Here is a 72,089-nt window from a genome sequence, read left to right as displayed (position 1 = left end):
AACTGTACTAGAGTTCTGAGCCTGTGAGAGACTTGAGGTTTGTAAGGGTCTTGAGTGAGGAGGGGTGTCCCCAATCCTTGCAACTTACAAATCCTATAATGATGAATTTGTGGTAGAGAACTTCTGAGGGGTTTGTCTTGTTCATGACATTTTCTATTCAAGCAAACTTTTCTTGGGTGAGAATGCTCTTATAGAACTTGATGTTTTTCCCTGGGTGTCTTGGGAGGTAATGCCATTCTAGGGGCAAAACTTCCATAGCTAGAGCTAAAGGATCTATTATATGAACCAGATGTGGCTCAATATAAGAGATGTGCTGGATAAAGGGTTTCCTAACATAGGGAGACCTTCCTTTTCTGGGGGGATGGGAAGAAGGCTTTTGGGGTACTATTAGGCCAAAAGGTTCTTCGACTGTGTATGGGGTGATTGTCTTAGGAGGTGGTGCGGCTAAGGCAGAGCTGTAAATAGCGATTGGCAACAATGGAAGGTGACACAGGTAAGGTCTTTGGTGGATTGGGAGAGATAGGTACTAAAAGGCCAGGGTTCTTTGCCTGACTAGTACTACCAGTGGTTTGCTGTTTAGGCAACTTTGGGGGTTGGGATTGTACGGGTCTTTTCCTGGACATCCTGGTTTTGATTCTGCAAAAATTCACGGGTTAGGAAGTCAAGAATACTGTTTTGAGTTCCTTTTATGAATTCAATGTCAAAATCAAAAACTGAAAGGATGGCTTGCCATCGGGCAAACATTTGTTTAGATGCAATGTCTTGAATATCTTTTTCTAAAACATGTTTTGCAGATTTACAATCAATCCTTATTAAAAACTTTTGATTCAAAAGATCACTTTGAAATTTTGAAATGCATAGTACTATAGATAAGATTTCTTTCTTAATAGTACTATAATTAATCTGAGTGGGGGTCCAAATTCTTGAATGGAAACAGACAATCTGTTCAGGGGAAGTGGGACTGACATGTTGGAGGAGAATGCCACCATAACCAATGTTAGAGGCATCAGTCTGAACAATCTTGAAGGAATTTTCTAAGGGAATTCCTAGGCAAGGAAGTGTTTTGACATATTTTTTAATGTCTTGGACAACTGTGGTATGAGTTGGGGTCCAAGGAGGAGGATTGGTCCTAAGTCTATCAAAAAGAGATTTGCATTTCTGCTTGAGATTTTGATAAAAATCAAAAATGTAGTTGAGAGATCCTAGAAATCTTTGGAGTTGGGTTTTATCTAGGATTTCATCTGGAAACTTATCTGCAAACTGGATGGCTCTGTCTATGGGTCTGATGACACCATGTCTTATATCAAAACCTAAGAACCGGACATTAGTTTGGAAAAGTTTGATCTTTGGGGCTGAAACAACAAGACCATTGAGCTTGATGGTATGAAGGAATGCTCGAAGATGTTTCCAATGTTGATGTAAGGATTCTGAAAAAATGAGTACATCATCAATGTAAACAATAGCATGAGTGGAGAATGGATTAAAAATCTCATTTATGATATTTTGGAATTCAGAAGGTGCATTTTTTAGACCAAAGGGCATTACATTCCATTCATAATGGCCAAAGGGTGTGGTAAAGGCTGTCTTATACCTATCAGACTCTCTGATTTGTATCTGCCAAAAACCACTCTTCATGTCAAACTTGCTGAAGACCACTGCTTTGCTAAGCCTAATGACTAAGTCTCTTTTGTTGGGAATTGGATATCTTATCCATTCTAAGACTTTGTTAAGGGGCTTGTAGTTGATGACAAGTCTAGAGACACCTCTCTCAATCTCAACATTTTTTTGGACATAAAAGGCTGGACAGGACCATGGTGACCTAGAGTTTCTGATGATCCATTTCTGAAGAAGATCGTGTATTTTAGCTTTATAGGTATCCATAAGTTCCTGACTCATTTGGATAGGTCGAGCTCGTGTCTCTTCCGATGCAAAAGGCTATAGGAAGATCAGAGCAGACCTCTTGCTTAAGTTTTTCTTCAAACTTTCTGATCTCAGATTGGTAGCTTTTGCAAGCTAACTGCTCTTCAACTCTCTTGTAACTTAGTTCATTGCCAAGGTACTTAAGGTGTTGGGTTTTGGCATTGATAAGGTTAAGGGTTTTAGAGATAGAAACTTTTTGGAGACTGCTAATCTCTCTAGGTTCTGGGCTCCTTAGAAACTTAAATTTAACTGGTTGGCCAAAGGGACGAGTAGTGATTCCTTCACTATCCGTGATGAAAGGGTACAACAAACACATGAAAGAGTTTCCTAAGATGACCCTATCCGTCATGTTTTTGACAAGGACAAATGTGGTTTTGAAACACGTATTGTCTTGGCAAACATGGGCTTTTGGAATTTTGAATTCAATCTGCATTTTTCCTCCACTCGCAGAAGTTAAGCTTTCTTTGTTTTTCTTGAAGTATTTGGAGGGAATAATTCCTTCTTGAATGCAGTTGAGATCAGCACCTAAATCTATTAAGGCTACGACCTCAAATTCAAAATCTTTACTAATGACAATCCTGACTTTGAAATGTCATTTCTGGAAGTTAATCCTACTGATGGTTTGTAAGAACGTCTCACTGGAGGGTTTTTGTACCATATCAGCTGTAGGGTTAACTGTTTCATCATCTTCTTCCTCAGAAGGGTTCTGAAATGAGGTTCCTTCCTCATTGCCCTGATGAGAAGTGTTTTCTATCTGTTTAACTCTCTTGTCAAGGAGGTTGTGATCTACCCTAAGGATGGTTAACTCTTGCTTAAGGGTTCTCACTTCTGACTTGGTATCCTTGATCTCTTTCTAGAGATCTTGGACAGTAATTTCCTTCTTGGATTTGGTAAACCTATTGTAGATTTTCTCCAAATCAACTTTGGGTTCTTGAATCCTAGGTTTGGATGTGCTGGCTTCCTTAACTAGGGTTTATATATATATATATATATATATATATAAACCAAAACCTTTGAATCTCTCACAATTTTCCACGTCAGCACAATATTTAAATAAAATTATTTTTGTTTAGTCTAAATTTAACAAGGAGTAAAATTTCATCTCTCTAACAAGTCCAACTTAAACTCAAACTCATTATTATCATTTTCTTTTAAACTATATAATGCATGTTTGTTTTGTACGGCAGCAACACAAACATAAAGCCTTTTAGGTTTTCTTTCTTTCACACAAAGTCACAAAAACCTCACTATACGACACCAAGCCACCAACACATGTATTAAAACTCATTAGTATCTTTGCCTCTCTCTCTTCTCTCTCCTAGGTGAAAGTTGTTTTTCCACTCTCCCTTTTTTTTTCTCTTGGTGTTTAAATTTTAGAAATTATTTGTTTAATATTTCTTGGAATTATTTATATATAGATTGCTTTGATTGCCCTCTTCACTGAATTTGCTTCCCTTTCTCTCTCCTCTGCATCCCCCTTTTGTAAGTTTATCATTTTTTTAATGAATTGTTGGTTTAATTTTTTTTTTTTTTTTAATTTAGGTTTTGAACGATAAAATAGATTTTGCAAAGTCTTACTACTTATTGCCATAGCCAACAAGAGTTACAGTACATGAGCCATGGGTGCACATGGGGATGTGCCTAGGGATGCTCTTCTTTTCCACTATCTTTACGAAGTTATAATATTGCGGTATTCAAGTAAAGCAATTAGTTTCAACAAGTTTCTTTTTTAGTTTTTATATTATTCATAGGTTTTTTGACATCTATATTAATTGAGATTTATTTTATTTTAGGTCTTATTCTTTTGTGGACTAATTGATCATGGATTGTTCATTTTATTTAAATAATTTTTTTTTTTTTTTAGTCCAAACTTAACAAGAAGTGAAACTCTATTTCTCTAACAAGTCTAACTTAAACTCAAACTCAAACATTAATAATTTATCCTCCAAATTTGCGAGGTTAATCATGAACACTATAAAAGTAAAGCAAACCCCAATATTTTTTTTTAAAGCCAAGTAGAAGTATGAGCTCTTCTTATGTTATTTTCTTCTCCTCTACTTTGTTAAAAATAAATAAAAAATAAAAACATTTATTTTATAGTTTTTCATGTATTTTTTAAAAAGTAATTTTTGTACACGAATCACCAAACTCTCTTTAGCCACTTTTTACAAGATAAAAAAGCTTGCAATAATTGAAATTATTCTTTTGAATGTAACTCATCTTTCTCTTATATTTGTCTATTGTTTAGTCATATATATCTTGTTTTGTTTCAATAATCTCTAAGTAGTGAACCATTTGATTCTTTAATATTTTTTTATTTTTCAGAAGTTTTAATATCTGAATTTTTGAGTTATTTTTTTGCAGTATCTGAAACTGTCTGACAAATTTTTTGTATGCTATTGCACATTCAAGCAATAGCTTCTTCATCAAATTGTAACAGAAATTAAAGTCATACAAGAGCAAATCATGTAATGGTGTAATTTCTTAAAAAATTTATAAAATTTAGTTTACCTCACAAATAGGTAGGTTCCTGTGCATAACATAGATTAGCAACTAGTTACTTTTAAAAATGAACTGCAGGTTGATTATATATTTAAGCAAAAAAAAAAATATATATATATATATATATAATTTTTATTTAAATAAATTATTCAAATTATTCATTATCTTAAAATAGATTATCACAATAATCAAAACTCATACGAACTTAATTTGAATACGTAGAGACTAACTCATATCAAAATTGAAAGTACTCCATTATCAGGTATTGGTTATCAAATCAACCGTGTAATCACTAATTTATCATTCTATTTATTCATACTACTTCATCAACATCACATCTTGTTTTATGAACTGACATTCTTGTAAAGTTGTCTTGTGATTTTTTAAAACAATTTTCACATTTCTAGTCATCTCCGTAAGCCTTCTGCCGCCAAAGACTTGCTGGCAAAACTCTTTAAGTGGCTTTTTTTTTTTAACATTTTAAGTGGCTTTATCAACACTAACGTCACGCAGTCCAAAGTGATTACAATGCAAAAATTTAGCATATACTTTTATTAGGATGACAGAAATGACCCACCTTGAAGAGGTGATAGGACGGGGACAAGTTTGCTTACCTTGCCCCGTTTTACCCTACCCCACCCCGAGTGTATATATATAATTTATTTATACATATAATGTAGTTTATTCTATGCAGATCTTACTTATAATATGTATTTCTATACATATTTTATTCCTATATTCAAAACGCTTGTCTCTACTTCTCTCCTAGTACTCTCATGGTCACTCTTTTCCTTTATGTTTTATATTTATCTCATCAATGTTGTAGCCATCTCATTAGAATTAATAAAACATTTTCAATCTACCCATAACCTAACATACTCAAATATTGGCATAGGTTTTTCCCTTTTTAAAGAAGATATGGAGTAAGGATGAGGCTCCCATGATCAGACTCTGCCCCCACCCAATTAACATTCCTTTTATATACGTACACAAGCATTGTATTGAAAGAACACGGAAATAAAGTGTGGTATTATTACTTAAAACCCTAAAGTTCAATCCAATCATTATAATTTTGAAGCTTGCAATCTAAGTTCTTAATAAATCATTCAACTAAAAATAATGAAAATTCACATGCACATAGAACAATTTGGAATATTATAAGATGACAGAGTTTACCAACAGTATAATATATAGTTCCTATATAAATAGAATCATGAAAAACATCTATTAATAATTACCTTAATTATTTAATTTAATGTTTAGAAAAAAAATCATATTTTGTTAAATATTCTCGTGAATTGCACGGGTGACTAACTAGTTATTACTTATTATCAAAAACCCTAGAGTTCGATCTAACAACTAGAATTTTAAAGCTTGCCATTTAAGTTCTCTTTTTTTCTTTTTCATTTTTTGAGGGAAAAGCTTGCATCTAAGTTCTTAGCAAATCTTTCAACTAAAAATAATGAATATTTCATGTGTATATAAAACTATTTAAGATATTTAAAACAACAGAAACCTCTAACCAATTTGGAGGAAAATTCCTCCAACCCATTAGGTGATAGTTAAAGTGACTATTCACATGTACTTTTAGTTACATTATCCTTTTAATAGATCTTGTAACCTATTTAAATAATACACTTTGATAGTTTTATGAATTGTCACATAATAGATTAGAGAAAAAATTTATCCATATAAAAAAAATCCCCAATGTGAATTGTAGGTGATAACTTGGCACCACCATAATAAATAATAAATAATAATAATAATAAAACCGTACAAAACGGATTTTAAAAATCCAAATAATATACACTATTTAATAAACATTCTATCATTTGGTGACTTTTTTCTTAATACCAAAATATTACTGTGTCCAAATAAGCCTCAATGAGTGGATCTTAGATTCAAATCCACCCTCCCAAACTGATTGTAAGCCAAAAAAACAAAGTTTCTAGTATCTTCAACTACTATTCTCACTGAAGAAACAAGTCAAAACGATTTAAAAATTCAGTAACAAAAAATCTATAATCTCTTGTTCTCAAGAGTTGCATTAGCATGATATGGATAAGGAAATTCTGACATCTGAGTGACTAGTTGCAATAAATTGATTCCTTTAAAATGGAATATGGCAAGGCAAAAGACTGCCATACATACTCATCGTGATAAAATCCAACACTAGATTACCCAATTATAGTACAACATAGAACGTCCAGGCACTCGATTCTTCAAATTAATTTCCCTCAGTTGCAAGCTTGATACTTTCCGAGTTCTCATTCTTTTCTGTCAGTCATCTCCAGTACTTCATCAGCTTCACCATTAGAGGGTTTCTCGTCCTGCACCAAAGAGCCGTTTTCAGGCCCCATGCGCGTTAAAAGCCTCTCCTGCAGTTCTTGGCAATCAGTTGCAGTGACCATTACAGATAAACTTGCTCTACCCTTCCAGCACCCAATTGCTATTGACTCATCTACTTGGGTTTGATCCATCGAGGCATTGCTACCTGCAGTAAAAGGATTACATTAGCAAATCATGTAATTTAGCACCAGTCATTTTGACAACTTGGTACTATATACCTCTGCTCAAAACTATCACACAGCAACCAGGCATTAGGTTTGATGCCTTATGACTGAATTCAGCATCAACAAAATCTGCAAATTTAATAGTTTTATATTGCAGAAGATGCTTGAAGTCCACTGGGGATGCATATAGGATTTGTTTGGTGATGTAGGGGAGAAGTACTGGTAATCCTTCAGAGGATATCCGGAATGAACATGGTGCGGAGTTACCTTCTCTGGATGTTTGTCGTTCCTATTTTTCAGCAGAGGAGAAAAATAAGAGGATAGATAACCTCCAATTACTCACAAAACAAAAAAAAAAAAGGTAGGTGATAAAAGGAGTTTTATTCTCATAACACATAAGAATTCCCAATTAGTCATCAGTTGAGCAAGGCTCATTGCATGGAATATGATAAATTTAATAACATGTAATTGAAAAAGAAAATGACTCAATATTTAGCAGACACATTCCTTTAAATATATTGGTTCTGGTCCTCTACCTATAAACCCCTAACTCAGATTAGATCATAGTTCAACTCCTAGCCAGCAGAGTGGCAAGCATCCTCCTTGATTTGTCTTTTGGTACTAAAATACTATGCTTTAAATAAAATAAATAAATAAATAAATAAAAACCTGTCCATTTGCATGTTAATGATATCATAAATGATCATTGACTAGACATCATAGGCTTCAAGACTAAAGCTGTGCTGAACTGGGAACCTGCTTGACAGTAGTTATATCTTAGCATTAAAGAAGTGGGGATGGGGAAGAGGTTATATTCATTTACGATAAACATTAAATAACTGATGTGTTATGTGACAATATAATGCAGAAATTCTGAAACTTTTGGAAGGGCCATGGCCCCAGCCTCCCTCAACAACTGGGCTAAGCAGCCTCTTTAAATTATTAGGTTATGGCACTTACTCTTTATTCATTGCCTTAATTTATGAAGGTAATGGCTTTAGAAGGCCTTCTCTATCATGAACTTATAAGGCAGTTGTTCAAACACAGGGTTGGTGCTACCATACCAAAGATAAGGGAAGAGAAAACCAGTGGAAAACCAACCATAAACATGTACCTCGGAATTGGGAACCTACTCAACCTACAATAGGGCATAATACCTAATAACAATTAATGATGACGTATGGAAACACTTACAAACATCTTCAGGCCAATGGACGTTATCTTAAGTTGCTGCCCGACTGAGAAATTCAATTCAAGAACATCCTTAACTGACTTTGAGATATAGTAAATTCTCTTCACATGATTTGTATCGTTGTTTCTTGTGACAAGATGCCCCTTTAATGGAAAGGAATCATTAATACCGTAGAATGTCATTATGCTAGTTACAATAGCTTCATCTTTGAAGAAAACGACAGGGTCAACCCCTTTCCACTTGCCTTGAGTCTGCAACTTTCTTTTACCTCCAGCTTTCTTAGGATCAGTTTCCCTATGACCAGGTGCTTCAGCTTCCTCTGAATTATGCTCTTCACACGTAATGCAAGTATCAGGTTCAACAGCAGCCCCCTCTGTCTCATTATCTATTAAATCAGCCTCTGAAGCTGCGCCTGAAAGTTTCTCATCTGTACCATCTGCTGAAATAACCTCCAATCCATTTGTATCTTCAACAATCTGATTCGATAAGTTTACACATGGCTTATCATCTAGTTGCAGACTATTGGGTTTCTCCTGCATGGCTGCAGGGATCAAAAGTCACATTGTAATCATCTAATGAAGAAAAAGCATAAATTTAAAACTTCTTAGCAGATATAGTATCATAAACAAATAGCAATTGCAAAAGGGTATCAAACCATTCATCAAAGCAAGGGATTTATTCAATGGATGTTTAGCACAGGAATCCTACTAGCTTTGGTTTACCAAAATCAATATATGGTCTTGGATTCATAAGAAAAATATAATGACTTAAGATAATATCCAGTGTTACCTGGAAGAGGAGAAAGTTTGTGGAAGACCGCAATGAAAAAGGCCCCACTGTTTTGATCATGAGGCATTATCCTCATGCAACGTTCAAGGGGAAAATTAGAAACCTCCTCATCCAATTCGTCAGCTAGAGCTACAGGATCCTCCGACTGCTGAATCCCCTCTTCAGGATTTCCATCAGCACCATTCTCATGCTTTTCTCCCAATTCTACATCTTGGTTATTCTCGGTTGACTCAACATAGCATCTGCCAGAAGGAAACATGCTGGGAACTATCACACTCCTGCGGTACTTGGGGACATCTTTGTAGGAAACAAACCAGGTGCCCTTGTCACGTACCTGCATGTCCAAGTAAATGAATGAAAAAGCATACATTTTAAAGCTGCATGCAAGTAGCTAAAGTTGTGATGCCAAAAATTCTTTTGCAATTCAGACTACAAAAAGCAAAGGTGCAGGTGGGACTATATGCTAGCATTGCACCTTATTCCCACTGAATAAGTGAATATACAATTCTAAAGAACGGACAAACCAAGTGGCCAAGTTATGCTGGACAATATCAAATGGGGATAAACTAGAAATTGAACAAAGGGAAAATGATAAACCCTAAGCATCAGCACCAGTCAAAGGAAAATTAGGAATCAGCACCTAAATTACTAAGAATCAGCACCCAGCAATTGGAATTCTTCCAATTCAAAATTTCATTTCATCAAAGTCCCCTTGATAAGAGTACATAGTTTGTTTATATAAGCAAACTAAACCCTAGTTCTAATAGGTGTGGGAAACTGTAATTGCTTTATTACAAAAATAACCCTGACTTTGAATAAAAAATATTCATAAATGTACTTAAATACTGGGGCCTAAAATAAAACACCAATGAAAATACAATTGACTTGCAAAATAAAATAAAACTAAATTAAAAAAAATAACTATTTGTGTCTCCCACATCACCAAGTAAAGTTCAGAACTCAAAAGCTACTATCCACCATTAATTAAGAAGAGAAACCACCTTTTGACCAAAACAGAGGAGGAAAAAGCAGTATTAGAAAGGCAAGCTTCCTTCTTGCATTGTAGTAAATTGCACCACTACTCTCATCTATAAGGTCATAATTTGATTTCATATGCTCGGACAAAATAGTTGTACCAAGCCCAAATATTAAATTTAAATCCAGAGTTTATGAGTAACATACATCACTGTGTGAGATTAATATTCTAATATGCAAAGAAAACATGCCAAATATCCAACATTGTTTCAAATTACATCTTGAAATAAAGAACAATATTTTCTTTATATGTTATAAGTTTCATTCACATAACGCAAAGGAAGAGCAGGTAATGTCGTATATGTCTGGGCAATGAAGATTAACTTTCAGTATATTATAAAAGCAATATAGCAATTGTGTGAACCAAAAGAATGCAAATCCAGTAAGTAAAGAACATTAGGCTAAGTTGCATGGGCTGAGACAATACACATGGTCTGCAGGTGATTGCATGCAGCCATAGGGATTATATCACTCGTATGGCTCAAAGGTACACCAGTTGTTAAAGTAAAAAAAATGCAAAACCAGAACCCAAGAACTTACCTTCCATTTTTTAATTCCTGGCCTACGAACAAGTTGAGGAAGCTCACCGGAGACATCAACAAGTTCAAGAGACCCTCCACACTTCCGCAAAATCTGCAAAAAATGAGCCATGGTGTCCAAAAAGATTAAGTGATCAGACAAGAATAAACCTTCAGGTTGAGTAATGTGAAAGACAAATTGCTGCAACTGTAAGTGCATAATCAAGAGAAGAAATGGTATCCACTCTTTTCAAAAATATGAGCATCATCTAAAGAAAACTATAGAGGACAACAATTCATAACATTAAAAACCAACACAAAAAGCTAAATTGACACAACTTTGCAACTTCTGTGAAAGTAAAAGCATAGAATGTATATAAAAGAGTTACAAGAGTACAATTCATGTACAAAATATTTCATATGTGGTACACCAACATAAGTTTAGGGGGAGAAAAATAGAACTTCTCAGCGATTACTGAGAAGTGAATCCTGTCCAGTTTATAAGAGGTCAAGGTACTTGGGTACCAAAGCCATTAATGTAATTTAGATGCAAAACCAACATTTTTTTTTTTAAGTTAGTTTTGGCCCTGAGGGGAGGGGAATGAGATATTCAAACTAGAGACCTCCATTTCATGAGAGGTCATCACCATACGATTGTGCTATCCCTTGCTGTTTCAACATCTTTACAATAAAGAAGAGCTAAGAGGTAGACAAGCTCACAGGCATAAACTAAAAGATACTTATCCAAAAAATGCGTAAACCAAAAGATGGTAAAATTGACGACTCTGACTAAAGTACTACCTCTCTTTTCTAGCTATATCATTATATACTTTTTTCTGTCTTTTTTTTCTTTCTGTTTTTTTATTTTTTTTAGATAGATATGTAGAGCAATTTTATTAATCAGAGAAAAAATAAATAAACTTTTGAGTTCACGATGAACATAAAGGAACAAAAGAAAATACAAAAAATTATTAGACAGGTCTAAGTGAAGCTGGAAATTCAAAAACAGATGAACAATTATATTGTGATAAAAGACCAAACTTAATTCTCTCAAGATCATTAGGTTCTGCTAATCTTAGAATGGATCGATATTTTTCCTGCAAATTTGCTACAACTCAACTGGCACTTCCTTTTCCCATAATAATTGGTTGGAGGGTGAAGTTGTGGATTCAAGACCCACTAGGTACATGTGTAGCTTACCAATAAAAAAACCAATCATACAAACTAAGGCTTTGTTTGGTTGGGAAAATGAAAAGCGGGAGGATAGAGAATGTTTGTGTTTTCCACCATGCATGTTAAATTGCTATTATACCCTTATTATTAAAAGTAGAACAATGGAAAATTTGGGGGAACTTTGTACTTTTATAGTTTCTCTCCTCTTTCCTTTCAGAGCTAAGGCTCCAATGTGTAAGGGAAAAAAAAAAATGGTGGACTGGGTGGAAAGCTCCATCCACCCCACTTTCTTTCCACTCCCTTTTCACTCTAACTAAACAATGAAAGATAACAATTTCCTCTCCCTTTTCCTTCCCCCATTTTCAATCCTCTCCCTTCTCATCCCCAACCAAACATAGCATAGTATTAAGATATTGATTGATCATAAGATTGAGATATTGATTGAAGTAGACATCTCCGAAATATTTCAGAGCTAACTTCTGATGCAGCCATGATTCCAAGACAGTATTTTCTCCATCAAAATACCCCCAAAAAAAAAAAAAAAAAAAAAAACTCATCAAACCCTAGCCAATTTCGAGCCTTAACCCTTTCTTTACACCTCTAAACCCTAGATCCACAAGTCCTCACATATCAACAAATTCCCCAATATGTCCTATGTCAGCTTCATATCAAATTATACAATCTGTTGTCCTCTCTACTTAATTACACCTACTTTTGGTTGACTCCTTAAAATGAAGTAAAGACCCATTAGTAAGAAATTTTGAAGAAGGCTGTGGTTTCCATTTATTTTTACTTGTCCAAAGTCAGAAACTATACTCTTTCAGCTTGTCAGGCTACTTCTCTACCCTTTCTTTTTGATTGAGATGAGATAGTGAAAACTAAAAATAAAGCTAAGAATTTCTTGTAGGCTGGAAAAAGAGAGCATTTCAAATGTTACTTGATATGTAAATCATTGAGCCCGTTGAGTAAACCATAGCCTCTTTCTCTACTGAATTCATTGGTGTAGAAAAATGACTGGTAAGTTACCTCAGCAACCACAGCTTCATTCTCTACTGGATTCATTGAGCAAGTTGAGTACACAATTCTCCCACCAACTTTAAGCAAAGATATACCTGCATAATCAACATAACTGCTGTAAGTTTCATATAACTTACTCAATTGAACACAAACATAGTTGCACTCATGGATGTGTATGATCTACCAATATATAAACTTAAAACCAAAGTCTGAACGATTTTGGCATTCCATCTAACACAAGAAACAGATCAGTGAAACACCAGCAATCAATGATCAAAAAACTTCTAAAGTTTAAGCAGAAACAAGCATTGTAATGTAATGAATTTGATACAAGGTGGTAGGCTCTTGAAATAATTTATCTTTAATCAGCATTGAGATCTTATCTAAAACAAAACACATAAGAGAACTCTTTATTTCCATATCTCCCTTAGATACAAACCCACGATTATGGGACAATATCTGAGTTTTTTTTTTTTTTAGTGTACGTTTGGATACTGCTTGTTTTACTGAAAACTGAAAACAATAAAAAATAATAATAATAATTACTGTTCATGCTTGAAAGTACTGTGCATATGCAAAACGCAAGAGGCGCTGGACTTAAAAAAAAAATCAGCCAGACGCAGACATGGGAAGCGCAAAACGCACTTCCCAAATGCACCCTTAGGCCTTAGTTGAAATTTCAGACAAAGATTGAACCCTTGTTTAAAAATCAGATCAGGGTAAATAAGACCACATAAAAGGTTCAACCAGCTTGATCATAAATAATTTTATTAAAGTTAAGTTTAAAAAATTACAAAAATTATAAATATAATAGTATTATATAATTTAGGGTAATTGCAGTTAACCTACCTATGGTTAGACCCGTTTTAATAGTGCCCGCCTGTGATTTGAAAAGTGTCACTTAACGCACTTGAGGTGACCTCCGTTAGACAGCCATAACCCACCCCTCCCTTTCACCATTAAAAAATAGGGGTTCAATAATCTTTTATGTCTCTCTCCTCCTTTGGATCCAGAACTTCCAAAAAAAAAAAAATCCAATTTATCCTAAAATCCCAAGATCAAAATTTCACAAACCCCATAGCCCATCTTATTCTTCTTCTTCAAGTTCTTCTTGTGCCCACAGACAAAGCAAAAGCACCCAAAGCCACTGTTTGAGTTCCAGATCAGAGCCTTTAAGACATGGGTACAATTTGAAAGCTCTCTCTCTCTGGGTCTTTATGATATTATTACCTCATACTTTGTTTTGTAGCTTCCTCTTAAATGGGTCTGTGTATGTAAGTAAATCTCTTTGCAGCTCTAGCTCTTTTTATCTCCGTCTCTCAACAAGTCTTTTTCCTTCTTTTTTTGGCACCATCTCTTTGTTGTGTCTTTTCCTCTTGTGTCATGGATTTTGGTAATAGTGGTAGTATGCAATCCTCAAGTGGTGGTGATTAAGAGTATGATTTACAAACCATTTTTTTTATTATGGACTGCAAGAGTTATTTATTTCTATCTCTATCTTTTTACCTGTAATAGGTATTGGTCTTTATCCAAATTTCATTTTCTCACTATTAGTTGACAAGGTCGAAACTCTTATATCTAATTATTTTTATAAATAAAAATTTTTCTTGAATAAAATAAAAAATCAAAGAGCAAGGAATCAAATCGATCTCAGCCTTCTTGAACCCACCACGATGTTGGTTCATTGCCTAACCCGCTGCAACATCCACAGCCAGACCAACAAACTCACATGATGTTCGACCCTCTATCAAACTATTAAAACTCACCGTTTTAATAATGCTTAGATCAGGTTTCTGTTGTGTCTTATATACTAAAGGTGTTTTTCTAATGGCAAGAGGAGAGGTGGGTAACGACTGTTTAACGAAGGCCATCTCAAGCGGGTTAAGTAACACTTTTCAAACCACGGGTAGACACTATTAAAATAGGCCAAACCACAGGTAGGTTAACTACAATTACCCCTATAATTTATATACTTACTAACTTGTACAGTTGTATTAAATAGAGGTCAGACCCTGGTAAGATGGCAAGTGCCTTCCAGCAAAAGCAATAAGTCGTGGGTTCAAGTCCAAGAATCAATCTCTCCAAAACAAATTGGGTGTAAGGCTGCCTACTATGACCCTCTCCCAAACCCAATGTTGTTAAAAACATGCTTAAAGCATAAAGCTCAAAGCCCCAAGGTTTGAGAGCTTCACATAGCCAAAAAAATGCTCATTTACTGAAGCACGCTTTAGGCATGTTTTTTTGGCGCTTTTTGAAGAAGCACAAAGTACTCCTAGGAGCGCTTTTTTATTTTATAGTTAAAAAAGATATAAATCATCAAAATCAATTGCTTGATCTTGAAATAAATTACATGGATCAATGATTTACTATACAACCACTAAGGTGTTGTATTACACAAACATCTCAAAAGATACAAACAAAATTAATTTACAGTTCTTATGAATTTTGGTCTCTGATTTTTAGAAGTATGTTGATCGGACCATATACATCATTCAGTCATAACTATCATGGTTATATACTTTAATAAAGCACAAGATAATTATATTAAAATTTATGTTTAAACTTTCTACAACAAGATTATTTTGATTTGTCCATTGATAATTGCATTCAACCAACTATATAAAAGTTTTAAGAATTGAAATAACTTAAGTAAAATTTGAACTTACAAACATTATACAATTGCAGTTACCTAATAGGTAATATATACAAATTTTGAGTTTTTATATTTTTTTATATATTGTTACAAATATTTCTAGTATAGGTTATTATATATTATATTTGAAATACATGTGCTTTGAGCCTGGGCTCCAACAGGCCTATGCGTGTAAGTGCGCTTGATGCTTTTACCACCCAAACCCCACAAAAAGTGGGAACTTTATGCACTAGGTACTAACTTGAATCAACCACTCCATGTTTGTATATAAAAATAGAAGATTTATTAAGTATTTTGGGAGGGGGGGATGTGAATTTTTATAATTTAAAAATCTGACCAAATTGATAAAATTGAACCACTTCACCAGACAGTTCAATCTGTTTTTTTTGTTTTTTGTTTTTTTTTGAGAGATAAAAACATTAGTTTAGTTCAATCTGGTTTATTCCAGTTCAACTGACAAAACATTCAAGGGAGAACCACACTAGAAAGGAGAATTGGTTCACATTTCAACCGGTTGAACTGGCCAGTCTGGTCTCTGTTTAAAACAATGGATTGGAACCATAAGAAACATGATTGCACTTAGTCAACTTTGTTCCTGTAAGCTCACAAAGATTATAAAATGTCACTTGCTAATTTCAAAAGCATTAAGAGTTTTATAGGCCCAGACAACCATAAGGTTTTGTGACACAAGCTGATTGGTCAATAACAGATCAGTCTTTGGGAATTGGCTTTAATGTTTTAATTTCATCACCAATCAACTGATAATACTTAATACGCATAGTCAGTTTGTACCAATCTTAATCTCAAAAAGACAAAACAATTGAATTATCCAAAAAAGTCTTACAATCCTAACAAGCAGGGGTACACAATCAAATACAGTTTCCATTAAAGATTTTCCATCAAATGTACCTCGCATGGCTATCTGAACTTGTAGGCAATGGACCCCATTGCCCATTCCTGAATTCCTGTATAGGAAGAAAATAAATTTTACCGTCTTGAAAGAAAGGTAAAATAGAAATAGAATTAAAAGAGGAAAGAGATGGAAAGGAAAAGCAGTACCATTTCCTCCAGATATCTGGAGCCTTGCGGAGGGTACCATCTCCACTGCAGGGAACATCACATAAGACACGATCAAAGATAAGTTGACTAAGACTTTGCTGAAATCCCATTCCTCCTTCAGAAGAACTAGAGCAATTTCTGTTCAAACGGCAGCCAGGGAAATGTTGAGCTTCATGATTTGTGACTATCAGATTGGCAGTGCACATTCTTTTTGTTTGGTGGATGAGAAGATTACATCTTTGGACATCAAGATCATTTGCTACAACCTAAATTTAATAAAGAAATGTAGGAATCAATTTCACAAAAATAAACTCATCCAAATCATATCACAACAAGGTTCCCAGGCAGCCAATGGGCTCTACATCGAATGGCACATCCTCACCTTATAAGAGCAAGGTGGAGGGTGAGGTCATGGATTCAGTAGCCATGAGGTGTGTGCAACTTAGCAATACCAAATAAAGAAAAAGTTACCCACGCAAACTAAATGGGATAATGAGCACTACCAATTCCCACGCCATAACAGAAAATGAAAAGAGGACAGAGCAGACAACAATAAAATCAGAAGTAAAGAGTGTAAAATAAGGATATAGTAAGGACACAAACCATTCCTTTAGGCAGTGATCCTGCTTTGGTTGATCGGTGTATAATCTCAAGCAGCTGGAATGTTTTTGACCCTGGTGCAGCACACACTGCAAAAACAAGGAAAAAGTCATATAACACTTTTAAATACGTCCAATTCTCTTATATTTCAAATGGGTTTTCAACGTCTTTTTCAACTGAAAATTCAAAAACCATTTGACAAAGACGAAGAAAAGGCAGTAGTGACAACATCATTTGATTAAAAAGAGTATTGAAAATACTTTAAAAAAAAAGGAGAGAGAGAGAGAGAGAGAGTACTAAAAAATGCAGTTGTACCAGAAAAAGAAAGGTTAAAAAAAAAAAGGAATTTTTAATGCACTGTAAGTTGCTTACTGTCAAGTACAAAATGATCCGGACATACATCCAGGAAGAGAGGAGGTACCTGCGACACAAGTAATCATTTATTGCAAGTACATCATTTTTTTATTATAAGTATTATTGCAAGTACATTCTTGACTGGTATTTTGAACTAAAACTGCACCAAGATGCCCAACACTTCACAGATTTACTACAAAGCAATGTCGGTACATAAAATTTAAGAGTGACGGACAGTGTGTAACATTGACGTACCATGCTGACAGCCTCCTGTCTTGTGATGTTTCCAATTTCATTTTCTAACTTTAAGAACTCGTGGAACCTGGGAAATTCATACATCAGAATGATGACAGCATATAAAAAATCTGAGAAATAATGGATAATTATTTTAAGTGATTCAAAATAGTCCATAGCATCATGGACAGCTTGCCCATATTGTACATATTCTACACTGGCCCTCTATCAGCTTGCTCAAATAATAAGACGAGAAGAGAAGAACAACAACCGCAGCAGCAATAACAACAACGAAGCCCATCAGACTACCTTATCAATATACAATGGCCATAAATCTAGTCAAACCAACATATTGCAGGATTGAAAATTTACATCCAAAAACTTAATCGCGTAAAACTCTCTGTGAACAGTTTCTCCAAGCCCAACTTAGTTATAATTTCAATTTGTTCCAATAAAATTGTGGTGTTTTCCATGGATCCTTATCAACTAACTGCAGTTGAGCACTTGTATTTATTTCCACCATTGCGGCCTATGTAAAGCTAATACTCTCTGTCACCCTCCCGTTTATCATATTGTTTTTCACAACAACTCCCTCAACACCTTTTCACTCCTACAGCTTGAATTAAGTCATTCTAAGTAATGTATCTAAAGCAGAATAATTACACTTTTCTCAAAAATGAATTTGAAGGCGCTCTTCCATTTTCAGACAGTTTAGCATAGCGGCGGCAGCGGCGCGCAGAGTCCAAAAATCGGACTTGGGGCTCTGCTTGAAATGCTTTCACTGAGTACGAGAGCTTCCTCTCCCTCCGCCGCTGCATACCATTTTCAGACTCTGCTATGCTAAACTGTCCGAAAATGGAAGAGCACCAATTGAAAAACCAAAAACCCCCCAAATTGAAAATTTTAGTCACAAAAAATTAAAATTTCTCTCCACAGTTCCAAAACCCAAATGCGCTGTTTCAAAATCCGCTATTTGAACCATTGCATCTCTTACTAGTTACTACCAAACCCAGAGGGTATTCCCACCGAACTAGGTTGTAATATATACAACAAAGAAGACCCACCACCACTTTCACTTTCACTTTCAATCCACCACCATACCGACTAGTCTTACCCATAGACAAATGCATTTGACTATACACCAACAACAAGTTTAATGGATGATAATGCCCTAGAGGGAGTGGCATATACTTATTCATATACCAATGTTGATAATATCATTCTCAGTACCCCCACCAACTGGACCTCAAACTCAAACCTCGTTGAGCCTACCACCTTGTTCCCTTTCTTGACACTACCACCACCACCACCACTATGGGTTATGACAATGATTGAGGGCCCTGAATAGAAATGGCACTTCCAAATGTTCTCTCTGCTCCGCTTGAAATGCTTTCTCTGAGCACAAGACCTTCCTCTCCCTCCACCGCCTCCTCCCATTTTCGGACTCTGCATGCTGCTGCTGCTATGCTATGCTATGCTATGCTAAACTCTCCAAAAATGGAAGAGCGCCTTCAAATTTGTTTTTGAGAAAAGTGTAATTATCAACTAACTGCGGTTGAGCACTTGTATTTATTTCCACCATTGCGGCCTATCTAAAGCTAATACTCTCTGTCACCCTCCTGTTTATCATATTGTTTTTCACTACAACTCCCTCAACACCTTTTCACTCCTACAGCTTGAATTAAATCACTCTAAGTAATGTATCCAAAATTATGTGAATAAAGGAGGCACAATTATAACTGTCTTTTTCAGTTTCTGCCCTTGCAGTTGGGGATGATAGTTTTCCTTAATGTAGTTCTTTGTTTCCATACGTAAATTACCACAAGATTATAAAATATAGCAGAATTTTATTCTAATTTTCACATGTGGTATGTAATACTGAACAATTTCTATAGATGTAAAAACAATCAAAGCACATACATGGAGGAGCAAATGTGTCCATGAAGAATTGCATTCTTTATTTTTTTAGGTTAAATAGATGCACACATTTTCTTTGTTTATACTTTATACACATAGATGTTGATAATACAAAGACACACAAAAGAAAAATAAAATATTTGGAATCAAATCTAATTTCGTTTAGTATCTCCTATGTAAATCAACTGATAATGGCCATCAATCTACACATGCAATTCACCCACATATACTAAAAATTGTCATCACACAGAGCATAACTAACTTCTCAAGAGTTTGGTTCTTCCTCAGCTGCATGCGGGAAAAATTTGAGTGCCAAGCAAGATTCTCAGGGTACCAAGGCAATGGTCTAATAGCATCTTCTTCGCCATTAGTGACCTTAAAAGAATAAAAGGCAAGAGAAAGAAAACAGTGTCACAATAACAGCCAACAGTAGTGGCAATATCATTACTGTATTACAGATAAAAAATTAATTACATGACTTAACCTCAGATTGAAGAGATTTCATAAACTCATTCTCTAACTGTGATCGGATGTCATCACAGAACTGGCTACTGCAAAAACAAAGAGTACAACTCAGTCAAATTAATGTCAATGGAATCTTCAGAAATCGATGATGATAAAAAATAGCTCTTTTGATGCATGGAAAAGGGGAAAAATATTATCAAACCATTTGCAATGAATATCAAATCAGAAAGCTATTCTAGTTTAAATTTTTTTTTTTTTTTATTGATTCTTTAATCTTTATCTTCTACACTAAACAATAAAAGGAATGCTCAACAATCCATAAGCTATTCATGGTGTGATGGCAAGAGACCTCTGCCCTAGTGACATGTCAGGGGTTTGAGGTCTGAGTAATGCTGCCTACCAACCACATCTTCCAAGCCTTGAAACACGTAAGGTCTTGTACACTATGAACAACCTTTTTTTTTTTTGTATTTCTTTTAAATGGGAGGGCCATATCCTTCTCTTCTTCTTCTTTTTATAACGTAGGGAACCTTTCTAAAAAAAAGTCCTATGGACTCACTTCTAGCCAATAAAACCTATGCGCAAATGACCCAACCCGCCAGAACCCAGTCACCCCTGACGGGCTAAGCAGCTTATGCTCATGCAAGGAGCAAAATGAGAGTCCCACATCTTTTCACCTAAAATTTAACTCCCACATTGAAAGGTTTAAACGAATGTTGATTGCTTACATTCTACCCCCCTCCTAGTTAGTAGTTTGAAGTACTTGGCAAACACCCTTTTCTACATTTCAATTCTTTCAACTATAAAAAATGCATATAAGAGCAAAACCAAACGTACACGGCAACTCCCATCTCTATATATGCAATAAAAATCCATTTCAAAGACCATTAAATAGTAGAACAAGAGCATCAAAAAGCACCAAATGAACATTACCTCGAATTGATTCTGAAAGCAGCAGGCAATGGTTTTCGAAGCACTTCCATAAATGAATCCCACTCTTCTTCGGACACTATCCCTTGCCCCTACCATTACCAAAAATATATAAAAACAAATTCATAAGTAAATCAATGAAATGCACACAACCTGTTTGAGTAAATGAAAGTTTGAAACTGAATTCAATTTCCATATAATACCTTATAGTATTCATCGAAAGCTGCGTTTTGAGTGGCGAAGGGCTGCCAATGCGGATCCCTATTATCATTTCCATTGTTGTTGTTGTCTTCAGAGGAAGGATCGGACTTGGGGCGCTTCCAAACGTTCTCTCTGCTCTGCTTGAAATGCTTTCTCTGAGTACGAGATCGTCCTCTCCCTCCGCCGCCGCCTCCCATTTTCGGACTCTGCGCGCCGCCGCTGCTATGCTATTTCTAAACTGTCCGAAAATGGAAGAGCGCCTTCAAATTCGTTTTTTGAGAAGAGTAATTTTATTCCGCTTTATGTGTGGGCATGAGTTTTTTGGGTCGAACGTGAGAGAAAAACTTTTGTAAATGTCAAACCCTAACCCAGTCCATGTTATGTTAGTGACTGGGACGATGTTCTTTTGGGCTTATTCATCAATGCCACTAATCAGCCCATTTGTCTTCTTTTTCCTTTTTTTTTTTTAAGAAGGCCCAACTTTGTTGGTAGGAATAGAGTGTGTGTATATATATATATATATATATATATATATAGTACGGTATATATAATAAAAATTGGGCTTAGAAATTGTGATTGTGCTAGTTGGCTGTACCAAATTACAAAAAATGTATTGAAGTTGTGTTGTGCCAAGAAGAAGGATAATAAATGTATTGAATCGATTCTTTTTAGTGAATAGATCTGATCGCAACTTTGAATTTGGAAGGGATAGGAAATGATACTCTGAATCATAGAACTATAATGAAATATATGATCAACCAACATTTATCAAATTTGAAAAAGAGCCAGTTGGTAGGAATGGTATATATATCTATCACATCATATATAATATATAATAAAAATTGGATTTAGAAACTATGGTTGTGCCAAATTGCAATAAAATATATAGAAGGTGTTGTGCAAAGTTACTATGCCAATTTGTAGAAATTTTATGTAGAGAACAAAAAATTAAATATTATCCCCGATGTATATCACTCTATTCTACTTTTTATGTTCTCATGCCATAAAACTACTAATACTTTGGGAAATCTAATACCATGCAACTACTAATACTTATAGGAAAATTAATAAGTTTGAACATCTAGACCTATCTTTTGTAACGTATAAAGATGCGCATAAAACATAAAAAATAAATAAAGGAGAAGATGAATTCGATCATAGTTGAAATACTAATCTCATCAAATACCACTTCCAAAACTAATTAGATAAAGCCTAAGAAGAGAAGATGAATTTGATCACAATTGAAATACTAGTCCTCATCAAACACCACTTCCAAAACTAATTAGATAAAAACTAAGAAGAGAAGATGAATTTGATCACAATTAAAAAACTAGTCCTCATCAAACACCACTTCCAAAACTAATTACATAAAAACTAAGAAGAGAAGATGAATTTGATCACAATTGAAACACTAATCCTCATCAAATACCACTTCCAAATATTAATGTTTTAGATATTATATATTGACTTCTTTTTCAAACTAAGCCCCTCTCTATGTTTAAAAAAACAATTTCTCTCTCCAATAAGCGGCTTGACATGGAAGCCATCACCACCACCACCATTGACCTATAAGCAAGTATTTTTTTTACACTTTACATACACTTGATTTGTCTTTCAAATATGCATACCGTTAGTTTGGTTGTGTATACTATAATCATTTGCAATATATATATATATATATATCGCTAAATAATTGAACAATGCTGCATTAACAAGCGTTGCAAGATTAAAATGAAAATTCATTATGAATTCACAATGATTAGATCTGTAGTTTTAACCAACAAAAGATAAAGAAATACAATTCTTGCAACATATCATATAAGCAATGAACAATTGAAGGTAACTAATATGGTCATACATTTATTTTACATAATAAATTTGTATCGAATTACAAACTCACCTGCTTCAATTGTGTACATTTATTTTATAATAAATTTGTTTCCAAGTAAAACTAATCTTCTTGAATTATGAATACTTGGATAAACTAGGATGCTATTGTTGTTGCAGATTTGCAAAAATGTGATATATATAATAGGTACTACCAAAACAAAAAACAAAAAAAAAAAACCTCCATTCAAGAAACTGATCTCCAGGCAAGTCTTTTTAGATGGAAAAGACCTACAAATGACCCCAAAAAAAAAAACACTATTCAAGAATCGAATATTTGTGCAAGAGATCATATAACAATAAACATATATGAAGGTAATGAATATGGTCATATATTTATTTTATAATATTTTTTACTTTCAACTACAAACTCATCTACTTTTTCTTTCTTTTTTGAAAGCAAAACATGAATTCATTCATCATTCAAAAAACTAGCATCCAAGTACAAGGCTTCAAGGGCTGGAGGTGGGGATTCCTCAAGCCATACAAGTTCATCATCTAAGTGACTAGCAAAACGTGCAAGGCTATAAGTCATGAAATTGGCACTTCTCTTAACACATCCAATAGTGCAGCATCTAAACCTAGCAGCTAGTGTGCGAATATTGTCGTATATGTGTCCTAGCCGTGATCTATCCAACCGTGGAGAAGTAACAGCATTCATCACCGCTGCATTATCCCCTTCGATCACCAGGTTTGTGAACACCGTGTCCATGGCAAACTCAACCGCTTTCTGACACACTAACGCCCCTGCTTCTTCACTGTTTGCCACTACTGGACCACGAGCTGACAGGCTAGCCATCATTTCTCCCAAGCTATTCCTCACGATAACTCCCACCCCGCATGATCTTGTACCATCAAAGACCGCCGCATCAAAGTTAAGTTTATACACCGAACCTGTGGGAAGTCTCCAAACTTGCACCAATCCCGAGTTTGTCGAAACAGCCAACTGAGCCTGCGATCCCTTGAATTCATCCACATACTCCCTTGTGCGTTTGTTCAAGAGTGTTGGGTTCTGTATTTTACCTCTATGCAGCACCGAGTTGCGTTGATTCCAGATAACCCAACACTAAACCCAAAATAATTCTTGCTCTTCATTGGACAGATTGATGATAACCTCCACCACCAGCTGCATAAAGTCCGTTTGCCCGGTTCTAGCTTTCTGCAACCTCCTCAAACTCCCAACCCATACATCTTGCACCACCCCGCATTGCCATAGAACATGAAGAACAGACTCTAAGTTCCCTTTACAACACTCACAACCATCATCCATTATTACCCTGCGCCTAGTCAGATTCTCCCGAGTTGGTAGCACATTTTGGCAAGCCCTCCACCTAGAGACTTTTATTTTGTTTGGGAGATGTAGCTTCCACAAGTGCCTCCAAACCAGGCTTCCATATACTTCCCTAAAGCACTCCTCCATACCAGCCTCTTGTCTTTCTATTCCTTTAGCAATGTGATACCCCGATCTGACAGTATATTCTCCATCTTTTAAGTGCAACCACATGAGCAGATTAGCTGCATTTATATGGCTCAATGGCATGCTTAAAATTGCTTTAGCATCCTTCATATGAAAATTAGCTTCAATCATCTTGCTCCTCCAATCAATAAGATTAGCCACTCTCCATTCCCACACCTCATCCAATGGTGGGTAAAGAACCTTATTTATTGGGTGATTAAGTAACCATTTATCTTTGGTGACCCGTATGGACGTCCCATCTCCAACTCGCCAACAACACCCATGTTTTAGGATAGGTTGAGCAGCCATTAAACTCTTCCATACATAAGAGCTATTAGGCACATCTGAAGCTTCAAGGAAGCTACACCGTGGGAAGTAACGTGCTTTAAAGCACTCATATAGCAAAGAACCTTGGTCTTGGAGCATTTTCTACCCTTGTTTTGCTAGCATTGCAAGGTTGAAATTTCTCAAATCTCTGAAACCCATCCCACCTTCCTTTTTAGGTTTAGATAATGCACTCCAACTCTTCCAATAAATTTTCTTCTCATCTCCAACCTGACCCCACCAAAACCTAACATACATTGCATTAAATTCATTGCAAAGCTTGACCGGTAAAAGGAATACTCCCATTGTATAAGTAGGGATTGATTGGGCAACCACTTTAATCAATACTTCCTTAACAACTCTAGAGAGTAATTTTCCTTTCCAACTTTGAATCTTCTTCCAAACTCTATCCTTCAAGAAGGAAAAAGTCTGATATTTTACCCTTCCAACCAAAGTAGGCAATCCCAAATAAGACTCAAACCGCTCAACCTCCTTTACCCTCAACTCCCTCTTTATTTGTTCTCTTACCTCATCCTTCATGTTATTGCTAAAGAAGAATGAGGATTTCTCAAAATTGATACATTGCCCAGAAGCGGCTGCAAATAACTGAAGAGCATCTGAAATACACCTCACATCATCCTGGTTGGCTTGACAAAACAGTAAGGAATCATCAGCAAATAAAAGGTGGGATATGGTTGGAGCTCTCCAACAAATAGAGACCCCATGAAGTCGTCCCTCTTCTTTTGCTCTATCCAATAGTGCTGTAAACCCCTCAGCACATAAAAGGAACAAGTAGGGTGAAAGGGGATCTCCTTGCTGCAGACCTTATATTGGGATGATATTTCCATAAGCTTTGCCATTGATGAGAACTGAGAAGGATGATGAAGATACACAACACATCACCCTGTCAATCCACACCTTTGGAAAGCCTAACCTGAGCATAATGTTCCTGAGAAAATTCCACTCAATCCGGTCATAAGCTTTGCTAATATCCAGCTTTAGTGCTAGGAATCCTTTCTTTCCTGATTTCTTGCAGTGCATAGAATGGAGTGTCTCGTATGCAACAAGCACATTATCTATAATAAGGCAACTCGAGACAAAAGCACTCTATGAAGGAGAAATCAACTGGGGAAGTATCTGTTTAAGCCTGTTAGCCATCACTTTGGACATAATCTTATAAATAACATTATATAGGCTAATGGGTCTATAATCCGACATTTTTTCAGGAGACTTAACTTTTGGAATGAGAACAATATGAGTGTAATTTATATTAGGATTCATGTTACCAAAATTTAAAAAGTTTAACACAGCAGCAATCACATCATCACTAACCACATGCCAAAATTTCTGATAAAAAAGAGCATTCATACCATCGGGTCCCAGTGCTTTTATTGGCCCCATTTGGAATAATGCCATTTTTGACTTCTTCAGCACTATACTCCCTGGACAGTACTTCTTGCATTTCTAAGGTCACCTTGTGTTGCACTGCACTGAGGCATTCTTCCATCCTGTCACATGAACCTGATTTAAAAATATTCTCAAAATATTCTGTCGCCACTCCAGCAATGTCTTCAATTTCTTCCACCCAATTATTTTGGTGATCTCTAACACCCTTAATCATGTTCCTCCGCCGCCTCTGTGAGGCCTTAGAGTGAAAAAATTTGGTGTTTTTATCCCCATGCTTCAGCCATGATATCCGAGATCGTTGGGCCCAATAAATTTATTGTTTGAGAAGTAAATCATCAAGTTTCTTACTTGCTTCCAACAAGGCTGAACCATTCTCCACCATTGCCTCCCTCCTACTGAGTTTCTCAACTTGCTTTTGGAGCTTTTTTATTTCTTCAGTGGCTGGTTGTGTTTTTAATGCCCCCCAAGCTGCCAAGTTCGCTCCACACTTGTTTATCTTCTCCTTTGTTCTATTAAGACCCGATAGAGCACTTCCAACATTACCCCATGATTCTTGTACCGTTTTTTCACAATCCTCCCAAAGCAACCACGACTCTTCAAACCAGAAACCACGAGAGTTTCTATGCTGCTTCCTCCTCCCCATACTAGTATGTAATAACAACGGTCTATAATCAGAAGCATGAGAGTAGAGGTGTGTCACCATGCTTGCACGGAATTTTTCTCTCCACCCTAAATTAGCTACAGCTCGGTCCAATTTCATCCTTGTATTTGCATCACCTAGACGTTTATTATTCCATGTAAAAGGGTTTCCAGCAAACCCCAAATTTGCCAAGTTACACTCATCCAAGGCTAACCTAAACTCATCCATCTGATTGAACTGGGGTGGGAACCTGCTCTGCTTTTCATTAGAGTGAAGAATAGCGTTAAAATCGCCGATACAACACCAAGGCCCACTAACAAAAGTTGAGAGGTGGGATAACAGTGCCCATGACTTCTTTTTCTGGCTTGCCTCTGGCCACCCATAGAAGCAGGTCAGCCACCATTCAAACCCATCGTCCTCCACTACTTTCGCTAGTATGTGATGATTCGTGTAATTCACAACAGCCAATTGAACCTATGTCTTCCATAATAAAGCTAACCCACCGCCACTATTTGGTTTCTTCACTATAAGCTTATTCTGAAACGGAAGTTCTCTACACTTTTCATTAAAACTATCCTTATCTAACCATGTCTCCATTAAGAAGCAGACGGTGGGAACTTGCTCCCTCACTAGATTGTGAAGGCTACGAACTATCCAAGGATTCCCAAACCCTTCGTAGTTCCAAGCTAGTAGCCTCATTGTGTTCGGCCGGGGTGTTCCAACACCCCTACCATTTCATTGTTTTGAGCTTCATTCTGAGTCCTGCTTCTCTTCTTCTCCCTGCTTTCAGTTCCTAGTACAGCCACGGCTTCCTCACATGGCGTTGTTCTTTTTCCCAACGTCAGTTTTGTGGCTGCACAATTTGAATTCTTCGGTCCACAATCCATCTGTGCTACTCTTGTCCATATGGGCTTTGTTTTAATTTCTATCAGCCCATTTCCTGCATGCTCTTTAGTTACCACGTGCATAGAACGTGACATATTTAAGTTGGCTTCCACAAGCTTCGGTTCAACACAAACAGGTATGTTGACAAGATCTGACTCAGATCTAGCTGTAGTTGTAACCGATATAGGAGCGTGCATGCTTTCCATAACCGAACCTTCCGTTACGCTATCCACTCCCACAAACTCATCTACTTTGATTGCGTACATTTATTATTTAATAAATTTGTTGTGACATACAAATGAAGGTAATAAACTTAGTTATACGCCACAAACGATGCCATCAAATGACAAAGGTTGGTAAGTTACTAAAATGTAATCATACACAACTTAAATTTCCCTTTTTTCCAATCTTCCCCTTCTTCATTTATTTATTAGTTCATTTTATTCTACTATTTTGTGTCAAGCATTCTATACTCTTTATGGAAAATAAATTCTAGATAATATTAGATGACATAATGAAATCTTAGAACATATTTAAAATAAATAAATAAATAAGACAAGTGCTTAAAAAAAATTGCTTAAATTGAATATCAATAGAAAATATTTTATACATTGTCAAGTGTCAACAATGTGCTAATGAAGATCTGCAAATGACTTCAAGTTGCAACACTAACCACATCAATAATACAACAAGAAGTAAGAATCAAATACTAAAGTTTATATTTCTAGTAATCAATTTTTTCTTATATTTATAAAGAACATTTAATAATTAATAATCTTTAAAATTATAAACAAGAATGTTTCTTGAAGCATAAAACTTTGGAAAACCAACATTTGAATGCCCATATTGTGGTTCACTTCGATCGTACAAAGAATGACTCAAAACATCTCAAAGACAAAGCTGTCCAACTTTTTCTATATGCTGTCGAGAAAAAAAGTTTAGACTTCCACCAATACAAACACCACCTGAGTTTTTGAGAGAATTACTTAGCCATGAAGGTGGATGTAGATCATCAGCATTTCAAGAAAACATAAGAGCTTATAGCTATAACTCCATTTTTGCGCTTACATCCTTCGTAAAAAAACATTGTCATGTTACACATAATTTCTCAAAATATGCCACAAATAAAAAGAAATTTTAAATCTGATTTCAAGACTAGAGTCTTCAAAATAAAATTGGATCAGTTGATTTGTCATTGCAGCCTTGCAGGTATGATGAAAACCTAACTATTATCAAATAAAAAGCCTTCAAAATGACAAATTTTGCATGATTACATGTTAATTATAGTAATTATAAAAATAAAATATCATTACAATTGATATTCTTATTTACAAAATAATTAAAAATACATTGTTTGTCCTATGTAGTTTTGTACATTATTGAATTCCTAAAAAGAGGATTGCTCCATGCACATATTTTGATTTGGCTTCATAATGATAACAAATATCCTTCACCAGCCACCAGGTGACATTAATAGAGTCATATTAGAAGAAATTCCAAACAAAAATACAAATCCTGATGCATATGAAGCAGTAATTCAATTCATGATGCATGCATGGACCATGTGGCGCAGCAAATAAAAACTCACCTTATATGGTAAATGGCTCTAGCACTGAGAAATTTCCAAGGAGTTTTTACAAAGAGACAACAATAGATGCTAATAGATATCCAATTTAATATTAAAAATTCATTAATATTATTGTCATCAAAATTTGATCACATTCAAAACTCATTACTTATATTGCAAATCCATTAGATACAAAATTCAAATGCAAACAGTTTGTGTAATGGTTTTATATTTGATGGTTGTTGTGCCAACTCCTTTTGTTATAATAATTATTTATTTTGTTATTATTTCTCAAATAAAGTAAAATAATAAAACTATGCAACGCACGGACATTTAACTAGTATATATATAAAAAAAAATGTTGAATTCAAGTTACACCTATTGTAACTTTAAACTATATTACACCACTTAATATTTTTTTATAAAATTAAAATTTCAAAAATTCAACCATTAGATTACATGTTCTCTATATTCTTAACACATATCAAGTTTCATGATAATCATATGCTATTTATTATTCAATATGAAAACTAATCCTTTATGCACAATTTTAAATATAAAAATTTAAAATTTAAACACTTGATCGATAACATAGTTATTGATCTCAATCATCTTTGTATGCATATAGAATATAAGACACCGATCTAATCTAATAGTGGATTTGTTAAAATTTGCTTTCGATAAAAAAAATATTGAATGGTATAATAATGCTTGAAATTATATTAAGTGTAACTTGAATCATCTCATATATATATATATATATATATATATAAATTTATGAGACTATGAGAGCGTTTGGATTGCGCTGAAAACAGCGCGTTTACGTTTTTCAGCTTTTTTTTTTTTTTTTTTTTTTTTTTCACGCGTTTTTAGCTTTTTGAGTGCTGCGGTTACTGTTTATGTACTGTTCAATGAACAGTAATCGCAAATTTTGACTTTTCCAATTTGTTTTAGCCAATTACAGCACATCATGTACTATTCACGGATCCACAAATTTCACTTTTTAGCAACTTTTTCATTAAAAATAGGTCACACGATACTATTCACACATTTAAAAATTATTTTGCTACAGTGTTTTTCAGTTTTCAGTTTCAGTTTTCAGTTTTCAGCTGTATCCAAACGGACCCTATGTATCACTTTGTCAATTTATATAATATCTTATCATGTCGTCTCATGATTGTTTATTTTTTTATTTTTTTACTTCAAACAAATACGATGAATATCTATTCTCCTCCTCAACTTTATTTTTTAAAGCATCCAAATAATTATCCCTTCCCTTCTTATAACCTCTCTTCTCCTTCCCCTCTCACCCTATGCTCTTGTCATCCTCTAAACTTTCAAACGCATCGTTAGGTATTTGATATCCAATCACATCACTCAATTATAATATTTATTGCAATTCCTAACTTCCTATTCTCAAATTCACTCTTTTATAGTCCAAGTTCAACATATTAGAATATTGCTATATATACTCTCATGACTCAAAATGCAAAAAAATAAAAATCAAACACAATAAATTAATTAAGTTATATTCGTACATACATTGGACCTATCTTATAGGTTCTCCTTAACTACATTGGTAAAAGTTTCATAAATCAACCATCATAGAAAACACTATAAATTTTAAAATGAGAGACACAGAGAGGTTGTCTCCCCTAAGCATTTAGAGACGCTTGATTATTAGTTTATTACCGTTCTTTACTTTTTTGCATTGAATCATAAGTCAAATATCACCGACGATTTTTTTTTTTTGGTAAACTTTACAAAAAGTTTTAGAACGTAGTATCACCGACTTGAATTTTTTATTTTTACTTTTTGTTTTAGAACATAGTGATAGTGTCACCGACTAGAATTTTGTTATTCAAAAGGTCGGCATTGTGGTTAAAAAAAAAACAACAACAACAACAACGTTTGTACATGAACCAATGTAAAGGCAGACGTGTGTTTTCCATTTGCCGAAAAATGTCAATGATCATAAGACATGGGCGGCTTTACATTAAGGCCAGTGGGTTCAAATGAACCCCTGACCTAGCCCAAACAAAATTTTTATATATAAAATTTTAATTTTAATTTTTTCATTTTGACCCCTAAAATAAAAATTTTAACATCCTAATCCTAAATTTTGTTTGAACCCAATTGAAATAAGCTTGAAGTTTGAATATGATCATTTTAATTTTAATTTCACAATATTTTTACAATAATATGAGGCAAATTGTAACTGCTTTTTATTTGGACCCACAACAAACAATATTTTTTTTTATCTACCTTTAACAATTGGCCACCTAGATTTTGTTGTGGAATTTTTTTGAAAGTATTTGTGTCAGTTGCAAAAATTTTGCTTATTCAATAATATATATATATATATATATATGAATATTCTTTCCATGATTCTGGCTTACTTTACAGTTGACAACGAAGTGAAATTGTTTTTCCTTGCACTTTTCTTCTTTATTAATAAAAAAAAAATTACATCAATGTTACAACCAATACATCTGTACAAATTTGTATCTATATCTATAATTTTTTCCTCATTCTCTCTATCTCACTTTCTCCCTTCTATTTTTTTCTTAGTTTTTCTTTTTATCTCCAATTCAAAGAGAGTGACTATGTCTATGTGTATGTTTAAGAAGTCATGCACTTCAAACGCAAAAACTTATATCAATTACTATTTTATTTTCTTAGTTTCACATTTACTCCTAGTCCTACTCCTAAGTGTGTTATTAGTCTTCTCCTTCTTTATCATATATTTTTATATAATTGATATTACATATAAATATAATAAGTTATTATTAACTTGACAAAAATGTATGATTAGTAATTTAATTATATTAGTTTATGCATTCAACAGTTGTTGTCTTACCTATTTTATAACAATTTTAGACTATTGTATAATATATTTATACTGTATACTAAATTATATTTAGAATATTGTATATAATATGAAAGTTTATCTATATAAAAAAAGATTAATCATTTAATTTTTTACTCACTCCTTATGACAAATGATAAATTACTAACTTTGTCATTACTGACCCCTTAGAAAAAAATCCTAAAGTCGCCACCGCCATAAAATAATGAGAGGTAATTAATAGGTAAATTAAGATGCCCACCAACCCAAGTACCCATTTATCATGGGGACCATAAATTAATAACATTTAGGAACGAAACAAAAGGCATTTGCCTCATTGGCCGAGCAGTACTGTAATTAATGGATAACTTTAGGACAATTCTCCATCGGGTTCAAGAAAAAGGGAGTAGCTGTTTGTTTAAGCTTTGCACAGTCTATCTCACCCTTCACACATAGGTTGTGTGCAAATTGCAACTATCGTACGTAGAGTGCTCATTATTTATGGTGACAGTTTCATATAGTATGGCCCGACCTACATGTCAATAAGACATAACTTTCATAAATTTAATAGCTCGAATACATACAAAACTTTTGCATCATATGATTAGCACAAGTGAATCTCTAGTGAATGGAGGGGACCTCCATCTTGTCCAACTAAGATTTATTAAGAAAGTTGGAAATTCATTCATTTCACCAAAAAAGTTTAAAATAGGGAATTTATTCAAATGTGAAAGTGAAACACGTTCTTGAGATTTTTTTTTTGTTTACTTTATTAACTTTTTAATGTGGTCTCCTTTATTAACTATTCAATGTTGTTAAAGGGCAAAAACAAATTAGCACTACTACCACGTGAGTTTGACATCAGTTACTTAGGCTCAAGATATATTAAATTTCACTTCATTTTAATAAAAGTTCTCAATCTTTGATGTTAGTTTATTTAACTTTTTGTTAATTGTTTTTATTTATTTATTGAAAGAGTATTAAAGTATGCTTATATTAATTTTAAAAATGTGAAAAAATAATAATTTTAAAAAATTGTACATAAAAACTAAAATCGTTTTTTTTTTTTTTTAAAGATCTAAGCAGACACATCATCCAATCTAATCTATCTAAATACTATACAATCGAAAAAATTTTACTTTATTTTTTACCTTATGAGGGTGTGCCACATAAACTTTGCTACTTCCACAATTTTCTACATCATCTATAATTTTTTTAATTTATTTATTTATAACTAAATTCTACACTATTCACCTTATGAAAACTCAACTCTCTTTGAAAAACCCACATTCAGAACCAGCAAGCAATCCCTAGTATTTACAATAATAATGGAATAGAGTTTTTTAATAAAGAAAAAAAAAAGATATAAGCTGTGCAAGTTCATATCATTTCATTTGTTGCATACCAACCAAAAAAAAAAGTGGTGGGGAACATTTTACCCTTTCAAAATTCCAAAAGTTAGCATTGCTAATTTTATTCGCATTTAGGTCGAATAACATATTTTCTCCTTCTAAAATAAAAGGGATAAACTCGGTTTCAAAGGCCACTGATCCCACTCGGATAAAGTCACCTTTGCTGTGCAACACACAGTCATGCACACTAATGCAACATTCTACGGTGGTCTACCGTCCATGACATGTAATCCTATCATATAAACTGAATGCCCCCATATACATTAACATGTAAATCTTACATCTTGACCTTTGGCAAAGTGACGAATAAATCAACTAAATCATTAAATAGATAAAGCGCATTTATATATATATATATATATATATATATATTAAAAGCCAGAATTTTGAGAAAATTCAATTAGATTTTCAATGTTGCATCACGTGTTTTATTAAATTTTTAATTTTTGTACTAAGTAAATTATTAAGTGTAAAAATTGTAAAGTTCAAATTTAATTAGATTCTAATTTTTTTAATTTTTGTAGCAAGTGAATTATTAGGTGCAAAAACTGATGAGTTTAAATCCAATATATATAGTAGACTTATCGCATGTGCTTTGCATATGCAATAAGGTTTATTTATTTATTTTAGGTTAATGAAATAATGTTTAAAAGTAAAATAGAGATAATGTTCTAATTTTTAGGATTTTGATAAAAGTTTGAAAGCCTAAAAGTTATGAATTCTTTTAAAAATAGTAAATTACTCATTTAATTAGTTTGTATTTTTAAATTTAAAATTATTCAACTAAAAGATATGAGTATTTTAGAGAGTTTAAGAATTTGTTTGAGGATATTTTAGTACATAAAATGATGAAACTCAAACAGGGAATCCAATAATTTGAACATCTTTTTAAAAAAATGTACTCTAATTTAAACCGTGTAATTGTGGTTGTTTTTAATTATACCTGTGCATATACACGAGATTACACACTAATATATCTATTGCATAATAGGTACAATGATAAGATTTTACTATTTATAGTAGTAGTAGTATATATACACTACTACCACCATTAAATTTTAAGGAAATTTGCATTTTTTTTTTCACTCTAAGGGCATGTTTAGGAAATTGTAATAGACAATGTGATATAATAGTTATTCTTATGGTTTAGCCATTCTTTAATTTGATCATATTTTTATTACAGAGAATAGTAATTCATTATAAATAGCTATTTTTCAAAATGAAGAATAACTATTTTTATCTAAAAAGGTTGTAATAGCTAATTATGAGTAGGTGCAATAATTTCTAAAATTAATATATTTTCAAATAAACAAATTTTCCATATACATATAGCAATTATATAAAAAAAAAAAAGTAATAAAAAATAATTCAACTCTCTCAAATTTTAAATATATATATATATATATATATATATTTTTAAGGATTACAACATAAGGCATATTGACACTAATATTTCATATTATGGTGTTAGCTTAGCAAAGTGATAATTTGAGAATAAATTGTAAATGGAAAGAAAATTTAGGGCATGCTTTGTACACTAAATGAGGATTACAACAAGAATTGTAATATTTATTACTGAAAATATATATATATATATATATATATTTTTATAAGAGAATATTACTGAAAATAAAATATGTTGTAATAGAATAACTAAACATATTTATAAGTTTGGATATGAGTTGTAACATTAAAATAAGGATAAAGTTTAGCTACAAAATTAGTTGTAGCCTTAAACTACAAACTTATTTAATATCTTTTTATTGGATGTGAATTTTGACAAATCCACCATTGGATTACATCTTCTTCTTATATCCTCCATACTTGCAAAATTTCAAGAAAATTAAAGATCAATAGCTATGTCATCAATAAATTTTTTTTAGATTGCAAGTTTTTGCAATTTAAAATTATGCACAAAATATAAGCATATAGTAAATGATATTCGATTAACACAAAATTTAACATGTGTATTAAGGGCGTAAAGAACATGCAATTCAACGGTTAGATTTTCAAAATATGTTGTAGTATTTATTTTATTAAGTGAGTTTATAGTCTTAAGTTACAACCAATTTTGTAACTAAACTTTATCCTTAAAATAAAACTTAAGATTTATTTTAGGAAATGTAACAAATAACACTCAATTTTTTTTTCCTTAACCCATTATCACGAATGCTTGGGTCAATCTACCTAATTCATCGGTCTTCAAACTTCTTATAAGTCACAAATGACATTGTTTCAATGTTATATATATAAACTTTACCGTTTATCTCAACCAAAAAAAAATATATATATATACATATATATATATATATATATTGTTATATATGTAAACAGTTAAACCCTTCAAAAAAAAAAAAAAAATCTTATATATGTAGATAATCTCTCTCTTTAAATTATTATTCTTCCAAAAATACTATAGTTGGATAATTCTCGAAAATTCTCTCTCTCACTCCCTCTGGATTTTAGCTTGCTCACTTCTTGATTTTCTTTTGTTTATATCAATTAATTGGCAAAGGAGTTTTCATTATGGAAAAACTGAGGCTTTAGATTAATAATCATTTTTCTAATTAAAATTAAGAACTAAACAAATTAATGCTTTTATAGTTACAAAAGGAAACTGAAAAACAAAACAACATTGAGAAAATTACAATATAGGAAATCCAACTATATTCTTGCATTAAAAAGGCCAACTAAAAGAATATTAATATAATTAGATTCTTCTTCCATGTTCAATCATAAGCATAGGAAAACCAAAAAAAAAAAATACACAAAGAATAATAAATATTAGTCTGCCTAAAAAAAGATCGGGTGTTATAAGCACACAAAATAATACTCATTACCACTCTAAAAAATCAATCACCACTATTACCAATTGATTTAATTGTAATAACATTTCCAATGAAATATATTATAATATTAAATTAAAAACCCATAATGTTTTATATTAGACGTTACTTTTTTTTATTTAAGAACTGTTCGTATGTTATTTAGAGATATTTCTATATACCACCGTACACTTTTGGTGCGATAGTCACTTCACAAGTATAAGTGCTTGTGGAGTGTGGGGGGCAAGAGCCGAGATTCAAGTCTCCACGAGAGAGTTTCACACACATATACACTTAGATTAGGATAGAGTAGAATTTTATCCTGTATCAAAAAAAAAAAAATTTCTATATAATAATAATCATAATAATACATTTTGTCTAAAAATGTATCTGGAGTATCGCTTTACTGTAAAAAAAAAAAAAAAATTGTATCTGGAGTCTCATTGTTTTGTTTGCTTTTAAAATAATAATAATAATAATAAAGTAAATGCTTCAAATAACAACCTCGAGAAATTAATTCTCATACAACATTAAGAAAAATCAAATCAATTTAAAACAAGAAAATTACATTTAAAAACAAAAATACCCATAACATCCATGATGGGTACGGTGGATGGATCCTAATGGCTTGAAACCATTAAAATTAAAAATTCGAAAGACGAAAAGAAGAAGAAGAATGGTTGATAAAGATGCTACCCAATATAGCAAGAAAACTGCCAAATTTGATGAAAATGCATGGTACCTAATTTGATTGAGGTGATGAGAGATCTAGATTGTGACTAACATCTAACTCAATTAATTTGCACACATGACATTATACTATTTTTTTTTTTTTTTTTTTTAGTAAAATGACATTATACAATTGAGTGGAAGAATTAGCAGACATGAATGACATGGTCCTCAAATGCACTAAAATAATATCTAGCTCAATTAATTTGCATACATGACATTATTCTATTGAGTGGAAGAATTACCGGACATTAATGACATGGTCCTCAAATGCACTAAAATAATTTCATGCATGATGCAAGATAAATTTTGATACTTACAACTTTTATATATATAGACACACAAACTTATAATCAAATTCAACCACAAAAACCACCACGCATAGTGACATTTGAAAAACGCTACTATAGACCCTTGGAAACGCTGCTGTAGACCCATTTTTGAAAATGCCATTATAAGACTACCCGAACGCAGCTATAGATATGCCTATAGTAACGTTTATAGAAAACGCCACTATAGGTCCAGTTTTTTGTAGTGACACTTTTGGTCGGTGGTCACTCCACAAGTATAGATGTTTATAGGATGTGGAGGATAAACGTCAGGATTTAAATTTTCAAGAAGGAGGTTCACACACATATACACTTAGATTAGACTATGGTAAAAATTCTATCTTGTATTAAAAAAAAAAAAATCAACCACAAAATAAAAAAGGCTTACACAAAATACTAATAAAAGAAATTTTATATGTTATAATATATAAGACATTCGAAGCACGAGTAAATAACTAGTTATATTATACGTGAGAATTGTTATTCAAGTGGAGAATGCATTAAAAAAAAATACAAAGCGGAACCAAAAATTAACATGGTTTGACATAAAAATCTATGTCCACATTGAAAAGTTCTACGTGTATACATGTTTTATATACATGTATACACGTAGAACTTTTCAATGTGGACATAGATTCCAAATGTGAATGTCTTCTTTAGAAATCTATATATATAGTTAAAGAAACATGTATACACGTAGAACTTTTCAATGTGGACATAGATTCCAAATGTGAATGTCTTCTTTAGAAATCTATATATATAGTTAAAGCCAAAACTTAGAGAAAATTCAATTACATTTTTAATTTGGGTTCAATTTTGCGTTACATATCCCACATAATTTAAAAAATTTTGTGTTAAGTTAATTATTAGATGCAAAAATTGAAAAGTATATATCCAATTAGATTTCAATTGGAGTTCAATTTTGTGTCACATGTCCTATTTAATTTTTAAATTTTTGTGGCAAGTGAATTTTTGGATGCAAAAATTGAAGAATACAAATCCAATTAGATTCTAAATCATATATATATATATGGACACACACACACACACATAAAAAACCATTATATATTTTAGAATTCATAACTTAAAAAATGTGTAAGTTATAACTCTAACACCAGATATAATTTGAACTCATATATGTGTGTAATTGTGATTATTCTTAAGAGTTCAAATTTGGTAAGGATGGAATGTAAAACTCATATTTTACACCATTCAATAAGAGATTGACACAATCATTTAGAAGTTGTTTTATTAATTTTTAAGAAGTTACATATTTACTCTTTACTATATAGAATTGTTTTATTATAATGAACTAATTGAAGAGTAGATATGGAGAGATTGTAATAAATTTTAAATTTTAAATATTAAATTTTAGACTTAATCACATCTTAATGGTATATCAATTACAATAATGATTGATGAAGACATATTAATGATACAATAATGGAGACATATTAATGGTATATCTTCTTTTCTTTTTTTTTGGTAGAAATATTAATGGTATATCAATTACACTAATGAAGACATATTGAACTTTTTCAACTACTTTTTTTTTTTTTTTTTTTTTGGGTGCTAAATATTGTATGTCTATTAAGTTTCTTGTATAAAGTGCCACAGAGGTTGGTCTATACGCGGAATATCTGTGACTTACTGACCTCACTTCCCTTCTAAATTTGGACTCCATTAATCTACTTACCCAAAAAGAGATGGGCTCAGCCATAAATTAATGTGAAAGATCAGATAATACAACAGAGAGGGATGCAATGTGCATAATATTTTCACAATAAATTTTAAATGTGCATGATATTGGCTCTCATTAAAGGAAAAAAAAAAAAAAAACAATTTCAACTATAAATTCATAATAAAATCAATAATAACTTATCACTTAAAATTTATTATAAAAATATTGAATACGTTACATTTCTCTACAAAGTTACTCGCAGAGCAGCATATCATGGGTGTCTGTCGTAAATCGCAATGGTTGACGCACTGGATCATCACCCCACCATCCGCAGTTACCTCACTCTTTCAGTTTAGCTATCCTTCTCACACTCTCACCCAATTGGCTTTTGTTGCCCCCCTCTTTTATTTTATAACAAAACCAAGTAACAAATTGACACCCATGCAAAAAGCAGAAATAGAAAGAAAAAAAAAAAATTCAATACAATTATATATGGAAATAAAGATTTAAAAAATAAAAATTCAATACAATTATAAATGGCAATAAAGTAAAAGATTAAAAAAAAAAAAGTGGAGGGACCCATAAACCATTTATAAATGCATTCAACTATTCAAGGAGGCTATATAAATGCCCATCAACTTCACCAAGTTGGACCATTAATTTTACAGACCCACCTACAAGTGCAGAAAATATGTCTTCTCTCTTCCTGCTCTTTCTCTTGCACATAACCATTGCCGCAGCAGCCCAACTCCGGCCAGATCATTACCTGCCAACATGCCCAAATGCCGAATCCATCGTCAGAAATGTCATGAAGAAAGCCTTGATTAGAGAACCCAGGAGCGTCGCCTCCGTCATGCGCCTTCAGTTCCATGATTGCTTTGTTAATGTAACTTACAAAACTTATTTTTTGACACTATATATTCATGTTTCCTATTTGTTAATTTCATTTATTTTTTTTCCTTTTAAGGATGTCAATATATTCCTTCATATATTGACATGTGAAATCCAGATATGTATGCTAACAATTAGTTCAATATTAATTAATTAAAAGGGTTGTGATGCTTCTGTGTTGCTGGATGATACACCAACTGTTCCTGGAGAAAAACAAGCCCTTTCGAATATAAATTCGTTAAGGTCCTTCGAAGTCATCGATGAAATCAAGGAGGCTTTAGAGAAGGTTTGTCCTGGATGTGTTTCATGCGCAGATATTGTAATCATGGCCGCAAGAGATGCTGTTGCACTGGTATATATTCTTCAAACTCGCTTCTAAGCTTTTATCTTTAAATACGTATTAGTATATGAACTTGCATAAGGTAAAATAATTGAGGTTTGAGGATCTTTAGGCATTAGCCACTGAGGTTTGTAGCTGAACTCTCAGCCATAAGGGCCTGTTTGTCAAAACTTTTATCAACTGGGTACCCGTGCTAACCTTATAATATTCACCTACATCATTTTTCCCCATCCAAAAGACGACATAATAGGAATAAGAATAAGAATAGTGTAAAGGTGTTTACCAAAAAAAAAAAAAAAAAAGTGTAAAGGCGAATGTACTTTATACCATTACTTTTAGCTCGATGAGGGGCACACAAGTGGCTGTGAGTGAATTTGGCATTTTTAAATTTTAACTTTTAATATTTACGAACAACTTTTTATTTTTATTTTTTGCATTTTTTTTACTTTTTCAATTTTTTTCTAAAACACAAGTATTTTTTAGCATATTTTCGGTAAAAAAATTTTAGCAAAAAATTAAGGGTCTATTTGGTACATGTGTTTAAATATATGTTTTTAATTTTTAAACAACATTATACGTATTTTTACATACTTTTTCATACACAAGTATTTTCAAAAAAACTGAAAAATGTTGTTTAACCACACGTATCAAATGGGCCCTAAATAAGCTGTTTTCAAACAAGCCCTCTGTGAAATGTGATGAACTGATGATAAATGTGTTTTTCTTTTTTGGGTGTGGCTTACCTTCAATATTTTTTTAATTGGATATGTCTTTTTATTTTAAATATATAATGACAAATGGTAGTGAATTTTAATCTCTACATTTTATTTAGTTAATGAATGATGTGACAGTTTAAAAGAAAATTCATTTTAAAAAATTACCAGACATAAGCCAAACCCTTCTTTTTTTCGGGGGAACCGATGATATGTTAACAGGATAGCACCTCATGGAGTCATAACATTTATAAAGGAGAATCAAGGACATCTAAGATTTAAATCATTTTTTATAACTAACAAATTAAAATTAAAAATAAATTATAAAATTATTATTTAAATATTTATTTATTATATTGTTTGTGTCACTAGTCAAAATCATTATCACCAATCAAAAGTGTAAGAGGGGATTTGAATCTAGAAAGTGTAAATAGTTTGAATCATTATTAACAATCAAAATCACCAATCAAAATCATTATTAACAATTTTTGCAGTTTTATCTAGAAAGTGTCAATTTTGGATAGCGTAAAACCGTTGTATGAATATGATATGTGCAAAAAGTCGTACATGACACCTGATTAAATTGGCACCAAATAAAAAGTAAATAGTTTAAAGGCAAAGATGCTATTTCTTTTGCAAAAGTTTCAGAAATCAGAATAGAATGTGATTGTATAATAATGTTGCCTTTAAGCAGACTGGAGGACCTGATTGGAAGGTGAGGCTAGGAAGATTGGACAGCTTATCTCCCTGGCTAGAAGAATCAAATGAAATCATGCCAAGCCCAAGATCTAATGCAAGTTACCTCATCGACCTCTTTAAGAAATTCAATCTCTCTGTCGAAGACCTTGTAGCTCTTTCTGGGACTCACTCTATTGGCCAGGCACGTTGTTTTTCCATCATGTTTCGACTTTATAACCAATCTGGGAGTGGCCGACCTGACCCTGCCATTGAACCAAAGTATAGAGAAAAGCTAAACAAGCTCTGCCCCACTAATGTAGACCAAAATGTCACAGGAGACCTTGATGCAACACCCCGTGTGTTTGATAATCAATACTTCAAGGACTTGGTTGCAGGGAGAGGGTTTCTCAATTCTGATCAAACACTTTACACATTCACGCAGACTAGAAGCTCTGTGAAGTTGTTTAGCAAAGACCAAAGTGTGTTTTTCAAAGCCCTTGTGAATGGAATGCTAAAGTTGGGTGACTTGCAAAATAACCAACCAGGGGAGATAAGAAGGAATTGCAGGGTAGTTAATAAATGTTAATAACCGAACTTCGTGGGAGTATTGTGAGTGGACGAGGTCATCGTTTGATTATTGAGGGCAATAGATAGACAAGATGTTATAGAAGATATTTTAAGTGAAAGGTTACTTGTCTTTCCTTGTAATCATGTGGATGGTTTCGGTTGCAATATATTGGAAACAATTGAAGTGAGATTGACAGGCTGAAATTGTTCGTTGAGGGGTTTTTACTCTTCTTAATTCTCTTTTTATCCCTTACCATCTTTTTAATTTTTTTTAAAAATATATTTTTAGACGATACAAGATTTTTTTTATTATATATTTTATTTTATTGCCAATGAGGATGGTTCAGTTGGTAAGATTCGGTCACTTCGCCTAACTCGCCTAAGTTCGAGCCCTGTTGCCAACAGTCTTTCATTAGTGGGCATTCACAAGGATTGGCTTTATAAGTCTTAATCTGAGTCCCAAGGCAACAACCAAAAAAAAAAAAAAAAAAAATTATTACGATTAATAGGTTTGTGCAACAAAAAATGTCGTTGCAATAAACTATCATAGTTATGTATTTTTGGTCTCTAATTACTTTATTATTCTTGTGCTTTTTAGTCTCTGATTTTTAGAATTGCGTTAATCGAACCATATACATCTTTCAATCATAACTATCATGGTCATGTATTTTTATAAAGCACAAGAGAATTATATGAAAAGTTATGTTTAAACTTTCTACTACTAAATTATTTTGATTTGTTCATTGATTCAACCAACTATATAAAAGTTGTAAGAATTGAAATAATTTAAGTGAAATTTGAACTTACAAACATTATACTAACTTACCTAATAGGTAAAATATAAAAAATTTGAGTTATTATACATATATTTTTACTTTCTATTAAAGGTTACCAAATATTATATTTGAGTGGTTTCAGTTAACTTAATTGGTAAAATTTTTTATGCTTGAATAAAAAATCTGGCCCCTAAAGTTCAATTATTAAAAATAGACGTCATAAGTTGAAATTCTATAATAATAAAAATATATTATATTTGAAATATATGGGCTTTGCACCCAGACTCTAGAAGGCCTATGTGGCTATGCGCACAAGTGCACTTGATTGCGATACCTTGCAGAAAGTGGAAATTTTATGCAATAGGTACTCACTTGAATTAAATACTCCATATATGTATTTGAAAAATAGAAGATTTATTGAAACGAGAAAGTAACATTTTATAATCTTTGTGAGCTTTATAGGAACAAAGTTGACTAGGTCCAATCGTGTTTCTTATGGTTCGAATTCGTTGTTTTAAACAGAGATCAGACTGACCGATTCAACAAGTTGAAATGTGTACCAATTCTCGTTTATAGCCCGGTTCTCTCTTTGAGTGTTTTGTCAGTTAAACTGGAATGAACCAGATTGAACTGGCAAGTGAACTTGTCCAATTTTATCAAATCGATCATATTTTTAAATTATAGAAATATTCTCTCTCTCTCTCTGTCTCTCTGATTTCCCTGTTCATAATCACTACCATTTGGCTGTCATTTCCTTACACCACGATGCTGACATCACTGACTACCACTACCCAATAATTTTTTTGCTTCTCTCCTTGTCATTTTTTTTCAAAAAGAATAGTTTGTTTGTTAGGAAAATGAAGCAAAGTAAAGCTCCATTTTGTGGAATTTATGGGTTGTGTTGATCTGGTCTCTTTCAAAACCACCAAAATCTTCTCTTTCTAACACCTACGTTACCATCTTCTTTCGTTAAAAAAAAACACCTACGTTGCAATTTAGGTTTATTTATTTTTCTCTCATTTTCTGTTTTCTTTTGTATGTCTTTTTTTTCCCCCAAACTGTATGAAACATTGACGTACCATGCCGACAGCCTCTAGTCTTGCGATGTTCCCAATTTCATTTTCTAACTTTAAGAACTCGTGGAACGTTGGAAATTTATACATCAGAATGAATATAGGCATTTAAAAAATTTGAGAAACAACGGATAATTATTTTAAGTGATTCAAATCGGACAACAGCATTATGGACAGCTTGCCATATTGTACATATTCCACACTGGCCCCCTTTCAGTCCAAATCTGAAAACCAATAAATTGCAAGAAAGTGAGAGCAAGTACAGAATCCTTTGAGATCAGAAGTTCTTTGTTGTATAGTCACTTATCTTTTCACAATATAATTGCTCTTAGTGAAAAAATAATAAAATCAATTAAGTCACTTCTAAATTGATAACAGAACATAAATTTGGAAAAAACAACTACCATTGTGATAGCAAAGAGAAACAACATAGACAAGAAGCATACTTTAAGTATAGATTTCATCCATACCTTTTTCTTTTTTCTTTTTTCTTTTTTAAGACTTGCCGACATTTTTCATTTTTTAATTAGTGCTAAAATTCTATTAAACAATGGACAGCATAGAAGAGCCATATTTTTTTCCCATTTTGATATCCCAGAAATAATGAATCGCTTTTATAACTAGGAGAAGAAGAACACAGAAATCATAATTTCAGATTATAATTAGTAGAAGACAAAGTGAGAAAAGTGGAGGACAGAAGAGAAAGGAAAAAGGAGAGGAGAAAGCTCATATAGAAACAGTATAAGCTTGTGATAGCATTTTATTTGCTCAAATAATAAGATGAGAAGAACAACAGCAGTAGCAGCAATAACAACAACGAAGCAACCATCAGACTACCTTATCAATAAACAATGGCCATAAATCTAGTCAGACCAATATATTGCAGGATTGAAAATTTATATCAAAAAACTTAATCATGTAAAAACTCAATGTGAACAGTTTCTCCAAGCCCAACTTAGTTATAATTTCAATTTGTTCCAATAAAATTGTGATGTTTTCCATGGATCCTTATCAACTAACTGCGGTCGAGCACTTGTTTTTATTTCCACCATTGCAGCTTATCTAAAGCTAATACTCTCTGTCACCCTCCTCTTTTTCATATTGTTTTTCACTACAACTCCCTCAACACCTTAATTTTCACTCCTACAGCTTGAATTAAATCACTCTAAGTAATGTATCCAAAATTATGGGAATAAAGGAGGCACAACTATAACTTTGCCTTTTTCAGTTTCTGCCCTTGCAGCTGGGAATGATAATTTTCCTTAATGTAGTTCTCTGTTTTTAAACGTAAATTGTCACGAGATTATAAAATATAGCAGAATTTTATTCTGATTTTCACACATGGTATGTCATACTGAACAGTTTCTATAGATGTAAAACAAATCTAAGCACATGCTTGAAGAATTGGTACTTTTTTTTTCTTTTGGTTAAATAGATGCCCACATTCATTTCTTTGAGCCAGAATTTTGCCTGTGTCTACATTTTGAACCAGAATTTTACAAATATATTTTTCCAGAAATAAATATTTTCGTAAATTTTGGCTTGATATTTTAAAAAATGATGCTGACGAAGGAGAACGGACAAAGTATGCTAAAGCAGAATATCCAAGATTTGGATATAAAATTATCTCAGCATGTCTAGTTGCAAAACTCAATTTCAAAAATAATATCCGTGCTGAGAGAATCTTTTACCCAGCAAAGACACATGGAGTCACTAATCCAGATGGCACTCCCTACACGCATATGGACACTTCTTAGATATTTTGTCATCATACTTTCACAATGACAGAATCCCCTCATAAGGGAACCTGTCTAAAATAGTGTCAATTGATCAGAAGTCGGAAGACAACAATTACCACACGAAAATCATTGAAAAATGCATCACAATCATGACATCTAGTTTCAAGAAAGTGATGGATGGAATTAAACATCTTTTCAGAAATTCCGTACAACCTTATCTCCAAAAATCTACTTTTCAGAAATGTATCTAGAGGAGTACAACTATAAAGCCAGGGCCCCTACCTTGATTGACACTTACTGATCAGCTCAACAAGGGCCAGCAGAGAATGATACAAAGACGCACACAAACGAGAAATAAAGTAATTGAAATCAAATATAATTCCATTTAGAATCTCCTATGTAAATCAACTGATAACGGTCATCAATCAACACATGCAATTAATTCAACTACTTATACTAAAAAAATGTCAATGATCATAAGACATGGGCGGCTTTACATTAAGGTCAGGGGGTTCATTAATGAACCCCCTGACCTACCCCAAAAAAAATTTTTATATATAAAATTTTTATTTTTATTTTTTCATTTTGACCCCTAAAATAAAATTTTAACACCCTAATCTTAAATTTTGTTTGAACCCAATTGAAATAAGCTTGAAGTTTGAATATGATCATCTTAATTTTAATTTCATAATATTTTTACAATAATATGAGATAAATTGTAACTGCTTTTTATTTGGACCCACAACAAACAATATTTTTTTTATCTACTTTTAACAATTGGCCACCTAGATTTTGTTGTGGAATTTTTTTGAAAGTATTTGTGTCAGTTGCAAAAATTTTGCTTATTCATTAATACATATATATACATATGTTAATATTCTTTCCATGATTCTAGCTTATTGAATATTCTTTTCATGATTCTAGCTTACTTTACAGTTGAGAATGAAGTTAAGTTGTTTTTCCTTGCACTTTTCTTCTTTATTAATAAAAAAAAATTACATCACTGTTACAACCAACACATCTGTACAAATTTGTATCTATATCTATAATTTTTTCCTCATTCTCTCTATCTCACTTTCTCCCTTCTATTTTTTTCTTAGTTTTTCTTTCTATCTCCAATTCAAAGAGAGTGACTATGTCTATGTGTATGTTTAAGAAGTCATGCACTTCAAACGCAAAAACTTATATCAATTACTATTTTATTTTCTTAGTTTCACATTTACTCCTAGTCCTAAGTGTGTTACTAGTCTTCTCCTTCTTTATCATATATTTTTATATAATCGATATTACATATAAATATAATAAGTTATTATTAACTTGACAAAAATGTATGATTAGTAATTTAATTATATTAGTTTATGCATTCAATAGTTGTTGTCTTACCTATTTTATAACAATTTTAGACTATTGTATAATATATTTATACTGTATACTAAATTATATTTAGAATATTGTTTTAAATTATTGTATATAATATGGAAGTTTATCTATACAAAAAAAGATTAATCATTTAATTTTTTACTCACTCCTCATGACAAATGATAAATTCCTAACTTTACCATTGTTGACCCCTTAGAAAAAAATCCTAAAGCCGCCACTGTAATAAGATACTGGGAGAGATAATTAATAGGTAAATTAAGATGCCCACCAACCCAAGTACCAACAACCCAAGTACCCATTTATCATGGGGACCATAAATTAATAACATTTAGGAACGAAACAAAAGGCATTTGCCTCATTGGCCGAGCAGTACTGTAATTAATGGATAACTTTAGGACAATTCTCCATCGGGTTCAAGAAAAAGGGAGTAGCTGTTTGTTTAAGCTTTGCACAGTCTATCTCACCCTTCACACATAGGTTGTGTGCAAATTGCAACTATCGTACGTAGAGTGCTCATTATTTATGGTGACAGTTTCATATAGTATGGCCCGACCTACATGTCAATAAGACATAACTTTCATAAATTTAATAGCTCGAATACATACAAAACTTTTGCATCATATGATTAGCACAAGTGAATCTCTAGTGAATGGAGGGGACCTCCATCTTGTCCAACTAAGATTTATTAAGAAAGTTGGAAATTCATTCATTTCACCAAAAAAGTTTAAAATAGGGAATTTATTCAAATGTGAAAGTGAAACACGTTCTTGAGATTTTTTTTTTGTTTACTTTATTAACTTTTTAATGTGGTCTCCTTTATTAACTATTCAATGTTGTTAAAGGGCAAAAACAAATTAGCACTACTACCACGTGAGTTTGACATCAGTTACTTAGGCTCAAGATATATTAAATTTCACTTCATTTTAATAAAAGTTCTCAATCTTTGATGTTAGTTTATTTAACTTTTTGTTAATTGTTTTTATTTATTTATTGAAAGAGTATTAAAGTATGCTTATATTAATTTTAAAAATGTGAAAAAATAATAATTTTAAAAAATTGTACATAAAAACTAAAATCGTTTTTTTTTTTTTTTAAAGATCTAAGCAGACACATCATCCAATCTAATCTATCTAAATACTATACAATCGAAAAAATTTTACTTTATTTTTTACCTTATGAGGGTGTGCCACATAAACTTTGCTACTTCCACAATTTTCTACATCATCTATAATTTTTTTAATTTATTTATTTATAACTAAATTCTACACTATTCACCTTATGAAAACTCAACTCTCTTTGAAAAACCCACATTCAGAACCAGCAAGCAATCCCTAGTATTTACAATAATAATGGAATAGAGTTTTTTAATAAAGAAAAAAAAAGACATAAGCTGTGCAAGTTCATATCATTTCATTTGTTGCATACCAACCAAAAAAAAAGTGGTGGGGAACATTTTACCCTTTCAAAATTCCAAAAGTTAGCATTGCTAATTTTATTCGCATTTAGGTCGAATAACATGTTTTCTCCTTCTAAAATAAAAAGGATAAACTCGGTTTCAAAGGCCACTGATCCCACTCGGATAAAGTCACCTTTGCTGTGCAACACACAGTCATGCACACTAATGCAACATTCTACGGTGGTCCACCGTCCATGACATGTAGTCCTATCATATAAACTGAATGCCCCCATATACATTAACATGTAAATCTTAAATCTTGACCTTTGGCACAGTGACGAATAAATCAACTAAATCATTAAATAGATAAAGCGCACATATATATATATATATATATATTAAAAGCCCGAATTTTGAGAATATTCAATTGGATTTTTAATGTTGCATAACGTGTTTTATTAAATTTTTAATTTTTTTACTAAGTAAATTATTAAGTGTAAAAATTGTAAAGTTCAAATTTAATTAGATTCAAATTTTTTTAATTTTTGTGGTAAGTAAATTATTAAGTGTAAAAACTGATGAGTTTAAATCCAATATATATAGTACACTTAGCACATGTGCTTTGCATATGCAATAAGGTTTATTTATTTATTTATTTATTTTAGGTTTAATGAAATAATGTTTAAAAGTAAAATAGAGATAATGTCTTAATTTTTAGGATTTTGATAAAAGTTTGAAAGCCTAAAAGTTATGAATTCTTTTAAAAATAGTAAATTACTCTTTTAATTAGTTTGTATTTTTAAATTTAAAATTATTCAACTAAAATATATGAGTATTTTAGAGAGTTTAAGAAATTGTTTGAGGATATTTTAGTACATAAAACAATGAAACTCAAACAGGGAATCCTATAATTTGAACATATTTTTTTAAAAATGTACTCTAATTTAAACTGTGTAATTGTGGTTGTTTTTAATTATACCTGTGCATATACACGAGATTACATACTAATATATCTATTGCATAATAAGTACAAGGATAAGATTTTACTATTTATAATAGTAGTAGTAGTAGTAGTAGTATATATCAGGGGCGGAGCCAAGGTGGGGCGAGAGGGGTCAAGTGCCCCCCCAGACTCCTCTTTAAAAAGTTTATGAATACTGGCATGTAGAAGTCAGTAGAACTCCATCTTAAATGCTTTGCTAGTTTGCCCGTTCTGGTTTAAGAAAAAAAAGCAGAAAGTAGTCTCTAAAATAGCTTTGATGCGAATAGAAAGGATAACAGTTTCATAGCATTGAGAGATTTACGGTACTATTTAACCAACTACATCACTTTTGTTTAAAACATAAACTTTTATCATTTTCATTTAAAAAAAAAAAAAAAAACTTTATCATTTCCCAGATTTTAGCGTGTCACTATTCACGGAATTTTGATTGTTTATCCTCTCTTTTTTTTTTTTTTTTTTAATTTAATATCATTGAATTTCAATTGGTGGTGGGGGTTTTATATTTTATGCAATATATATATATTAAAGCCTAACTAATTAATGTCCTAGTACCGTACTCAAATTCAAACTCTGGGTCTAGGTTTCTACTATAAAGTATAAACCCAATTTAAATACTTTGAAGAATTAAAATAAAGCAAAAAGAAAGAATTCTATCTATTTTTTTAAAGTAATCAAGACAATATACATATATTGTATACAACTTTAAAGGTATTAACACTTTTACATTGATTATTTTTTCAATTTACTACAAGGAACTAAATTAGATATCTAAATTTATGTATTTAGATTAATATATCTTGCTTTGATTGTTACTAACTACTGTATAAATTAGTTATTTTTGTTTTGATATAAAATATATATTTGTAGTTAATTGAAATTATGGAGAATACATAGTATAATAATAAATCTTGCCCCCCCTGAATTGAAATTCTGGCTCCGCCACTGGTATATATATATACTACTACCACCATTAAATTTTAAGGAAATTTGCATTTTTTTTTCACTCTAAGGGCATGTTTAGGAAACTATAATAGACAACGTAATATAATAGTTATTCCTATGGTTTAGCCATTCTTTAATTTGATCATGTTTTTATTAGAGAGAATAGTAATTCATTATAAATAGCTATTTTTCAAAATGAAGAATAACTATTTTTATCTAAAAGGGTTGTAATAGTTATTTATGAGTAGGTGCAATAATTTCTAAAATTAATATATTTTCAAATAAACAAATTTTCCATATACATATAACAATTATTAAAAAAAAAAAGTCATAAAAAATAATTCAACTCTCTCAAATTTAAAAAAAAAATATATATATATATATATATATATTTTAAGGATTACAACATAAGGCATATTGACACAAATATTTCATATTATGGTGTCAGCTTGGCAAAGTGATAATTTGAGAATAAATTGTAAATGGAAAGAAAATTTAGGGTATACTTTGTACACTGAACGAGGATTACAATAAGAATTGTAATATTTATTACTGAAAATATATATATATATATTTTTTATAAGAGAATATTACTGAAAATAAAATGTGTTGTAATAGAATAACTAAACATATTCATAAGTTTGGATATGAGTTGTAACATTAAAATAAAACTTAATATTTATTTCAAGAAATGTGACAAATAACACTCAAATTTTTTCTTTTTCTTAACCCATTATCACGGATGCTTGGGTCAATCTACCTAATTCATCGGTCTTCAAACTTCTTATAAGTCACAAATGACGTTGTTTCAATGTTATATATGTAAACTTTACCGTTTATCTCAAAAAAAAAAAAAAAAAATTTGTTATATATGTAAACAGTTAAACCCTTCAAAAAAAAAAATCTTATATATGTACATAATCTCTCTCTTTAAATTATTATTCTTCCAAAAATACTATAGTTGGATAATTCTCGAAAATTCTCCCTCTCACTCCCTCTGGATTTTAGCTTGCTCACTTCTTGATTTTCTTTTGTTTATATCAATTAATTGGCAAAGGAGTTTTTATTATGGAAAAACTGAGGCTTTAGATTAATAATCATTTTTCTAATTAAAATTAAGAACTAAACAAATTAATGCTTTTATGGTTACAAAAGGAAACTGAAAAACAAAACAACAGTGAGAAAATTACAATATAGGAAATCCAACTATATTCTTGCATTAAAAAGGCCAACTAAAAGAATATACATATAATTAGATTCTTCTTCCATGTTCAATCATAAGCAGAGAAAAACCAAAAAAAAAAAAAAAATACACAAAGAATAATAAATATTAGTCTGCCTAAAAAAAGAACGGGTGTTATAAGCACACAAAATAATACTCATTACCACTCTAAAAAATCAATCACCACTATTACCAATTGATTTAATTGTAATAACATTTCCCATGAAATATATTATAATATTAAATTTAAAACTCATAATATTTTATATTAGACGTTACTTTTTTTATTTGAGAACTGTTCGTATGTTATTTAGAGATATTTCTATATACCACCGTATACCCTTAGTATGATGGTCACTCCACAAATATAAGTGCTTGTGGAGTGTGGGGGGCAAGGGCCGGGGTTCAAGTCCCGAGGAGGGAGTTTCACACACATATACACTTAGATTAGACTAAAGTAGAATTCTATCTTGTATAAAAAAAAAAAAGGAGATATTTCTATATAATAATAATTATAATAATACATTTTGTCTTAAAATGTATCTGGAGTCTCATTGTTTTGTTTGCTTTTAAAAAAATAATAATAATAAAGTAAATGCTTCAAATAACAACCTCGAGAAATTAATTCTCATACAACATTAAGAAAAATCAAATCAATTTAAAACAAGAAAGTTACATTTAAAAACAAAAGTACCCATAACATCCATGATGGGTACGGTGGATGGATCCTAATGGCTTGAAACCATTAAAATTAAAAATTCGAAAGACGAAAAGAAGAAGAAGAATGTTTGATAAAGATGCTACCCAATATAGCAAGAAAACTGCCAAATTTGATGAAAATGCATGGTACCTAATTTGATTGAGGTGATGAGGGATCTAGATTGTGACTAACATCTAACTCAATTAATTTGCACACATGACATTATACTTTTTTTTTTTTTTATATAGTAAAATGACATTATACAATTGAGTGGAAGAATTACCAGACATTAATGACATGGTCCTCAAATGCACTAAAATAATATCTAGCTCAATTAATTTGCACACATGACATTATGCTATTGAGTGGAAGAATTACTGGACATTAATGACATGGTCCTCAAATGCACTAAAATAATTTCATGCATGATGCAAGATAAAATTTGATATTTACAACTTTTATATATATAGACACACAAACTTATAATCAAATTCAACCACAAAAACCACTGCGCATAGTGGCGTTTGACAAATGCCACTAGAAGGCCTTGTGAGACCAGAACCTATAGTGGCGTTTGACAAACACTACTATAAACCTTTAGAAATGTTGCTATAGACCCATTTTTGAAAATGCCACTATAGTAATCTCCAAACACAGCTATAGATATGGCTATAGCAGCGTTTATAGAAAACGCCATTATAAGTCCAGTTTTTTGTAGTGACACTTTTGATGCGGTGGTCACTTCACAAGTATAGATGCTTATGAGATGTGGAAGATAAACGCCGAGGTTTAAGTTTCCAGGAAGGAGGTTCACACACATATACACTTAGATTAGACTATGATAGAAATTCTATCTTATATTAAAAAAAAAAAAAATCAGCAACAAAATAAAAAAGGCTTACACAAAATACTAATAAAAGAAATTATATATGTTATAATATATAAGACATTCGAAGCACGAGTAAATAACTAGTTATATTGATACGTGAGAATTGTTATTCAGGTGGAGAATGCATTAAGAAAAAATACAAAGCGGAACCAAAAATTAACATGGTTTGACATAAAAATTTATGTCCACATTGAAAAGTTCTACGTGTATACATGTTTTATATACATGTATACACATAGAACTTTTCAATGTGGACATAGATTCCAAATGTGAATGTCTTCTTTAGAAATCTATATATATAGTTAAAGAAACATGTATACACGTAGAACTTTTCAATGTGGACATAGATTCCAAATGTGAATGTCTTCTTTAGAAATATATATATATATATATATATATAGTTAAAGCCAAAACTTAGAGAAAATTCAATTAGATTTTTAATTTGGGTTCAATTTTGCGTTACATATCCCATATAATTTTAAAATTTTTGTGTTAAGTGAATTATTAGGTGCAAAAATTGAAAAGTATATATCCAATTAGATTTCAATTGGAGTTCAATTTTGTGTCACATGTCCTATCTAATTTTTAAATTTTCATGGCAAGTGAATTTTTAGGTGCAAAAACCAAAGAATACAAATCCAATTAGATTCTAAATCACATATATATAGACACACACACACATAAGAAACTATTACTTCCTCCGTCTCACTTTGTTTGTCCTCTATTCCATTTTGGGATGTTCCAAAATATTGTCCTGTTTCTAAAAATAAAAGTTATTAGTTTACTAATGTTCCTATTACACCCCCAAGCCTCATTAAGAATAACTCCTTTCAAAAAAAGTTAATAAATTTATTTCAGGATAGTTTTGTAAACTTGTACATTTTTATAAAGCAGACAAGATAATAAATGATGTTCCCTTAAAATTTTTGACTTTTCAAACAGGACAAACAAAGTGGGACGGAGGGAGTATATATTTTAGAAATTCATAACTTAAAAAATGTGTAAGTTATAACTCTAACACCAGATATAATTTGAACTCATATGTGTGTGTAATTGTGATTATTTTTAAGAGTTCAATTTTGGTAAGGATGAAATGTAAAACTCATGTTTTACACAATTCAATAAGAGATTGACACAATCATTTAGAAGTTGTTTTATTAATTTTTAAGAAGTTACATATTTACTCTTTACTATACTGAATTGTTTTATTATAATGAACTAATTGAAGAGTAGATATGGAGAGATTGTAATAAATTTTAAATTTTAGACTTAATCACATATTAAGGGTATATCAATTACAATAATGATTGATGAAGACATATTAATGATACAATAATGGAGACATATTAATGGTATATCTTCTTTATTTTTTTTTTTTGGTAGAAATATTAATGGTATATCAATTACACTAATGAAGACATATTGAACTTTTTCAACTACCTTTTTTTTTTTTTTTTTGGTGCTAAATATATGTCTATTAAGTTTCTTGTATAAAGTGCCACAGAGGTTGGTCTATACGCGGAATATCTGTGACTTACTGACCTCACTTCCCTTCTAAATTTGGACTCCATTAATCTACTTACCCAAAAAGAGATGGGCTCAGCCAGCCTGTTGATAAATTAATGAGAACCCTCTAATAAATTAATGAGAAAGATCAGATAATACAACAGAAAGGGATGGAATCTGCATAATATTTTCACAATAAATTTTAAATGTGCATGCTATTAGCTCTTGTTAAAGGACAAAAAAAAAAAAACAATTCCAACTGTAAGTTCAGAATAAAACCAATAATATCTTATCATTTAAAATTTATTGTGAAAATATTATAAAAATATTGAATATGTTGCGTTTCTCGACAAAGTTACTCGCAGAGCAGCATGTCATGGGTGTCTGTCGTAAATCGCAATGGTTGACGCACTGGATCATCACCCCACCCTCCGCAGTTACCTCACTCTTTCAGTTTAGCTATCCTTCTCAAACTCTCACCCAATTGGCTTTTGTTGCCCCCCTCTTTTATTTTATAACAAAACCAAGTAATAAATTGACACCCATGCAAAAAGCAGAAATAGAAAAATAAAAATAAAAATTCAATACAATTATATATGGAAATAAAGATTTAAAAAAATTTTTTTTTTTTTTTTTTTTTTTTTTTTTTTCGTTTTTAGAGAGGCCAACACGTGTGCAGATTTTCTGGCTAAATGGGGCTGCTGTATGCAAGATGATTTTGTCATTTTTGATCAGCCTCCTACTGTAGAATTTCTTCCTACAGTTATATATGGCAATAAAGTAAAAGATTAAAAAAAAAAAAGTGGAGGGACCCATAAACCATTTATAAATGCATTCAACTATTCAAGGAGGCTATATAAATGCCCATCAACTTCACCAAGTTGGACCATTAATTTTTCAAGACCCACCTACTGGTGCAGAAAATATGTCTTCTCTCTTCCTGCTCTTTCTCTTGCACATAACCATTGCCACAGCAGCCCAACTCCGGCCAGATCATTACTTGCCAACATGCCCAAATGCCGAATCCATCGTCCGAAATGTCATGAAGAAAGCCTTGATTAGAGAACCCCGAAGCGTCGCCTCCGTCATGCGCCTTCAGTTCAATGATTGCTTTGTTAATGTAACTTACAAAACTTCTTTTTTGACACTATATATTCATGTTTCCTATTTGTTAATTTCATTTATTTATTTATTTTCCTTTTAAAGATGTCAATATTCCTTCATATATTGACTTGTGAAATCCAGATAGATATGTATGCTAACAATTAGTTCAATATTAATTAATGAAAAGGGTTGTGATGCTTCTGTGTTGCTGGATGATACACCAACTGTTCCTGGAGAAAAACAAGCCCTTGCGAGTATAAATTCGTTAAGGTCCTTCGAAGTCATCGATGAAATCAAGGAGGCTTTAGAGAAGGTTTGTCCTGGACGTGTTTCATGCGCAGATATTGTAATCATGGCCGCAAGAGATGCTGTTGCACTGGTATATATTCTTCAAACTCGCTTCTAAGCTTTTATCTTTAAATACGTATTAGTATATGAACCTGCATAAGGTAATATAATTGAGGTTTGAGGATCTTTAGGCATTAGCCACTGAGGTTAGTCGCTGAACTCTCAGCCATAAGGGCCTGTTTGTCAAAACTTTTATCAACTAGGGGTACCCGTGCTAGCCTTATAATATTCACCTATATCATTTTGCCCCACCCAAAAGACGACATAATAAGAATAAGAATAGTGTAAAGGTGGTTTACCAAAAAAAAAAAAAATAGAATAGTGTAAAGGCGAATGTACTTTATACCATTACTTTTAGCTCGATGAGGGGCACACAAGCGGTTGTGAGTGAATTTGGCATTTTTAAATTTTAACTTTTAATATTTACGAACAACTTTTTATTTTTAATTTTTGCATTTTTTTACTTTTTCAATTTTTTCCTAAAATACAAGTATTTTTTAGCATATTTTTGGTAAAAAAATTTTAGCAAAAAACTAAGGGTTTATTTGGTAAATGCGTTTAAACATATATTTTTAGTTTTTAAACAATATTATACATATTCCTGCATACTTTTTCACCCACGAGTATTTTCAAAAAAACTGAAAACTGTTGTTTAAATACACGTATCAAATGGGTCCTAAATAAGCTGTTTTCAAACAAACCCACTGTGAAGTGTGATGAACTGATGATAAATGTGTTTTTCTTTTTTAGGTGTGGCTTATTTCCAATACTTTTTTAACTGGACATGTTTTTTTGTTTTAAATATATAATGACAAGTGGTAATAGATTTTAATCTCTACATTTTATTTAGTTAATGAGCGATGTGATAGTTTAAAAAGAGATTCATTTTAAAAAATTACTAGACATAAGCCAAACCCTTCTTTTTTTAAGGGGAACCGATGATATGTTAACAGGATAGCACCTCATGGAGTCATAACATTTCTAAAGGAGAACCGAGGACATTTAAGATTTAAATCCCCTCTTATAACTAACAAATTAAAATTAAAAAGAAGTTATAAAATTATTATTTAAATATTTATTTATTATATTGTTTGTGTCACTGGTCAAAATCATTATCACCAATCAAAAGTGTAAGAGGGGATTTGAATCTAGAAAGTGTAAATAGTTTGAATCATTATTAACAATCAAAATCACCAATCAAAATCATTATTAACAATTTTTGCAGTTTTATCTAGAAAGTGTCAATTTTGGATAGCGTAAAACCGTCGTATGAATATGATATGAGCAAAAAGTCGTACATGACACCTGATTAAATTGGCACCAAATAAAAAGTAAATGGTTTAAAGGCAAAGATGCCATTTCTTTTGCAAAAGTTTCAGAAATCAGAATAGAATGTGATTGTATAATAATGTTGCCTTTAAGCAGACTGGAGGACCTGATTGGAAGGTGAGGCTAGGAAGATTGGACAGCTTATCTCCCTGGCTAGAAGAATCAAATGAAATCATGCCAAGCCCAAGATCTAATGCAAGTTACCTCATCGACCTCTTTAAGAAATTCAATCTCTCTGTCGAAGACCTTGTAGCTCTTTCTGGGACTCACTCTATTGGCCAGGCACGTTGTTTTTCCATCATGTTTCGACTTTATAACCAATCTGGGACTGGCCGACCTGACCCTGCCATTGAACCAAAGTATAGAGAAAAGCTAAACAAGCTCTGCCCCACTAATGTAGACCAAAATGTCACAGGAGACCTTGATGCAACACCCCGTGTGTTTGATAATCAATACTTCAAGGACTTGGTTGCAGGGAGAGGGTTTCTCAATTCTGATCAAACACTTCACACATTCACGCAGACTAGAAGCTTTGTGAAGTTGTTTAGCAAAGACCAAAGTGTGTTTTTCAAAGCCGTTGTGAATGGAATGCTAAAGTTGGGTGACTTGCAAAGTAATCAACGAGGGGAGATAAGAAGGAATTGCAGGGTAGTTAATAAACGTTAATAACCGAGACTTCGTGGGAGTATTGTGAGTGGAGGAGGTCATAGTTTGATTATTGAGGGCAATAGATAGACAAGATGTTATAGAAGATATTTTAAGTGAAAGGTTACTTGTCTTTCCTTGTAATCATGTGGATGGTTTCGGTTGCAATATATTGGAAACAATTGAAGTGAGATTGACAGGCTGAAATTGTTCGTTGAGGGGTTTTTACTCTTCTTAATTCTCTTTTTATCCCTTACCATCTTTTTAATTTTTTTTAAAAATATATTTTTAGACGATACAAGATTTTTTTTTTTATATTTTATTTTATTGTCAATGGGGGATGGTTTAGTTGGTAAGGTTCGGTCATTTCGCCTAACTCGCCTAAGTTCGAGCCCCGTTGCCAACAGTCTTTCATTAGTGGGCATTCACAAGGATTGGCTTTATAAGTCTTAATCTGAGTCCCAAGGCAATAACCAAAAAAATTATTACAATTAATAGGTTTGTGCAACAAAAAATGTCGTTGCAATAAACTATCATAATTATGTATTTTTTGGTCTCTAATTACTTTATTATTCTTGTGCTTTTTAGTCTCTTATTTTTAGAATTGCATTAATCGAACCATATACATCTTTCAATCATAACTATCATGGTCATGTATTTTTATAGAGCACAAGAGAATTATATGAAAAGTTATGTTTAAACTTTCTACTACTAAATTATTTTGATTTGTCCATTGATTCAACCATCTATATAAAAGTTGTAAGAATTGAAATAATTTAAGTAAAATTTGAACTTACAAACATTATACTAACTTACCTAATAGGTAAAATATAAAAATTTTGAGTTATTATATATATATATATATATATATGTTTTTTTACTTTCTATTAAAGGTTACTAAATATTATATTTGAGTGGTTTCAGTTAACTTAACTGGTAAAATTTTTTATGCTTGAATAAGAAATCTGGTCCTAAGGTTAAATTATTAGAAGTAGACACTATAAGTTGAAATTCTATAATAATAAAAACATATTATGTTTGAAATATATGGGCTTTGCACCCAGACTCCAGAAGGCCGAATGTGGCTATGCGCACAAGTGCACTTGATTGCGATACCTTGCAGAAAGTGGAAATTTTATGCAATAGGTACTCACTTGAATTAAATACTCCATATATGTATTTGAAAAATAGAAGATTTATTGAAACTAGAAAGTGACGTTTTATAATCTTTGTGAGCTTTATAGGAACAAAGTTGACTAGGTCCAATCGTGTTTCTTATGGTTCCAATTCGTTGTTTTAAACAGAGATCAGACTGACCGATTCAACAAGTTGAAATGTGTACCAATTCTCGTTTATAGCCCGGTTCTCTCTTTGAGTGTTTTGTCAGTTAAACTGGAATGAACCAGATTGAACTGGCAAGTGAACTTGTCCAATTTTATCAAATCGATCATATTTTTAAATTATAGAAATATTCTCTCTCTCTCTGTCTCTCTGTCTCTCTGATTTCCCTGTTCATAATCACTACCATGTGGCTGTCATTTCCTTACACCACGATGCTAACATCACTGACTACCACTACCCAATAATTTTTTTGCTTCTCTCCTTGTCATTTTTTTTCAATAAGAATAGTTTGTTTGTTAGGAAAATGAAGCAAAGTAAAGCTCCATTTTGTGGAATTTATGGGTTGTGTTGATCTGGTCTCTTTCAAAATCAACAAAATCTTCTCTTTCTAACACCTACGTTACTATCTTCTTTCGTAAAAAAAAAACACCTACGTTGCAATTTAGGTTTATTTATTTTTCTCTCATTTTCTGTTTTCTTTTGTATGCCTTTTTTTTCCCCCAAACAGTATGAAACATTGACGTACCATGCCGACAGCCTCCAGTCTTGCGATGTTCCCAATTTCATTTTCTAACTTTAAGAACTCGTGGAACCTTGGAAATTCATACATCAGAATGAATATATAGGCATATAAAAAATTTGAGAAACAACGGAAAATTATTTTAAGTGATTCAAATCGGACAACAGCATTATGGACAGCTTGCCATATTGTACATATTCCACACTGGTCCCCTTTCAGTACAAATCTGAAAACCAATAAATTGCAAGAAAGTGAGAGCAAGTACAGAATCCTTGAGATCAGAAGTTCTTTGTTGTATAGTCACTTATCTTTTCACAATATAATTGCTCTTAGTGAAAAAATAAAAAAATCAATTAAGTCACTTCTAAATTGATAACAGAATATAAATTTGGAAAAAACAACTCCCATTGTGATAGCAAAGAGAAACAACATAGACAAGAAGCATACTTTTAAGTATAGATATCATCCATACCTTTTTTTTTTTTTTAAGACTTGCTGACATTTTTCATTTTTTAATTAGTGCTAAAATTCTATTAAACAATGGACAGCATAGAAGAGCCATATTTTTTTTCCATTTTGATATCCCAGAAATAATGAATCGCTTTTATAACTAGGAGAAGAAGAACACAGAAATCATAATTTCAGATTATAATTAGTAGAAGACAAAGTGAGAAAAGTGGAGGACAGAAGAGAAAGGAAAAAGGAGAGAGGAGAAAGCTCATATAGAAACAGTATAAGCTTGTGATAGCATTTTATTTGCTCAAATAATAAGATGAGAAGAACAACAGCAGTAGCAGCAATAACAACAACGAAGCAACCATCAGACTACCTTATCAATAAACAATGGCCATAAATCTAGTCAGACCAATATATTGCAGGATTGAAAATTTATATCAAAAACTTAATCATGTAAAAACTCAATGTGAACAGTTTCTCCAAGCCCAACTTAGTTATAATTTCAATTTGTTCCAATAAAATTGTGATGTTTTCCGTGGATCCTTATCAACTAACTGCGGTCGAGCACTTGTTTTTATTTCCACCATTGCAGTTTATCTAAAGCTAATACTCTCTGTCACCCTCCTCTTTTTCATATTGTTTTTCACTACAACTCCCTCAACACCTTAATTTTCACTCCTACAGCTTGAATTAAATCACTCTAAGTAATGTATCCAAAATTATGGGAATAAAGGAGGCACAATTATAACTTTGCCTTTTTCAGTTTCTGCCCTTGCAGCTGGGAATGATAATTTTCCTTAATGTAGTTCTCTGTTTTAAACGTAAATTATCACGAGATTATAAAACATAGCAGAATTTTATTCTGATTTTCACACATGGTATGTCATACTGAACAGTTTCTATAGATGTAAAACAAATCTAAGCACATACTTGAAGAATTGGTACTTTTTTTTTCTTTTGGTTAAATAGATGCCCACATTCATTTCTTTGAGCCAGAATTTTGCCTGTCTACGTTTTGAACCAGAATTTTACAAATATATTTTCTCATATAAAAATAAATATTTTCGTAAATTTTGGCTTGATATTTTAAAAAATGATGCTGATAAAGGAGAACGGACAAAGTATGCTAAAGCAGAATATCCAAGATTTGGATATAAAATTATCTCAGCATGTCTAGTTGCAAAACTCAATTTCAAAAATAATATCCGTGCTGAAAGAATCTTTTACCCAGCAAAGATACATTGAGTCACTAATCCAGATGGCACTCCCTACACGCATATGGACACTTCTTAGATATTTTGTCGGATCATGCTTTCACAATGACAGAATCCCCTCATAAGGGAACCTGTCTAAAATAGTGTCAATTGATTCAGAAGTCGGTAGACAACAATGATCACACGAAAATAATTGGAAAATGCATCACAATCATGACATCTAGTTTAAAGAAAAAGATGAATGGAACTAGACATCTTTTCAGAAATTCCGTACAATCTTATCTCCAAAAATCTACTTTTCAGAAATGTATCTAGTGGAGTACAACTATGAAGCCAGGGCCCCTACCTCGATTGGCACTTGCTGATCAGCTCAACAAGGGCCAGCTGAGAATGATACAAAGACGCACACAAACGAGAAATAAAGTAATTGAAATCAAATCTAATTCCATTTAGAATCTTCTATGTAAATCAACTGATAACGGTCATCAATCTACACATGCAATTAATTCAACTACTTATACTAAAAAAATGTCATCACACAGAGCGTGAATAACTTCTCAAGAGTTTGGTTCTTCCTCAGCTGCATGCGGGAAAAATTTGAATGCCAAGCAAGATTGTCAGGGTTCCAAGGCAATGGTCTGATAGCGTCTTCTTCGCCATCAGTGACCTTAAGGGTCCGTTTGGATGGAGGAGTGAAAAAGTGAGAGGATGGAAAATTGTGGAAGGATAGAAAAGTGGGAGGATGGAAAATATTTAGTTTTCCCTCTTGTATGTTTGGTTGGAGGGGTGGAAAAGTGAGAGGGTTAAAAACTCTTTTGTTTGGTTGGAGAGAAAAAGGGAAGGATGAAAAATGTAATTTATATAAATTGACTATTATACCCTTGTTGTATAATATGTAAGAAATAAATTTATTTATACTTATTACATAATATTAAATTTATCACATCACATATATAAATTTATATTATTATTTTTTTTATTATAATGTAAAAATTAGATCAGGTCATATTTGAAAAAAAAAAAACGTTCAGGTCACATTGAAAAAAAAAAATGTTCAGGTCACGTGAAAAAAAGTAAAAAGAAAAAAAAAAAAAAAAAGAGAACGTTTTAGGTCACAAAAAAAAAAGAAAAAAAAAAGGGAAGAACGTTTCAGGTCACAAAAAAAAAAAAAAAAAAAGAAAAGAAGAATGTTTCCAGGTCACGTGAAAAGAAAAAAAAAAAAAAAAAGGAAGAAAGGAAGGGAGGGCATTACCGTAAAACTGCCTTAGTGCAGTTTTCCCCCCTCGCTTTTCCTCCCAATTTGGGAGGAAAAAAATTTGTGGGCCCAGGGAAAAAATTTTCTCCCTAGTTTTCCACTCCCTCTATTTTCTTTCCATTCCCAAACAGTGGAAAACTGAATTTTCCACCCCATTTTCCCTCTTATATTTTTCATCCTTCCTATATTCCACCCATCCAAATACAGCCTAAAAGAATAAAAGGCAAGAGAAAGAAAAGAGTGTCACAATCAATAACAGCCAACCGTGGCAGCAATTAATACATAAATTTTAGTACATTTTAATCTTTGTCCTTCTAAAAGTAGAACATCACCTAGCATGCGCCAAATTTTTTTTTTTTATTTATTTCGTGTGCCAAATTCAAAAAATTTATGAATTGGTATACCCGATGCCAAGAATATCTGTGACTTTCCTTCTAAATTTGGGCTCCATTAATCCACTAGCCGAAAAAGGAAGAAGAATGTATACAAATTATTTTACAATATTTTTATAAATTATTAATATAATTTTAATATTTTTTGTATACATATTTTTATAATTATTGATGTGATTTTAATATTTTTTAAATAATTATTATAAATAAAAATATGATATTAATAATAGACTAATATTAAAACTAATAAAATTTTGTTATACAAATCATTTATAAATATATTATAAAATAATTTGTATGTTTATCTTTTTGCACTCAGCCATGCTGCTGATAAATTAATGAGGGAAATGTTAAAGTAAATAAATAATTAGAAAGGAAGAGAGATCGGATAATATCATAATACGACAAAGTGGAGGGACCCATAAACTATCTATAAATGCATTCAAGTATTCTAGAGGCAATGTAAATGTCCACAAAATTAACCAAGTTGGACCATTTTACAGATCCACCCACCAGTGCAAAAACTATGTCTCTTTTCTTCAAGCTCTTTCTCTTACACATAACCATGGCCGCAGCAGCCCAACTCCGGCCAGATTTTTACTCGCAAACATGCCCAAATGCCGAATTCATCGTCCGAGATGTCATGGTCAAAGCCTTGATTAGAGAACCCCGGAGCGTCGCCTCCGTCATGCGCCTTCAGTTCCATGATTGCCTTGTTAATGTAACTCCCAAAACTTTTGACACTATTCATGTTTCCTATCTGTTTGTTTCACTTATTTTCCTTTTTAAGGGTGTCAATATTTCTTCATATATTGATTTGTGAAATCCAGATATATATGCTAACAATTAGTTCAATATTAATTAATTAATAGGGTTGTGATGCTTCTGTGTTGCTGGATGATACACCAACTATTCCTGGAGAAAAACAAGCCCTTTCTAATATAAATTCATTAAGATCCTTCGAAGTCATCGATGAAATCAAGGAGGCTTTAGAGAAGGTTTGTCCTGGACTTGTTTCATGCGCAGATATTACAATCATGGCCGCAAGAGATGCTGTTGCACTGGTATTTATTCTTCAAACTCGCTTCTAAGCTTTTATCTTTAAATACGTATTAGCATGTATATGAACTTGGATAAGGTAATATAATTGAGGATCTTTAGGCTTAAGCCACTGAGTTTGTCGCTGAACTCTCAGCCATATAGGGCCCTTTTGTCAAAACTTTTATCAACTAGGTACCCGTGACCCACATCATTTGGCCATATTCGAAAGACGACAAGATAGGAATAAGAACAGTCTAAAGGCGAATGTACTTTATATTATTTTAGCTCGATGATATTGATGGGGCACACAGGTGGTTGTGTGTGATGAATTGATATTAAGTGTGTTTTTTTCCTTTTTTTGGGAGAACTGATGATGAGTTAAAAGGAGAGCATACTATGAATTTCATTTTATATATATATATATATATATATAATCAATTATATAAAAAAAATAATTTGTTAAAATTTAAAAATAAATTATCAAAAGTCTTGTACCTTAACAATTTGGTATCTCATGAAATTATAGTGTTTCGAACGGAAATTCGAAGACAGTTAGGATTTAAATATTTTTTTATAACTAAAAAATTAGAGATAAATAAATTATTATAAAAATATTTATTTATTATATTATTAAAGTGTCACTAATCAAATTTATTATCTCCAATCAAAACCGAGTCTATTCTTTATAGTACTATAAACAATTTTTGCAGTTTTTTGAGAAAGTGTCAATTTTGAATGGCATAAAACCCTCAATAACATTTGTGCAAAAAGTCGTACGCAGCACTTGATTAAGCCTATTTGCTAGGTTGGACTAATTTTGGTACCAAATAAAAAGTAAATAATTTGAAGGCAAAGATGTCATTCCCTTTGCAAAAGTTTCGAAACAGAATGTGATTGTATAATATTATTTAAATATTTATTTATTATATTAGTAAAGTGTCACTAATCAAATTCATTTTCTCCAATCAAAACCTGGTCTTTTCTTTATAGTACTATAAACCTAGTCTCCAATCAAAAACTAGTCTTTCCTTTATAGTAGTATAAACAGTCTCTGAAATATATCTAGAAAATGTCAATTTTGAATAGCATAAAAATCTCAATAGTATATGTGCAAAAGGTTATACGCAACACTTGATTAAGCCTATTTACTATGTTGGACTAATTTTGGCACCAAATAAAAAGTAAATGGTTTAAAGGTAAAGATGCCATTCTTTTTGCAATAGTTTCAGAATAGAAAGTGATTGTGTAATAATGTTGCCTTTAAGCAGACTGGAGGACCTGATTGGAAGGTGAGGCTAGGAAGATTGGACAGCTTATCTCCCTGGCTAGAAGAATCAAATGAAATCATGCCAAGCCCAAGATCTAATGCAAGTTACCTCATCGACCTCTTTAAGAAATTCAATCTCTCTGTCGAAGACCTTGTAGCTCTTTCTGGGACTCACTCTATTGGCCAGGCACGTTGTTTTTCCATCATGTTTCGACTTTATAACCAATCTGGGACTGGCCAACCTGACCCTGCCATTGAACCAAAGTATAGAGAAAAGCTAAAAATGCTCTGTCCCACTAATGTAGACCAAAATGTCACAGGAGACCTTGATGCAACACCCCGTGTGTTTGATAATCAATACTTCAAGGACTTGGTTGCAGGGAGAGGGTTTCTCAATTCTGATCAAACACTGTACACATTCACACAGACTAGAAACTTTGTGAAGTTGTTTAGCAAAGACCAAAGTGAGTTTTTCAAAGCCCTTGTGAATGGAATGCTAAAGTTGGGTGACTTGCAAAATAACCAACCAGGGGAGATAAGAAGTAATTGCAGAGTAGTTAATAACCGAGGCATCAAGAGTTTGACTTTGGGGGGCCATCATGAGTGGAAGAGGTCCTAGTCTGATTATTGAAGACAAGATATCATAGAAGATATTTTAAGTGGGAGGTTACTTTGTCTTCTTTGTAATATTGTGGTCCTGTGGATGGTTTTGGTTGCAATGTATTGGAAACAATCGAATAAAAGTGACAGGTTCAAGTTGTTCATTGAAGGGTTTTATGCTCTTCTTAATTCTCTTTTGATCCCTTACCTCCTTTTTAATTTTTGTAAAACTTTTTTTATAGAGCTTGATTAACTAACATTATTGGAACTCTCTCATTTGTTTTCTAAAGGAATGGTAGAATTGGAGTTGGGTGATAGACAAGAAAAATAGAATGTGGAAGCAAAATTAACACTTGAGTGACTACTATTTTATTTATTAATGCTACAATAAACGTAATGCTCGATATAAGGTTTTATATTTGGACGTGGTTGTAATTAATATTAATTTACTCACTCTATAAATATATGATATTCCTATTTAGATTAATAAGACCTAGAGCCAATTTATATTATAAATAGAAAGATAAAATCCTCTAAAATGTTATTTTATTTTTAGAACCCTTTGAAAGTTTCATTTCAGATGTTAAGTAAAGAATGAGCGGCGAATAATTTTACGTCATCTTTGTGCGCATGACAAGACAGGACGTTGCAGTTCTGTTTCTGTTTGCTTGCTTGTCTATCAAAATCAGACGCTGATACATGCCAGAATTCTAGAGGCATATAAATGAGATGTGCATGAACATAGGGGACCATGTAAAGTACCTTTTGGACATTTAACATAACAATAAGTTCATGACCAGAGAGTGTCAGGGTGTTAATGGCGGAAAATAAAGGTAAAGTTAACGTTGAGTGTACGTTGAATCCATTATCATCATCGATTTTACTAATTTGTGCCGCACACAATAGTAAACTAATCTTTAGAAAAGTTTTGTCGGTAAATTTTTTCAATTCTCAACAAAATTTTTTAAAAAATAGATTTATTAATATGTGCCCTAAGGCACATGTTAATTGGACTCTATCATCATTTACAAATTATAATTTCAATAAATTGTAAAAAAAGAAAGAGTCATTTTTGTAAAGTTGTAATTTATAATTATTTTGTGTTGGTTTTAATTTCGTGTCAAATTTTATTATAATTTTTTCAATTATTTTTTTCTGTATGTATGTGGGTTTCAATTATAGGGCACACATTAACCGGCCTCTATCATCATTTACAAATTATAATTTCAATAAGTTGTAAAAAAAGAAAGTCATTTTTGTAAAGTTGTAATATATAATTATTTTGTGTTGGTTTTAACTTCGTGCCAAATTTTATTATAATTTTTTCAATTATTTTTTTTCTGTATGTATGTGGGTTTCAATTGTAAGGGATGAATGTGAGAGAGTGTGAAAACTCAAGTTTAAAATGATGAACAAGTGGATTTCACAAGTGTCTTGTGAGAAACTTAACATGCAAAAGAGCCCTGTGTAGAGCACATGATTGGAAGATGCAAAGTCATGTCAGCCTGGAGGTTTTCGCGAGTGTCTCGTAAGAAAGGCTATCCCGCGAAGTACTCGCAAAACTTTTTGTTTGGCAAAATGTTATGTTTGTTTTACCAAGTCTTTATACACACTATATATATCCTCATTATCCACAAATTGTAAGAAATGTTTTTCAGAGAGAAAACTCTAGAAAATACACCTGAGAGTTAGAGATTGTTATACCCACAATCATCTACACATTTTCTTGTGGTTTTCCTCAACTCCTACCTTTCAACCTCTATATCCTTAAGGTTAATAGCCCAAACACTTACCACACCCATCCTGAGTGTAAAATGAGAATTTGGTGCTACTGGGAAGTAATAGAAGGAGCCATTTATTGATGGATGCAATCGGGCTGAATTGCGAGATCTGAAAAATTAGAGAAGACAAGATTCCGAGAAGGCAATTGGTAGCAAGAGTTTGGAGAGCTCAAGTACATTAGGTAGACTAGGCTTAGAGGGTCTTTTGTTATTCGTGTACTCCAACTTTATTCTCTAGTAGATCAATTTCAACTTGGAGGGTTGCGGAGAGGTTTTTCCCCTAGTTCTTCAGTCTCCTCTTTGATAACATGTCTTGGTGTTATCTTGTGTTTGTATCTCTCTTCCCTACTCTTAAACTTACCTTTTATTGTTGATAATAGATGAATATGGCTTAGGGTAGTGATATCGGTTATTTGCGCTCATTTATTATTGTTTCACACTTAGTATAAGTTAGAGTAAAAGATATCTAGCCATAATTTTAATTTGGGGGGTCTAAACAAGCTATTGTGTTTTTACAAAAATCCAAACTTTCAATTTTAATACCAAAGAAAAAAGTCACAATTATTTAGATTGTGATCGGTTATTTATTATTTTCACATAAACTCATTATTTTTTCTCTATCACTCACAGTTTGTTAGATAAAAAGTTGTGACAAAAATTATGTAATTTTATTGTCTGTATTAATTTTGTGTGTAAAAAAAGTTATTTGTTTACATAATTCAACCATCAACCTAGAAACCAGACTTTAATTAACGTTTCTGTAGAGAAGGAGAGAGAGTTTAGAATTAAGTTAAGCCTTATGTGAATTCTTCTCACTTTTTATTGGATAGTTTTCAAAATATCACTATTAAATTACATATTATTTATGCTCTTAATTAACTTGTACAACAATTTTATGTTAATCGAATGTTGTTTATTATTTGATGATCCATAAATTAATATTTTGTATATAATGTTAAATTTAAATTTAAACATTTTATAGATAAGATAATTATTAATTTTTATCATCCTAATATTTTGTATGTGTGTGACATTATAAATGGGTAATGTAATCTAATAATGAATTTGTAAAAAAAACCCAATAAAATTAAGGCCAAAATACAAAATCCATCCTCTAACTTTCAACATTTTTTATTTCAGTCCTATAAGTTTGGATTTTGTCATTTCAATTCTCAAAGTTTCATTTCTTCCCAATTAAGTCATTCGTTAATGTGCTGTTAGTTTCTGCCGTTAACTTACCAAAACGGCGTCATCTTAGACCTTAGTTAATAATTATTTTTTTTTATTTTTTTATTTCTTAATTTTAGAAAAAAACATAATTAAAAAAAAATACAAATTAGACCCACATGGGCCACACCTGAATAACAACAGCTGATTGCAATATCTAAGCAATGAACCTCACCAAAATCACATAAAACCAAATAAAAATTACAAAACTTTCCTTAATGGGTACTCAAATCAATTTGCAGATGATAGTTTTTGTTTTGCAGGACAACAATGCAGGAGTGCCAAAAAGTAATTGAAACTCTGGAGATTTATGGTGATGTTCTGGTCAGCAGATTAATAAGAACAAAACTACCATCTTCTTACTACTTTCACAAGTAGGTAGGGAGGTATTAATTAAAGCGATGGTTCAAGCAATCTCCACCTATACCATGAGTTGCATTGAACTCCCAGTAGGTTTATGTTCTAAGATTGAAAGTCTTGTTAATAAATTCTGGTGGGGACAAAGAGGAGATCGTAGGAAAGTCCATTGGGTGAAGTGGGAGACTCTTTGTGAACCAAAGAAAGATGGAGGTATGGGTTTCAAGGATGCTCTCTTAGCAAAACAGGCATAAACAGGCATGGCGTCTCCTACACAATAAAAATTCTCTATGCTTGGCAGGGTACATTGAAAGGAAGAGATGTGTTGAAGAGAGGAGCAATATGGAGAGTGGTCTGTGGGGAGAATATCAGCGTGTGGAATGATGCTTGGTTACCATCTTTGGATCACCCTACAGTGCAATCACCAGTAGTGGAAGGATTTCAAGAAGCCAATGTGGTGGATCTCATCAATCCGGTTTCTCACAGGTGGGAGTTTGAATTAATCAATGGTTTGTTCACTCCCCAAGAAGCTGAATTGATATCGAGTATCCCTTTGAGTTAGAATCGGACTGAGGATAAAGTAATTTGGCCATTTGTCTCTTCAGGCAACTATACTGTCAAATCTGGCTATAATTTTTTTATTAAAGAAAATTCAAGTCAAATTACAAGCTCAAACAAACCGGGCCCTCATCAAGTTCTCTGGAAGAATATTTGGGAGGCTACTGTTCCAAATAAAGTTAGGAACTTCTTGTGGAGAGTGTGTAAGAATGCAATCCCAACAAAGATGAATATGCTTCATAGGAAAGTTATGACTGAGAGTACTTGTGATCACTGCCGTGCCTTTCCCAAATCAATCCTTTAGAGGAGTTTCAAGCTTCCCAACTTTTCAGGCTTTAGTTCAACACGTTATTGCTGAAAGTAAGGACATGGAGAAATTCGCCATTCTCACTTGGACGATATGGTATCGCAGGAACCAAGTTAGGCTCAGCCAGAAAGACTTCCTTACAATCAAATCGACCCCTTTGCCACCCAAATGTTACATGATTTTCTGCAGGTGCTTCCGAAGCGGCAACCTCAGTTACTGAGAGCAGAAGGTCAGCAAGTTAGATGGCAACCCCCACCAATGACAAAACTCAAGGAAAAATTTAATCTGATGGGGTTGTATTTAGAGAAGATAAAAGAGCGGGGTTGGGTGTGGTGATACAAAACCATCAAGGTCAGGTCCTCGCTTCCTTGTCTGAGAATATCATGCTTCCCCCTTCCATCGAGGACATTGAAGCTCTGGCAGTAGTCTGAGCGGTTTCCTTTGCAGTTGAGCTTGGATTTTCATCTATCATCATTAAGGGAGATTTAGAAGTGGTGATTAAAGCCCTGAAGAGTAAGGAGGAGTCACTTACTGTAAAGTGGTGGGCTGTGCTAGCGGTGTTGGGCTGCTTCCTGCAGCACTAGGCCCAAGTTTTCTGGATAAGGGAGTTGGAACTGGTCCAGCTGCTAGTCCGGCTTGTGCGCAAACTAGGCTAGGTTTGCCAGAAACGTGCTTACGGTAGGCAAAATTGTTTTAGACAAGTTGTGGCAGACAGACATAATAATAATAAAATAAATAAAATATCTGGCCACTCAGTGAGAAATGACCAAACAACCCTCGAACACAATAACAGCAACAATAATAATCATTTTTACGGAAGAGAAAGAACAGAATAGAAGTGAACAAGTATTAATATGTATGGGTTAATCAGAATATTAGGAAATCAACTAAAGTCCGATCCGTAGGAGCAAAGCCAGAGAGGAAAGAACGTTCCTTCTCAATGCAATTAATCTCTCAGGAAAAGTCTTGCCGTGGAGATTAATTGTCTTGAGGGAAACAGATCTGAGTGGTTTATGCACAGAGGCTTCTTGTGGTTTTCACAAAGAGCAGGATTTCATGAGGGGGAGAGGGAATCAATCTACCGGTGCATGTCTGCCGTTCTAATTCTCACTTTGTTTTCTTTTTGGTTGTTTTCTTTCTTTCTTTCCCACTCGTTTCTTTTTCTATTTCTTGGTTTCTTTTTTCAAATTTCTATTTCTTAATCAAGGTTCCCGTTGTTACCTTGTTTTCTGTTCACAGCAAGACCTTCTTTTTATAGTCCTGCCGTGATCGGATTTTACTGTTTTAGCCCTTAATCTCCTTTGTCTGGTCTAGGTGTACTGGCCGACCATCACTGTTCCGTCTGTATGCCACCCCCCATCACCAGACAAAGAAGGGTATTTTGTTTGCTTGTCTGTCGTGGCACCCTTTTCTGCTACAGTCTGGGTTCTTTCTCTCTTTCTATCCCTCATGGCATGCACCTAGTGGTTT

General features: G+C 32.4%; 4 protein-coding genes across 6 annotated transcripts; 2 read left to right on the top strand and 2 right to left on the bottom strand.

Annotated features, from left to right (window-relative positions):
- Nucleotides 1–6,367: 6,367 nt before the first annotated feature.
- LOC115994386 (tRNA (cytosine(34)-C(5))-methyltransferase) lies at nucleotides 6,368–21,407 on the bottom strand. The gene is made up of 15 exons (XM_031118519.1): nucleotides 21,075–21,407; nucleotides 20,875–20,963; nucleotides 19,961–20,027; nucleotides 19,739–19,851; nucleotides 17,581–17,647; nucleotides 17,344–17,392; nucleotides 16,975–17,060; nucleotides 16,372–16,637; nucleotides 16,222–16,277; nucleotides 12,669–12,754; nucleotides 10,492–10,584; nucleotides 8,917–9,250; nucleotides 8,130–8,668; nucleotides 6,990–7,224; nucleotides 6,368–6,916 (listed from the first exon to the last, which is right to left on the bottom strand). The coding sequence occupies exons 1-15, from the start codon at nucleotides 21,267–21,269 to the stop codon at nucleotides 6,690–6,692; spliced, it is 2,502 nt and encodes an 833-aa protein (XP_030974379.1). The 5' UTR covers nucleotides 21,270–21,407; the 3' UTR covers nucleotides 6,368–6,689.
- A 3,437-nt stretch (nucleotides 21,408–24,844) lies between these two features.
- LOC115950404 lies at nucleotides 24,845–26,360 on the bottom strand. The gene is made up of 3 exons (XM_031067608.1): nucleotides 26,072–26,360; nucleotides 25,658–25,815; nucleotides 24,845–25,555 (listed from the first exon to the last, which is right to left on the bottom strand). Exons 1-3 carry the CDS (start codon nucleotides 26,358–26,360, stop codon nucleotides 24,845–24,847), a joined length of 1,158 nt encoding a protein of 385 aa, XP_030923468.1.
- A 13,352-nt stretch (nucleotides 26,361–39,712) lies between these two features.
- Nucleotides 39,713–66,551, top strand: LOC115994732 (peroxidase 17-like). Of its 3 annotated transcripts, none has more exons than XM_031118966.1 (4): nucleotides 39,713–39,948; nucleotides 40,114–40,305; nucleotides 41,701–42,234; nucleotides 66,325–66,551. In XM_031118966.1, the coding sequence occupies exons 1-4, from the start codon at nucleotides 39,754–39,756 to the stop codon at nucleotides 66,406–66,408; spliced, it is 1,005 nt and encodes a 334-aa protein (XP_030974826.1). In that variant the 5' UTR covers nucleotides 39,713–39,753; the 3' UTR covers nucleotides 66,409–66,551. The 3 variants fall into 3 exon arrangements, with proteins under 3 accessions (XP_030974826.1, XP_030974825.1, XP_030974824.1); XM_031118965.1 differs by having other exon boundaries at nucleotides 39,714–39,948; nucleotides 41,701–42,226; nucleotides 66,317–66,551; XM_031118964.1 differs by lacking the exons at nucleotides 39,713–39,948; nucleotides 40,114–40,305; nucleotides 41,701–42,234 and adding exons at nucleotides 63,948–64,202; nucleotides 64,354–64,545 and having other exon boundaries at nucleotides 65,791–66,551.
- Nucleotides 55,767–58,510, top strand: LOC115994733 (peroxidase 17-like). Its single transcript, XM_031118967.1, has 3 exons — nucleotides 55,767–55,997; nucleotides 56,169–56,360; nucleotides 57,755–58,510. Exons 1-3 carry the CDS (start codon nucleotides 55,803–55,805, stop codon nucleotides 58,322–58,324), a joined length of 957 nt encoding a protein of 318 aa, XP_030974827.1. The 5' UTR covers nucleotides 55,767–55,802; the 3' UTR covers nucleotides 58,325–58,510.
- Nucleotides 66,552–72,089: the final 5,538 nt, after the last annotated feature.

The sequence above is a fragment of the Quercus lobata genome, chromosome 6, assembly GCF_001633185.2.
Source record: "Quercus lobata isolate SW786 chromosome 6, ValleyOak3.0 Primary Assembly, whole genome shotgun sequence".
In the NCBI taxonomy this organism is placed as follows: Eukaryota; Viridiplantae; Streptophyta; class Magnoliopsida; order Fagales; family Fagaceae; genus Quercus; species Quercus lobata.
Note: the sequence above shows the minus strand (reverse complement) of the source record. Positions and strands in the feature narration are given on the sequence as shown.

Bases quoted from the DNA above. Each gene is read 5' to 3' on its own strand.
- LOC115994386 (XM_031118519.1), bottom strand. From the start codon at position 21,269: ATGGGAGGCGGCGGCGGAGGGAGAGGACGATCTCGTACTCAGAGAAAG. The intron at 10,585-12,668 runs GTAACTTACCAG...CATTTTTTGCAG, and splicing joins ATGAAGCTGTGGTTGCTGAG to ATTTTGCGGAAGTGTGGAGG. The intron at 7,225-8,129 runs GTAAGTGTTTCC...GCTGAAAAATAG, and splicing joins CCATTGGCCTGAAGATGTTT to GAACGACAAACATCCAGAGA.
- LOC115950404 (XM_031067608.1), bottom strand. From the start codon at position 26,360: ATGATTAAGGGTGTTAGAGATCACCAAAATAATTGGGTGGAAGAAATT. The intron at 25,816-26,071 runs GTTAGTGATGAT...GCCTTATTATAG, and splicing joins ATCAGAAATTTTGGCATGTG to ATAATGTGCTTGTTGCATAC. The intron at 25,556-25,657 runs GTGTGGATTGAC...TAAGGTCTGCAG, and splicing joins TCAGGTTAGGCTTTCCAAAG to CAAGGAGATCCCCTTTCACC.
- LOC115994733 (XM_031118967.1), top strand. From the start codon at position 55,803: ATGTCTTCTCTCTTCCTGCTCTTTCTCTTGCACATAACCATTGCCACA. The intron at 55,998-56,168 runs GTAACTTACAAA...ATTAATGAAAAG, and splicing joins TCAATGATTGCTTTGTTAAT to GGTTGTGATGCTTCTGTGTT. The intron at 56,361-57,754 runs GTATATATTCTT...GCCTTTAAGCAG, and splicing joins CAAGAGATGCTGTTGCACTG to ACTGGAGGACCTGATTGGAA.
- LOC115994732 (XM_031118964.1), top strand. From the start codon at position 63,948: ATGTCCACAAAATTAACCAAGTTGGACCATTTTACAGATCCACCCACC. The intron at 64,203-64,353 runs GTAACTCCCAAA...ATTAATTAATAG, and splicing joins TCCATGATTGCCTTGTTAAT to GGTTGTGATGCTTCTGTGTT. The intron at 64,546-65,790 runs GTATTTATTCTT...GCCTTTAAGCAG, and splicing joins CAAGAGATGCTGTTGCACTG to ACTGGAGGACCTGATTGGAA.